This window comes from Pistacia vera, unplaced genomic scaffold (assembly GCF_008641045.1).
Source record: "Pistacia vera cultivar Batoury unplaced genomic scaffold, PisVer_v2 Contig38, whole genome shotgun sequence".
Lineage (NCBI taxonomy): Eukaryota > Viridiplantae > Streptophyta > Magnoliopsida > Sapindales > Anacardiaceae > Pistacia > Pistacia vera.
The window spans coordinates 349,281-421,369 of record NW_022196201.1 but is presented as its reverse complement, the minus strand read 5'-3'; the positions used below and the strand labels follow the sequence as shown (position 1 = coordinate 421,369).

The 72,089-nt window shown below is 35.0% G+C and overlaps 6 protein-coding genes across 6 annotated transcripts; 3 read left to right on the top strand and 3 right to left on the bottom strand.

Annotated features, from left to right (window-relative positions):
• The first annotated feature begins 17,771 nt into the window (after positions 1-17,771).
• Positions 17,772-20,216, top strand: LOC116140807 (GDSL esterase/lipase 7-like). The gene is made up of 5 exons (XM_031426384.1): positions 17,772-18,024; positions 18,130-18,251; positions 19,314-19,562; positions 19,658-19,910; positions 20,002-20,216. The coding sequence occupies exons 1-5, from the start codon at positions 17,772-17,774 to the stop codon at positions 20,214-20,216; spliced, it is 1,092 nt and encodes a 363-aa protein (XP_031282244.1).
• Positions 20,217-21,276: 1,060 nt separating this feature from the next.
• On the top strand, positions 21,277-23,424 carry LOC116140806 (GDSL esterase/lipase 7-like). The gene is made up of 5 exons (XM_031426382.1): positions 21,277-21,517; positions 21,649-21,770; positions 22,165-22,413; positions 22,819-23,071; positions 23,209-23,424. The coding sequence occupies exons 1-5, from the start codon at positions 21,277-21,279 to the stop codon at positions 23,421-23,423; spliced, it is 1,080 nt and encodes a 359-aa protein (XP_031282242.1). The 3' UTR covers position 23,424.
• Positions 23,425-24,203: 779 nt separating this feature from the next.
• LOC116140805 (uncharacterized mitochondrial protein AtMg00810-like) lies at positions 24,204-24,767 on the bottom strand. Its single transcript, XM_031426381.1, has 2 exons — positions 24,579-24,767; positions 24,204-24,431 (listed from the first exon to the last, which is right to left on the bottom strand). The coding sequence occupies exons 1-2, from the start codon at positions 24,765-24,767 to the stop codon at positions 24,204-24,206; spliced, it is 417 nt and encodes a 138-aa protein (XP_031282241.1).
• A 10,144-nt stretch (positions 24,768-34,911) lies between these two features.
• On the top strand, positions 34,912-36,812 carry LOC116140804 (GDSL esterase/lipase 7-like). Its single transcript, XM_031426380.1, has 5 exons — positions 34,912-35,158; positions 35,233-35,360; positions 35,448-35,696; positions 35,793-36,036; positions 36,598-36,812. Exons 1-5 carry the CDS (start codon positions 34,912-34,914, stop codon positions 36,810-36,812), a joined length of 1,083 nt encoding a protein of 360 aa, XP_031282240.1.
• Positions 36,813-36,982: 170 nt separating this feature from the next.
• On the bottom strand, positions 36,983-38,651 carry LOC116140797. The gene is made up of 5 exons (XM_031426374.1): positions 38,551-38,651; positions 38,399-38,463; positions 38,149-38,287; positions 37,650-37,711; positions 36,983-37,509 (listed from the first exon to the last, which is right to left on the bottom strand). The coding sequence occupies exons 1-5, from the start codon at positions 38,621-38,623 to the stop codon at positions 37,228-37,230; spliced, it is 621 nt and encodes a 206-aa protein (XP_031282234.1). The 5' UTR covers positions 38,624-38,651; the 3' UTR covers positions 36,983-37,227.
• Positions 38,652-56,182: 17,531 nt separating this feature from the next.
• On the bottom strand, positions 56,183-57,127 carry LOC116140796. Its single transcript, XM_031426373.1, has one exon. It carries the CDS (start codon positions 57,077-57,079, stop codon positions 56,318-56,320), a length of 762 nt encoding a protein of 253 aa, XP_031282233.1. The 5' UTR covers positions 57,080-57,127; the 3' UTR covers positions 56,183-56,317.
• Positions 57,128-72,089: the final 14,962 nt, after the last annotated feature.

The following is a 72,089-nucleotide window of genomic DNA, read 5'->3' as shown; positions in this document are numbered from 1 at the left end:
GGGAATGAGGTGGGAAATAAAAACCAAAATTCAAAGCGAAGTGGGGAATGTGGGAGACCTCCCTACCCCGTTGCCATCCCTAATTATGACAAAAAATTCTTCTCTCTAAGTGACATATACTGACCCACGTGAATAAATATACTAGGACAANATATATATATATATATATATAATTTTTTGTCATTTATAGTTGACTGACTCTCGAGACAAAAATTGACTTGAAAAGATAATGTGAATATCTCTGCATAGATTAAATTTGCTCTTCATTTTCATTATTTTTTTTGTAGTTAAGATTTAGTATACTTTCACTTGGCTCATTAAGTAAAGAGGACATTTTGGGGGATATATTAAGCACAAAATCAATGGGCAAAATAGCCGGCCAGACCCTTGAATATAGAAAATTTGAAGGAGTATATACTAATAGTTGCCATGAAATGATCAATTGTTCATTGATTACATGTTGTTGTCTTGTCTCATTCATTCATAATCTTCCATTGCCCACTTGCACAAATCTAAAGAGTTATTATATTACATATATATTATGTTTTGTTAATTTGAACAATAGAAATTGTGTCCTTTTCATTAGAACCAAATTGGAAGTTGTACCCTAACTTTTAACCTCGAGGGATTGCCCTGACGATCAAAGAAGTTTGCTTCCTTTCTTAAGTTCTTGGGTTCAAACTTTGGGATCACTTACCAGAATAATATTGTGACTTACCTCCATTTAGCTTGTAGGGTGTTTAATAGACCCCGAAGATTTGTTGAGACACGCGTAAGCTGGTCCTAACACTCCGGTTACAAAATAAAAAAAATCACTACAAGAAAAACGGCTTTCAGCGTCTAGCAAAATTAGACGCTGATAGTAAAATTTAGACGCTAAATGTCTTGTGCATCTAAATTTCGTAGTAGCCACGTAGTTGCAAAATCGTTGTCGCATAAAGTATGGACATCAAAAAAGTTGGTTAGACGCGAAAAGTTTTTTTTTGGTAACTAGCAAATTAGTCGCTAATTGCTAGTTGAAATAGTCCCCTACTTAGACGTTAAATGTGAAAGGATAATTTTATAAAATTGTATCGCGACTAATCAATTAATTGCAAAACATACCTTTTAGTGACTAATAATTTATCGCAAATGCCACAAAAATTAGACGCTGAAGGTGTAAGGATAATTTCGTAAAAGTTTTTCGTGACTATTTTATTAGTGGACGAATGTATCTTTTGGTGACAAAAATTTGGTGGTTAATTCCAATAATTTTAGACGTTGAATGTGGAATCTAAATATGATAAATTACTTTTCGCTACTATGAAATTAGTTGCAAAATGTGTTTTTTTGTGAGAAAATAATTAGTGGCAAAAGCATTTTGTTTTTAGTGGGGAAATGTATATATCCAATTTGGTTTCTTACATTTTGTAACTAATGTTTAGTCATTAAAATTAATTTTTTGCATTTAAATAATATGGTAACCAATTATATATGAGTTTATGAAACTAATTATTTTAGTCAAATATTATTGATTAGTCTTTGCTGCTGTATCATTTCTACAACTAATACTTTAATAGCTAATTGGTTAACATTTAAGAGCATTATTTTTGTACTTTGTAAATGACCTAGTTTATACATTCAACATCAACAAAATAATTGACACAATATAAAAATTTGATCACTAACATCAAATATCATATATATATATATATAGTCTACATGGATTTTTATGCCTGATGAGCAATAAAAATCCAAAATGCACTATCATGTGTGCATAACCAAAAAAGAAAGCATGCACCCCACATTTTCATCAATAATTATCTATTTGTGCATAACTAACAAACAAAATGCCCACCTCATGTACACAATCTAAGGATATATGCAAGCAATCCTAAAAAGTCCAAAAAGATGGTCCTACCCCATGTCAAAATATCTACTGAAAAACTAACCATCAATATTGTTAGCATCTCAAGTAGCCCTAGTTAAGGTTCTTGAAATAGCTGTAGCAGGTGAAGAAGACTCTTCATCAGTTGGAGATGGCGACGGCAGTCGAGTTGGAGCTCTAGCAGGTTGGATGTGTGCAGCTGCTATAGTGATCTGCTTCAGCATCTCCAACATTTGAAAATGTTGTTCTTCAAGCATTTTTATTTTTTGTTTTTGTTGATCAAACAGGATGAGCTGCTCCTCCAACTGTTTAATCTTATTTTCTTGTTGTTGCACTATGCACCTTAACTCTGCTTCTATTGCAATATCATGATGCTGAGTCTGTGAAAATGGAAAATTTTGGTTAAATCCATAAGCTTTACCCAACACTTCCTTACATATTTCTGCTTCTGTTTTTTCACTTTCCCCTACTTGTGTTTCATCTTGCATTTTCCTACCATCAATTCAATGCAGAATCAATAAGTCAAGCAAGAAACTAAATAATTACAAATAAATTATAATTATTCTGGGGTATATAATATGTGACAAAAACTTATGAAAAAGCAACAGAAAAGAAAGACTACTCCTCAAAGTTCACAGAAGTTAATTTTACAATAAGAAAATGCAGTACAGAATGTACTGCAGCACCAAACAAAAATCAAATTGATGGAGTAGAAAAGCAAGTATCTCACATACTATCAATCTAAACTTCAATTCCCTAGTTTAAGATTTTAAAGTTAAATTTTTACATAAGTTTTAAAACAAACTAACATAAATTGAACAGTTAATGAACTTGAATTAAAGGAATCCCAGAGAATAAAGCAAGAAAAACAAAAGTTGTAGCAAAGGTGCTAAATATAATGGCATTGCTGCTATTAATGAAACTGAATTTTTGGAGATAGCGTGGGGATTAGCCAATAATGGGGTGCCTTTCTTGTGGGTTGTTCGACCAGGATCTGTCCATGGAGCATAATGGCTTGAAGCATTGTCAAAAGGGTTCCTTGAAATGCTAGATGGAAGAGGACATATAGTGAAATGGGCTCCCCAGCAGGAATTGCTTGCTCATCCTGCCACAGGAGGTTTCTAGACACACAATGGTTGGAATTCTACTTTGGAAAGTATATGTGAAGGGGTCCATCATTTGCCACCCTAGTTTTGGTGATCAACCAGTGATTGCAAGATATGTTAGTTATGTTTGGAAGGTTGGGTTGCATTTAGAGAAGAAGTTAGAGAGGGGGTAGATAGAAAGAGCAATTAAAAGGTTAATCCTAGAAGTTGAGGGCCTAGAAATGAGAAAGAGAATTATGGATTTAAAGGAAATAGTGGATCTTTCTCTAAAAGGAGGTTCTGCATATAAGTCTCTAGAGAGCTTGATTGGTTACATACAATCGTTCTAGTTTTTCCAATCTCCTCATAAAAGATTCTCCAAGTTTTTCAATGTTTGGTATGCCAAAGTGATGTGCAATATGTCCGAATTAATGTTTACGTTGTGATAATTTTAGTGGTGTAATTTCAAGAAAATAAACTAAAAAGGATTAAAAAGTAAATAAGCAGGATAATAGAACTTGTTAACTCATTGCAAAGTGTTACATCCAAAATGAAAGAAATGGGGTATTCAAGACCTAGAATATGGATTATATTTATACATAACTCAAAATTCAAACATGTATGGCAGATATGCAATATACTACAATTTCCACGCTTCTTTTCATACTAACATAGATTCCTCTCATCAAAACATATAACACAAAGCAGAAGCATATTACTGTGATACGAGCAATCATTTATTTTTCCATATCGTTGTGAACTTTCTTCCAAGTAAGCACTCTAACGGGGGCATAGTTCCTTGCTACTATTCCTACCTCAGTACTCAACTTTGATGCATTTACTCCCGTAGGTACTCCATCTTCCCGTAGGTACTCCATCTTCTTTTTTGAAGTCTACATGCAACTTCGACTTAGCTATTTGTATGAGTCTTTCACATCCGACTCCTCTAGTCTTCCCTCTCATGTTCTTTGCCACAATATTGCCTACAAAATCAAAATAATGTATCTTAGTAAATAATATGTTATCACAAAGACTGTTTACATGTTGGTAAAGTAAAAGAATGAGCTTTGACATAAAAATAAAAAGAAGTTACCTTCCATGGGGTAATGTAGGCGGCAAAAGTAGAATCAAGGAGATGGTAAAGTGAAGAGGGAAATTGGATACAAAGGAGTGCGTGGAGAAGAAGAGGACTCGGGTAAGAATAGGGAAATTGGGGTATTAGGGATTTGGTTTTAAGTTTGGGTTTATATAGGATGGGCCTAGTAATTGTTTCTCAAAACATAGGCATTTATTTACTTGATTAGTTATTTATAGCAACCAGTTTTAGTCACCATTTGTAACTTTTATGTTTTGTGAACCATCAATAGCAACTAATATTTTAGTAGTTGCCAAAGAAAAAAAAATAAAATAAAATTTGCAACTAATGTTGTAGTTGCCATTGTCAAATTTCTGATTTGCAAACTTTTTGTAACTAATTGATTTTGGTTACTAATAGTATATATCATTTTTAATAAACAATACTTAGTGGCTAACATATTGGTTGTGAAAAAAATCATATTAACAACTATAACTTTAGTTGCCAAAATAACATAACCAAAATTTCAATTTATTTCAAGAAGGAACATGGGGTGCCCAAACTCATTAACAAAATTTACCATATATTTGGCAACTAAAATCTTAGTTACCAAAATAAGATAATTTGCAACTAACTAATTAATTACGCAACAGTAATTTTAATCACAAATTAAAATATTATTTATTCATTTTACTAGGAAAGTTGGGGCCAAAAAAATTCATCAACTTTTAGTGACTAAATACACTTTAGTTGCTATACATGAGTTTTTGCAACTATTTGTAATATGCACAAAATAATTAGTTGCCAAATGTGCCCTGGGCCCTTTGTAATTATTGTCAGAAGCTTGGATATTTCGGTAATTATATTATTTGTAATTAATAAAAATAGTTACAAATTAATTAATAAATATTTGCATCTAATTTAGTAACTATTCAATAGTTGCAAATAATTGTTATTTGTAACCATAATTTTAGTTGCATAATCTCTTGTTATAGTTACCAATTGTGTTCGCGCAAGAATTGACAACCAAATAAATTAGTCGCTAATGTGATATTTTAGGCAACAAATCAAATTAGTCGCAGAATATTAATTTTAGATGCCAAAGGTGAGAATAAATGGGCCTTAGAATTTTATTCCCCTTTGACCGATTGATTAGAATTTAGTTACTAAATGTGAGGTATCTGCAATTATTTTTGCCTAGTTGCAAAAAAATTGATTGCAAAAAGTACTTTTTCTTGTAGTGAATGGACCTCAGTAATTAGTTGAAGTGCGTACAAGTTAGTTCGGATACTTTGGTTAAAAAAAAAAAATGGAAGTTGCAATTTTCAAATGTGAAACTAAGTCAAACACCTACTAAAAAATCTTGCACCTTTCCTTAAAACCAGGTAAATTTTATTAACCTCCTCTTTAAGATTTAGGTTACAAACTTGATCTCACCAAGATTTGCAAATCTCAACAATCATCATTATATATATTTATATATATATATATATTATATATATATAAAGCAACATCTTTTCCACCGTTAGAGCATCTCCAAATGAACTTTATACCATCTAAATTCTTATTATAAAGAGTTTATCTATAGAAAACAGAGTCCAACAAATTCTTTATTCTTAAATATAAATTAACGAGTGAGTTTGACTCTCCACGTTTAGAGAGTCAAATTGTACTTTAGCATAGGTTAAATAATAAATTGCAAGTTTCTATGCATTTTATTTATGATTTATCTCTCCTATTAAATTTCTTTCTTGAAAAAACATATACTCTCTCCTACAATTTAAAGAGTCTATTGGATTTGAATAAAAAATTTGTTCTTTATATTTAAAAATCAATGAAGATGTTTTTTATTTACATGAAATATGCTCTTTAAAATAAAGAGTATCATTAGAGATGCTCTAATAGAAGAGAGAATTAATAAATAAAATGTATAGAAACTTGTAATTTATTAATTAAAATTAAGATAGAGAGTGAAATTTGACTCTCTAGATCTAGAGAGTCAAACTCACTCTTTAATTTATATTTAAAGAATGAAGAGTCTGTTGAACTCTTGTTTTTATAAATAAACTCTTTATGTTAAAGAGTTTGAGTAATATAAAGAGTCTTTTGGAGATGTTTCTTACATTGTGATTTATCAATTGCTATAAATTAGTGTCTCAAATGAAGTCAAATAATTAAGATACTATAATTTGACCTATATATAAATATATATTTGAAAACATCCCTTAAAACTTTTTCATGGAAGTTGATCGTCACAGATTAACCTTTTACCTTCATCGCATGAAGCGTTTAGAAATGAAACCAAAATTAAATGAGAGTAATTGTTTATATTAATTAAATCCCAACAGAAATTAATGAAAATTTCGGGAAAACGTAAAGGTTTGATTCTATTGGACGAAGATCATTATGTTTTTATCTATATCTATGAATTAATTCTCATCCTTACCCAATTAGTTAAAGGTATGATAATACATATAGAAGTTTCCTAATATATTAAAACCGGATATTACAATGGACCCTTGAGAGATTCTTTAATTTAATGAAAGAAACTCTCATGTTTTAATGTTGGCAAGTATTTTTCTTTCCATAATTGCATTTTTAGGTCCATGAAAATGCATGTTAATTGATTTGGTGGACAGTCTTTTGAAGGGAAGGGAAGACAGGCCCAGCCAATCACCACTGAATGAGCTAATGGTAAAAGAGAATATAAGTTTACATAGTCTGTCCCGAGTTTGAGTCCTCGTGACCTCTAATAGGGTTAGACACTGGAGTTTTTATCCGGTCAGTAATTTTAGGGTCCTAGAGAATAATTGAGGTGCATACAAACTGACACAGACACCTTAGACAAGCCCAATCGGCTCTTAATTTGTTAGAGTTGGAACTTGAGTAAACTTAATATAAATATGGGACATTACGTTTTCATTACAAATTTTCATGGCTGTCGATGGATTTCTGAATCATGTATCCACTTGCATTCCAAGATCAGCCGCTTGGTTGCCTTCACTCTACACGAAACCAACACATTCCTGCAAATATTATATTACAACTCATAATTCCACACAATCCAAAATCTCTGGTTTGCTGAGGCAATACCTTCCGTATATTGCTGCAAAAAGCTGTGCAATGTGTTAAAAACACACCAAAATCCCATTGTTTTTTAGGTCATATTTCATCCTTTCTTTCAACCTCCATAATTTGGTTACTAATGCTGACTCTACTGCTGGCTTTTCTTAAATGAATAATACAGAACATGATTGTCATAAAGTAAATGCATACGTGCTCAGCTCAGTATATACGTGTGAACTCGATCTCCTTTGAAACTGAAATCGTGCTGAAATGCTGATTTTGTCATAAGAAAAAGATTGTTATTAGATGAATCATGAATGGAGAAATCATTAATATATTGTATAAATATGAAGGCTAGCTGTTGTTTAGATTAAACAAATTGAAATAAATACTTGTCGAACTGTTTTCAGGTCAAAATTGCTTAACAAACCTTATCAAAATTGTTGATGCGTGATTTTGACACCAACTAAACATACGTGGAAAATGCTGAGCTGACTCAGAAGACACACGCGTATGGGGGTATTGAACTGAATAAAAGATGGAGAATAATGTTTAAAGTGGTTCAGATGCTTAAGTAAGCAAATCCTACGTCCACTGGTATTGTATTAATATATGAGATCAGGTCGCGTTCAACGAGCTGACTTACAAAAGATTAAGAGAGAGAGAGAGAGAGAGAGAGGGAGTATATATGTTATTCCAGGGAGAAATTAGCTAATCTCACAAACAGGAGAGGAATCATTTATTTATAGTGGGATGAGTTAAGGTAATGATTATTAAACCTGTGAGTAAGTCAAATTGTCGTGCAAATCCTTCCTTGCGTCCTGTTGTTCACCTGCTCGAGTGATTTACTCAACGTGTGCAGGGATTGGACACGTGGATCGTCTCCAACCTTTCACCAGTCTGGCGTACACCCACTGCACTGGCAGGAGCATGCTGCTTGCATCAACGTGCAACGTGGTAGCATCTGAATGGCTGTAGGACTTACCTAAGCTCTGACCACTTACAGTGACAGGGCTCTGCGTTAGCCCTACTTTTTTAGGCATAACAAAAATAATGAATTTTGTGATAGCAGTAGATAATTTTTATTTTGTGATAATTTTAATTAGTATATGCTTAATTTTATAATTATTAACTTTGTAATAAGCCCAGTAAATATTTTTATTTTCGCTTTATACATATGATTTTTTGTCATTTATAGTTGACGGACTCTCGAGACAAAAATTGACTTGAAAAGATAATGTGAATATCTCTGCATGGATTAAATTTGCTCTTAATTTTCATTATTTTTTTGTAGTTAAGATTTAGTATAATCTGGCTTGGCTCATTAAGAAAAGAGGACATTTTGGGGATATATTAAGCACAAAATCAATGGGCAAAATAGCCGGCCAGACCCTTTAATATAGAAAATTTGAAGGAGTATATACTAATAGTTGCCACGAAACGATCAATTGTTCATTGATTACATGTTGTTATCTTGTCTCATTAATTCATAATCTTCCATTGCCCACTTGCTCAAATCTAAAGAGTTATATATATATATATATATATATATATATAACTCTTTAGATTTGAGCAAGTGGGCAATGGAAGATTATGAATTAATGAGACAAGATAACAACATGTAATCAATGAACAATTGATCGTTTCGTGGCAACTATTATATATATATATATATATATGTGTGTGTTTTCTTAATTTGAACAATAGAAGTTGTGTCCTTTTCAATACAACCAAATTGGAAGTTGTACCCTAGCTTTTAACCCCAAGGGATTGTTCTGACGATCAAGGTTTTCTCTCTTCCTTAAATTTTTGGGTTCAAACTTTGGGGTCACTTACCATAATAACATTGTGACTTACCTCCATTTGACTTGTAGAATGTTCAATAGAACCCAAATATTAGTTGAGACGCGCATAAACTGGTCCCAACACTCTGGTTACAAAATAAAAAAATGGACCTAAGTGATTAGTTAACGTGCATACAAGTTAGTCCGGACACTTCAGTTAAAAAAAAAAAAAAAAAATGAAAGTTGCAATTTTCAAATGTGAAACATAGTAAAACACCTATTAAAAAATCTTGTACCTTTCCTTAAAACCAGGTAAATTTTATTAACCTCCTCTTTAAGATTATATATATATATATATTACATGCTAAAGTATCATCTTTTCTACCTTTTCTACTAGCATATCCAATGGTGCTTCTTTTCTACCTTTTCTACCATTAGAACATCTCCAATGGTGTTTCTTTTCTACCTTTTCTATCGCTAGAGAATCTCTAATTGTGTTCTTTATTTTAAAGATCATATTTTATATAAATAAAGAGCATTTTTATTTTTTTTAAATATAAAGAACAAATTTTTTATTCAAATCCAATACACTCTTTAAATTTAATAAAAATGTTCTTTATTTTCAAGAAAGAGAGTTAATAAGAGAGAGAGTTAATAAATAAAATGCATAAAAACTTGCAATTTATTAATTAAAATTAGGATAGAAAGTGAAATTTGACTCTCTAGATATGGAGAGACAAACTCACTCTTTAATTTATATTTAAAGAATAAAAAGTCTGTTAGACTCTTATTTTTATGGATAAACTTTTTTATAATAAAGAGTTTTAGTCATATAAAGAGTCTTTTGGAGGTGCTTTTAGATTGTGATTTATCAATTGCCATAAATCATTGTCTCAAATGAAGTCAAATAATTAAGATTATTTTTGTCAAATCGCGTATCGTATTGTGTATCAAAAACTTAATTTTTTAAATCGCGTATCGTATCGTAAGATATGTCTTTTTCAAAAAAATTAATAAAATAATTAAAATTTTCCTAAAATTAATATCATCCCCAAGATTAATTAAAGAATTTTGTAATATTATTAGCTTTAAATTATGATATTACATAATCAAAATTAATCACAAAATTAAGAATCTATATCATTTCTTCTCAACTATTCATATCATTTCCAAGATCAATGTCAATGTCTATATCTCCACTTGTATTATTATTATCATGCAAAATAGGTAACACATGTTCCTCTTTACATTCTCCATGCAAAATAGGTAAATTTGGACAAGTTTTAGTGAACCAGCTTAGGTGACCTAGATCTGACCCGAATTTTTTTTTGAGCCTTCAGCCCGAATTAATAAAGTCGTATCAATTTGTATCGATATTTTGAAGGATACAAACGGATATATATTATATCGTAGGATACATATCAACATATCAAAAAGTTTAGGATACACTCTCTAATACGTATCGTTGGTGACCTGTATCGAATCGTATCATAGGCAGGCACGTAGCCACATAGTGGCCCCACTGAACTTTTAAAAAATTTCAAAAAAGTATTAATAGTATATAAATTTTAAAATTTTAACCCTACTTAACTTCATGTTGACCCCACAAAATAAATTATTAATTAATATTTTTTAAACTTTTATTTTTTCTTTATTTTATTTTTTTGCTCTCCTATTATATTTTTCCTTTGGTTGGATACTCAAGAAAGGCTACTCTTTTGGATTACAAGGTAAGATGATACTAATTTTTTACTTAAAATTAATTCTTTTCTTTTAGCTTTTTTAATTGATGAAAGATCATGAGTTACAGGTTTTTGTTGAGTTTAATAAATGAGTTTGAAATAATTCTTAGATTTTGATGTGAGTTTTGATTTAATTTTGTTTATGTTGAGGTATGGGTTAATTATTGGGATTGATAAATTGTGGTTAGTTATTGAGTTAATTTTGAATATGGTTTAAAGAATTGATGAAACCCTAAGTTGTAGAGATTTGGGGATTTGGTTTAATTTTGATATATTGGTTAATTGCTTGACATTTAGAGTTAGATTTGATGAGTTTTTATGGGTTTATGAGTTGAATTTTATTGGGTTAGTAGAAATTGTTTGAAAAACCTAAGTTATGAGTTGAATTTTGATAAATTTGTGTTGTTTTTTAATTGTAATTGCAAATAAATTATATTTCTAATAATAAAAATTCTTTTATTTTTTTAGTTATGAACAAGTTTTTAATCAAAAGAAAGTTTTCTAATGAGGAATCATCAATTGAACAAAACATAAGGCGTCACGATAGTGTTCACAATGAGCCCATGGAATCTAGTTCAAGACAAATATATATTAAGCTTAACTTGATTAGTCTTCCTTCAGATCCTGGATTGAGGATTAAAATTTTAGAATATCATCCTAATGATAGAGACAAAGTGAGAAATACATACTTGCAAAAATGACCTTGTCAGCCACACAATCATAATTTTAAAAAGCGAGCAATTAGGAATTTAATGCGTCGTTTTAATCCCGTTTGATTTAGAGAATATGCAAATTGGTTGGAGAATAGTGTAGAAAAGGAGGGTGCTTTTGTTTGTGTTGTTATCTTTTTAGACATGAAATTAGCATTGATATTACCTGTTGCAATTGCAAGTGTTGAAAGAGCATTTTCTGCGATGAAGATTGTGAAAAATCGACTACGGAATCGAATGAGAGATCAATTGTTAAATGATTGTCTTATTACATATATTAAGAGAGAGATATTTGATGGAATTGTCAATAAAGCAATTATGTAACGTTTTCAGAATATGAAAAATCATCGAGAACAATTGTAGAATTGATAATTTGGTATATATAACTTTTAAAAATATATTTTTTATGTTTATTACTTCAGTATATATTTTATTGTAAATTTATCAACTTTGATATTTTGAACCTACTAACTCAGAGTCCTAGATATGTCCCTGATCATAGGATATGTATCACGTATTGTAGGATACTAATAACCATGATTAAGATACTATAATTTGACTTATAAATGTATTTGAAAACATGCCTTAAAATTTTTTCATGGAAGTTGATCATCACAGATTAACCTTTTACCTATACCTGCCAAAACAGGTGGGGGATGGGTACGGGCCAAAAAGGACTGGTTTTATACGAGTCCAAAATAATGAACCCGTACCCTACCTTATACGGGTATGGGTTGACTTGCGGGTACCTATATTTTCTCTCTCCAATTTTTAATGTTTGTAGTTACACCCCAAAATTTATACAATTTTAATTTTTTGTAGTTACACCCCCATGATCAAGTACTTCATATTTAATTCAATTCACCAAAAAGTGCACAACCAAATCAATTTCTCACCAACAAGCATATAGAAAACAAATACATAACGTCATAAACACTAACACATAAACAGAAATACAAACACAATATTCCAAATACAAAAACATAATATTAATATGACTTGGCATTGTGTCAACTAAAAATATTCTTGGTTAATTAGCTTGTGTTGAATGTTGATTTCACGAACACGATGGACTGATGGCGGTGTGAGTGGAGTCTCTTGATTCCACATTCCTCACATTAGTTGATGTTAATGGCACATGAAGCTCATGATCCATCTCATCATCATCTACAATTAACAACTATACATATTAGTAAATGAAAATAATAAAACATATGAAATATCAAATATTGAGTTAACATGTGACCTTTATATTCATATCCATATATCCAAATTCGAGTACATAACAAAGATTGTGCATTATCTAGTTTAAGTGAGCTTCGGTATTTATTGAACACTTTGCTGCCAATACTAAAAGCGAACTCTGAAGCAACATATGTTATTGGTATACTCATGATGTCACGAGCCATCATGGCAAGTATTGGATAACGATTGCAATTGCTTTTCCAATGTTCAAGAATATCCATATTATGATGTTTGATGCGGTCAAACCTTGGCTCTTCCAAATAAAGATCCAATTCATACTTCCTAGTAGCACTATAGTCACTCTCATAGTTGTCAAAATCCTGCACCATTTAAATATTTAAGTATTAAAAGTTAAAATTACATAATAAACAATACTTTATTAATCACAAAAATATAAAGAAGTATAGTGACTTGCATAACTATAATCTTGACCTATAATAAGAGGAGAACTACTCGCAGGAAGAGCATCTGAACAGGCGATGCCAGGAACTTCTTTGGGACATTGTGCCTTGTAAGCTTCAAAAAGTTTATACAAGTTCTTCTTAACAATCTCCATCTTTCTTTGGGTATTAGGTAAGTCATAAACTTTCTTGTAAGCATACTCCACAAATTGAATTTTTAAACGTGGGTCAAGGATGGTTGCAATAGTTAATGCAACACTATAATCCCAATATTTTGCAAATTTTGGGATCATTTGATTTGCCATGCTATTAAGAACTTCATCCTCACTCACCATCCCTTCATTCAATAGCAATTGGATTTCTCACACATTTTTAAAGTACAAGTTTGCTGTGGGGTATTTGGAACCCGAAAAGAGAGTTGTAATCTCATAAAATGGTTGCAAGAATTTGCATATCCTCACCCCCAAGCCCTATCCCATTCTTCATTTGATGGACAATCTTTATAATTGGGATCTATCAAAGAGAAATATACAAACACGGATCAATATATTACAGCAATCCCATTGAGCTTTTTGCACCAATTTGAATAGTAAGTTCTTCAAACTTGATTCTTTTACTTTCACTTGTTTTAATATATTTCACACTCTCTCGAATCTTATGCAAAGCCACACTAGCAATTTTTAACCCTTCTTGAACAATAAGATTCAAGATATATGCACAACATCGCACATGAAAAAATCACCATTACATAACAATGCATTTTGCACACATAGTTGCCTCCTTAAAATATCTTCTATCTTATCATTATTACTCATATTGTCCAAAGTAAACGAGGAAATCTTCCTTTAAATTCTCCATTCTTTAAAGAAACCAAACAATGTTGTTGTAAATCAATACCAATCCTTCAACCTGCAAGATTAGCCACAAAACAAAACAGAATCTGCAAGAACAAAACACAAACACACAACACAAGATATATCGTGGTTCGCTTGTTCAATATAGAACAAGTTACATCCACGTTGAACTCCAGAATATGGAGCTCGCTGCACTAGTATTGATTTCCTCAAAGATTATACTTTACAGAAGAATCTTCTTCACTGATATTCCCAGAATACAAACACTCACTCACTTCCCTGTATCCCGCAAATCCTAATAAACCCTAGAGTGTTCTATAACCTTCAAGGAACCCCTGCCCTCAAATACAACTCTAGATAGATTCACACAGAGAAGAAACCCATAATGAGTATGAAACCCTAACCCAGACCAAACGAATTTTACAGAGAAAACGAAACGAATACCTAAATTCGATTGCCCTCAAATGAGTGAATAGTCTCCTTTTATACTGTTGACTTCTGAATGCATTTGAGCCGTTGGATTCTCTTTATCGTTGATGGCTGAGATTCATTTGGAATAATGAACAAAACAACAGCGTTTTGTTTCCTGGTTAAACGACGTCGTATGCTTCATTTATTTAACAAATGTTTCTGCCAAAAACACTCATGAGTGTAGAGGAGGCATATGGCAAAAGTTGAGAATTCTACTTTGCTACACCCAATTCTCATCTATGTAATGAGCTGTTAAAGACACATACCCATCGGTTGTACAAGAACTCCACAAATCAGAAGTTAAGCATATTCTACTAGAAACCCTCCTTAATTCAAGCTTAATTTTTTCCATCTCCCTTCTATATATTTTTAAACAATCCGCCTTAGTAGTGTTCCTAGTATAAGGCTTAACTTCCTTATTCAAATACAAATGGACATCCCTAATTCTATCATGCTTCACAAATGAATATGGCAAATTATGTTTAATGATTGATAATGCCATCTTCTCATGATAAGTTTCTTGAAAAATCTTGTTACTTTGCAATCTATGCTCAATATCAATCATTAATTGCCCTACATCCTTATTGACACGTTTAACACAATCTCCCATATGATGCTTCAAATTTTTAGTCTCATGGGAGGCACTACCATATTCATAGGATTTGTTGCAACTCAGACACCTTGCCCTCTCATTCCCATTCTCATCAAAGTATGTATCAAAGTGATTCCAAACATCTGAAGTTTTACGTTTACTTCTAGGAATAGGAGCAATACTACTAGTATGGGTAGGAGGTTTCATTACCTTAGAAGTGTCATCGCTTTCTCTCACATTAACCATATCTATAGGCTGAGACTCCTCCATGTCAATGCTTGAGAATTGAGCCTACCTGAACAAAGATGAGTTAGAAATTAATAAATATCATCACTTTGTACTCTTAGAGCTCATGTCAATAGACTTTTTGAAGAATAATTTAACCCAAGCAAGTTCCTACAACCAAAAACTAATTGACTTCCTAAAAAGTAAAATACTTTAACTGTAGAGTAAATTACTTAAAAAAATCGAAATTAAATAATAATTATACTAAATAAATGTAAATATATATAGAAGAAACAAGAAGCTTCAGCACGATCAGTTGAACACTCCAAAGCACAGCAAAAACACCTTATCAAAATCCTACTCCAACCCGTTGATAAGAAGAAAAACCCCAAGGCCAACCTCATAATCAACAACATCAAAGCCAATAGAACAAGAACCAGTAGCTGGCCTACACAATTCATCATATCTGCAGCATAACAGACAACCAAGCCATGTACCGAAAACAAGCTAGCAGCAACATACAATCCCCATAAAAAAAATTAACCAAAGGGGCAAAGACACACATAAACCAGCAGCAAACCAAACCAAAAAACAATAAACAAAACAAACCAACACCTAATCCCTAACTAGCAGCATAACACTCACAGGCCAAAGCAAAGCCAAAAAACACCAAGCCTCCATTGCCCCAGCCAAACCCTCCAACACCTCCATCTGTGGCCATCCCCAAACCAAGCCATAGACCCAAGCCAACAACACCAGCGACAACTATCTCCGGTGTGCGTCTGGTGCATGGTGCTACGGTGACATACTTTGAGAGTTGTGGTGTGCGGCGGCTCTTTGAGTTGTGAGATGAGAGAGTTCAATTTTTTATTTTTTCCTTTTTAAAAGTTTCAATTAATTGAAATTTGAAACCCTATAATCCATTAATTTTAATCCTATAATTTTTTTCATTTTTTTTCGAAATAATTTATTTTTTTTAAATGTGGGTACCCGCGGGTGAACCCGGCCCAACCATTTTGAAAACATATAAGGTCGGGTACGGATTGAATGTAAACAGGTTATAAAACCTCTACCCGTACCCGTTTTCAAAACGAGTACCTGCTGTGTCAACTAGTTTTGCCGAGTCTGCTTTTACCTTTATCGCATGAAACGTTCATAAATAAAACCAAAATTAAATGAGAGTAATTGTTTATATTAATTAAATCCCAACAGAAATTAATGAAAATTTCGGGAAAACGTAAAGGTTTGATTCCATTGGATGAAGATTATTATGTTTTTATCTATATCTATGAATTAATTCTCATCCTTACCCAATTAGTTAAAGGTATGATAATACATATAGAAGTTTCCTAATATTTTAAAACCGGATATTACAATGGACCCTTGAGAGATTCTTTAATTTAATGAAAGAAACTCTCATGTTTTAATGTTGCCTAGAAGTATTTTTATTCAATAATTGCATTTTTAGGTCCATGAAATGCATGTTAATTGATTTAGTGGATAGTCTTTTGAAGGGAAGGGAAGACAAGCCTAACCAATCACCACTGGATGACCTAATGGTAAAAGAGTAAAGAATAATCTAAGTTTACATAGTCTTTTTCGAGTTTGAGTACTCATGACCTCTAATAGGGATAAACACTAAATTTCTTATCCAATCAGTAATTTCAGGGTTCTGGAGAATAACTAAGGTGCATACAAACTGACCTAGAAACCCTAGACAAGCTCAACCGGCTCTTATTTTGTTAGAGTTGGAACTTGAGTAAACTTAATATAAATATGGGACATTACGTTTTCATTACAAATTTTCATGGCTGTCGATGGATTTCTGAATCATGTATCCACTTGCATTCCAAGATCAGCCGCTTGGTTGCCTTCACTCTACACGAAACCAACACATTCCTGCAAATACTATATTACAACTCATAATTCCACACAATCCAAAATCTCTGGTTTGCTGAGGCAATACCTTCCGTATATTGCTGCAAAAAGCTATGCAATGTGTTAAAAACACACCAAAATCCCATTGTCTTTTAGGTTGTATTTCATCCTTTCTTTCAACCTCCATAATTTGATTACTAATGCTGATTCTACTGCTGGATTTTCTTAAATGAATAATACAGAACATGACTAAGTGTCATAAAGTAAATGCATACGTGCTCAGTACATATGTGTGAACTCGATCTCCTTTGAAACTGATAAATCGTGCTGAAATGCTGATTTTGTCATAAGAAAAAGATTATTATTAGATGAATCATGAATGGAGAAATCATTAATATATTGTATAAATATGAAGGCTAGCTGTTGTTTAGATTAAACAAATTGAAATAAATACTTGTCGAACTGTTTTCAGGTCAAAATTGCTTAACAAACCTCATCAAAATAATGAATTTTGTGATAGCAGTAGATAATACATGCGCCCATTACTATTCCACCTTCTCCAATTGCCTAATCCATTCCCTATGATATTCCATGTGAATTCCCCCCTTCATTTATGTCACTTTCTTTCGCAAAAACAAACAAACCAACACACATTTACGTTACTTTTCTGTTTTGTTTGTATCTATCTCACCATATAAATATAATTGCTACTTAAAACATGTGTTCATAATTCCCCAATTGAAAGTTTGAGCAGAAAATTATTATTGTTATCTGTAATGGCGCCCTTCACTTTCTTGTTCGTTTTCTTTCAATGTTTTTTCCCTTTGATCAGTAGCACGGCGGCGGCGGCGGCCGTGCAGCCACCTCTTGCACCAGCGCTCTATGTATTTGGAGATTCTCTGCTTGACAGTGGCAATAACAATCATTTGCCAACCATTGCTAGAGCAAATTATTCGCCATATGGTGCCAATTTTCCCACGGGGAATACAGGGAGATTCACTAATGGCAAGACACTCGCGGATTTTGTAGGTATATATATGAATTTATACTCATTATATTAGATCTTTTTTTCTAATTATAATAGTTGAAGTGCATGCATGCTTAATTGTGTTATGATCATTTGTGTTTTTTCAGCTGAATTTCTTGGGCTACCATATTCTCCACCATATCTGAGTGTCAAAAGCTCTATACCAGTTACGGGGTTGAATTATGCATCTGGCGGATGCGGCATCCTCCCAGAAACTGGACGTGCATATGTAAGAATTTGATTAACTAAACTGAACATATATTTTCCTCTTTATTAATTAATGTGGCATTATTTCTCATAGCTGAGTTAGCTCTTTAAATTATCTCTAGGTGACAGGGTAGTTCAATAGGGACTCTTATTTGTATTACTCAAGAGATCTTGAGTTTGAATTTCTCATCGATTACTAATAGGAGTAGTCACTAAAACTCTTACCAAGGTCCCAAGAGATTAGTTAATTAAGGTACGCCCGAACACCCCTAGTCATAAAAAAAAAAAAAAAAAAATACACTCCTCGGTTTGGTAATAGGGATAACCATTTGAGCTCTTACATGTATGATAGTTTTAGGACCTGGAGGGATTTGTTGAGGTACACACCTTGGTCATTAAAAATAAAAACAAACTGATCATTCTCCTTAACATGGATTATATTTTTTCTGTAATTTTATTGTGTACATAAAAAATGAGCCGAACATTTTTTTTTTTCCATTTATATGTGCCAAAATTCTGTGATTAATATGTAAATAATTTATGATATTGTAATTTCTTTTTTAATATGATCAACATAACCTTGAAATTTATTAAGGATTCAGTAATATTTCATATTTCATTACATTTATAAATTATTTATAATGTAGATTTAATCTACTCTAGATTTATTTCCTCCTAATGTATATGTACAGTATAATAATTTGTTTTGAGTGGCTATACCATCATTTAATTTGTATATATTTCTGGTATTTTTGTAATTATCATTTCAGTCACCAGGGTTTTCTCAATTGTGCCGGTCCAGCTGTCCATTTGGCTAAACCAATAAATGAAAGTATGAAACTAATTAACTTCCCTAGTTTAGTAGTTTAACCAGAAGTATCACTTCAAATTGAATTTTTTATTTATTATTTTTTTTATCATCGGAGTGTTCAGACTAACTTGTCTGTACCTTTCCTTTTAGAGCCTTAGAACTGTTGGTCGAATAAAAACCCTAATAACAGCCCTTATTAGTGTCTCGCTATTAGTGACTGTATAATATGTAGTTGTACAATTAAATTCTTCGATGTTAATTTCTAATTTGCAGGGAAAATGCTTGCATCTGGAAGAACAGTTTGATTTGTTCGAAAAGACTGTGAATTCAGAGCTGCCAAGCCATTTCAACAACCCAGAAAAACTTGAAGATTATTTATCAAAGTCTATAGTGGCAGTCGCCATTGGCAGTAACGACTACATAAATAATTATCTTGAAACCACGTTGTTCAATACAAGCCAACGTTTTTCTCCCGAACCATTCGCTCAACTCCTCGTAGATTCACTCTCTCGGCAGCTTGAGGTTCATTCTAGCTCTCTGAACATACAAAATTAAGCAGATTTGATTATCATTTGGTCGTCTTCTGGAGGTTTATGATGCTCATTTTATACTTGCAGAGGCTATACAATATTGGAGCCAGAAAGGTAATAGTGTTCGAGATCGGTCCAATCGGCTGCATCCCTTCCATCACTAGGAAATATAAACACAATGGACAATGTGTCGAAGACAAGAACCAGATTGTTACATATTTCAACAACAGGCTTCTTGCCATACTTACGAATTTGACAACAACACTCAAGGGCTCCAACTTTGTTCTTGGCCATGTTCATTGGTTAGGCTATGATGCAGCAATAAACCCTTCAAAATACGGTAAATTTTTCATTGAAGTAACCATGAAACTGAATAGAGTTATAACAAAAACTACTCTTAAATATTATTCATGAAATGTTTTTGCATGCAGGCATGGCGGATGCAACGAATCCTTGTTGCACAGCATGGTTTAATGGGACATCAGGGTGCATTCCATTGTTGAAGCCATGCCCAAACGTCGATAAACACTATTTTTGGGATGGTTATCACCTTACAGAAGCTATGTATTCTCTCATAGCTGCCCGTTGTATCAACGATAAATCAGTTTGCATTCCTCTCAACTTAAAAGACCTGGTTGATGTTTGAAGAAATTTCTCTCAAATATGTCGATTTTTCACCGTCATGATATTATACTATCTGTGTACGAATATTAATAACTGCAATTAAATTGATTGAAATTAATTTTTTTCCTAAGCCGGTAGTTTTTGAATTGACAAAAAATGAAAAATAATAATTTTTCTCTATAGAGAAGGTGTTAAAATAACTTTTTGGGACATTCTATATCTATCGATATTTATGAAATATTTCAATTTTGATGTTGTGAATTATATAATGAATAATACTACACTTTCCTAAATGATATCTCAAATTCTCATCTCAAGTATTATGATGTCTTAAATGGTTTTGATGTGTAAATAAAAAGTTGAGATGGTCAATGATATGTTAACTCAGCATAAGACAAAGCATAACTTAAGATAACACATTACTTAAGAAAAAAAAAAAATATATCTTTGGGTGGTCGAGTGGTTCCATAGAAACTCTTGGGTATATTATTCAAGAAGTTCTGAGTTTGAATCATAGAAACTCTTAGGTATATTATTCAAGAGGTTCTGAGTTCGAATCTCTCCTCAACTATTAATAAGGATAGTCATTGGAGTTCTTACCTGGTCAATGGTTCCAGGGTTTCGAAGGATTAGTTGAAATACACGTAAGCTAACCCGAACACTAGGGTTGCAAATGAATCGAACATGAACGAACACCCTCATTCAAAAATCGTTCGATAAGCATAAAAGGTTATTTGAAATCGTGTTCAAACTCGAACGAACACAGAATGGTTGTTTGAATTCATTTGATTAATAAAACGAGTTGTTCGTGATCATTTGACTAGTCTTTCTAATAGCTTGTAAATATCAAGTCAAAATTAAAGCTAGTCTAGCCAAGCCCTTATCAATATAATAAATTTTATTATCACTAAATAATATATGCGCCATTATTCTTCCATGTGAATACCCCTTCATTTAAGACACGTTTACCTTACTTTTCTGTACATATATGTACATGTATCTTCTTTTCTTCTCTATAATCACTACTTAAACATTTGTGTTAAAAAATACCCAATTGAAAGATGAGCAGAAAATTATCTATAATGGCGCCCTTCGCTTTCTTGTTCATTTTCTTTCAATGTCTTTTCTCTGCGACAAGTAGCACATCCCCGCAGCCGCCGCTTGCACCAGCACTGTATGTGTTTGGAGACTCCTTGCTTGACAGTGGCAATAACAATATTTTGCCAACCATTGCTAAAGTAAATTATCTCCCATACGGAGCCAACTTCCCCCGGGGACATACAGGGAGATTCACTAATGGCAAAACACTCGCGGATTTTGTGGGTATATATAGAACCATCATACTCATTAAACTTCAATATATATTTCATTTCTTCATATTATCATATCGATCTATCTTATAATAGTTGAACTGCATGGATGCTTAATTCTCTTATATCAACTTCTTTTTCCAGCTGAATTCCTTGGCCTACCATATTCTCCGCCATGTCTGAGTGTGAATAACTCTGTACCACTTACGGGGTTGAATTATGCATCTGGTGGATGCGGCATCCTCCCAGAAACTGGACGTCAATTAGTAAGATTTTGATTAAACTAAACAATATTTTCCTTTCTCTCTTATTATTTTGGCAGTGTATTAATTGCATTATTTGTCTTAATTAGCTCTTTATAGTTAGACTGGATTATATTTTTTCTGTAATTTTATTATATAAATATTTCCAGGTTGACATGATCTGTGCTGATCCTTTGCTTAAGAGAAAATTACAATTATAAGCAGAGGGAGAGATTATGGGAGATCGAGATCAATTATTTGCTACAAGAAATATGATACTATAACACTTAATTCTTTGTTAAAAAGAAAATAATAAAATACAAGACTCCTTCGATTCAGGATCGATCATGTGTCTCACAGTCAAGAATCTTTTATAGTTGTACAGTTAAATTCTTCAATAGTAATTTCTAATTTGCAGGGGAAGTGCCTGAGTTTGGAAGAACAGTTTGGTTTATTCGAAAAGACAGTGAAGTCAAAGCTGCCAAGCCATTTCAACAACCCAGAAAAACTTGCAGATTATTTATCAAAGTCTATAGTGGCAGTCTCCATTGGCAGTAACGACTACTTAAGTAATTATTTTGACACCGAGTTGTCCTATACAAGCAAACGTTTTGGCCCCGAACCATTCGCTCAACTCCTCGTAGATTCACTCTCCCGGCAGCTTGAGGTTCACTCTCTGTGTAAAACACTCTAAATTAACTAGTTTTGATTACTTGGTCGTATTAAAATAGGTTTATGAGTTGTTCAATATGTGTCACACTGCCAAAAAAATTAATATTATACCATAAATTGCACTATAAACCATGTTATTTAATTTACTTTAAAGGATGTGAATATATTTGGTTTGCTGATCTTAATACTACATGTGCATATATGACACTTAGAAGGTAAGTTTAAGATAAATTAGTATATAGCTGGAATTCCTTCTTTTACCCGCAAAAAATATGATAAGGTTTGAATTGAATAAAACAGACAGTTGATTGATTATTAAGTAATTATAGATTAATTAATTAATTAGCAGCTGCAGCTGCTCGTAATCTGGAGGTTTATGATGCTCATTTTGTATCTGCAGAGGCTATACAACATTGGAGTCAGAAAGGCAATCACGTTCGAGATCGGTCCACTCGGCTGCATCCCTTGGATCACAAGGAATCATAAACAGAATGGAACATGTGTTGAAGAAAAGAACCAGCTTGTTCAATATTTCAACAACAGGCTTCCTGCGATGCTTAAGAATTTGACCACAACCCTCAAGGGCTCGAACTTTGTTCTTGGCCACGCTTATTGGTTAGTCTATGATGCAGCAATAAACCCCTCTGAATATGGTAATTTTTTTACTCAATATATGATAAAAGTTTTCATTGGAGTAAGTATATATCCATGGCACTGAATAGATCATTTAGTTATAGGGAAAACTCTTAAAAGTTGGATATTATATTATTCATGAAATTAACCTTTGCAGGCATAACAGATGCGAGGAATCCATGTTGCTCAGCATGGTTGAATGGGACAACATTGTGCATTCCAAAGTCGAAGCCATGCCCAAATGTAGATGAACACTGTTTTTGGGATGGTTATCATCTTACAGAAGCTATGTATTCATTAGTAGCTTCCCGTTGCATCAACGATGAATCAGTCTGCATTCCTCTCAATTTAAAGGACCTTGTTAATTTCTAAACCAAATATCGCCTCATAGATGTTAAGTTCATCATCATGATATTGTACTATCTCATGTATACTAATTAATAAAATTGAATTTGACTTTATTATTATTATCAATTTATGAAAGAAATTGTTCAATGATATTTTAGCTAACTTGATGAGGGTAGGGAGAATTCTTATGTACAGATAGGATATGCTTAAGATACTGCATTTTTGGGCATTTTATATCGATCAATACTTCTGAAAAATACCATTTGGATGTTGTGAATTGACTATATAAATTAGAATACTCTACATACAGCTCTAATTAAGTTAAAAAAAAAAAAAAAAAATTATTGAAATAGGGCTAGTTTCATGGTGTGAGAAGAGCAGACCGAGAGAGAAAGAGGGAGGCTCAGCAGTTGGCAGCAGTAAAGAGATTAGAATATATGATTGATTAGAAAAGGCAGAGTTGTAGAGAATAAATAAAACAATAAACTTAAACCTACCAGTATGAATTTACAAAAAACACCCTACGTAACACTATATAACATTATATAACAATACATGCAATTACTCTTCAATACTCCCCCCCAATTGGAGTGACATATCTTGAAGCTGCAATTGGAGACAAAGGATCTAAAAATGCTCCCGAGAGAGCCTTTTAGTGATCACATCAGCCAGTTGATAAACAATAAGAACATGACGAAGGCGGAGGGCACCACGAGCAACCAGCTCTCGAATAAAGTGAAGATCAATATCGACAAGATGAGTCCGCGCATGGAAGGAAGAGTTCGCAGCCATATGGAGAGCAGATTAGTTGCCACAAAGCAAAAAGGGAGATGAGTACAGCGGAATACCAAGATCACGAAGAAGGAAACAAAACCAACGAACATCGGCAGTTATATGAGCAAGAGCACGGTACTCAGATTCTGCACTGGAGTGAGATACGGCAGTTTGCTTCTTGGCAGCCCAACATATGAGATTACGACCCAAGAACACACAACCGCCAGATACAGAGCGAAGAGTGGCGACGTCAGCTACCTAATCTACGTCAGAATATGCCAAAAGGTGAAGACCAGAATCACGGTGAAAAGTAACACCACGAGTGAGAGTGCCTTTGATGAACCAAAAAATATGTTTAATAGCACACAAATCTTGGTTAGTAGGCATATGCAATCGTTGAGCCACCTGATTGATAGCGAACACAATGTCCGACCGGGTGAGGGTGAGATATTGAAGACTATCAACCATGTTACGGTACATAGTGACATCGAGAAAAGGATCTGCATCTGAGGGTAAGGAGGACTTAGAAGACCCAACAGGAGTACTATAAGGGGCACAAGAGTCCATATGAAAATGTTGAAGAAGATCAACCATGTATTGACGTTGAGTCAAATATAAGCACGAGAATGACAAGTGACTTCCATGCCAAGGAAGAAACTAAGCTCACCTAAGTCACGACATGCAAATGTAGAACACAATGTAGAGACAAAAACAACAATATCCGCCAAGGAGGAGCCAACCAAATCATCCACATACACAAGGAGAAGCAAAACATAGGAAGAGTGTCGATGGATGAATAGTGAAGAGTCTGAGCGACTGTTGACGAACCCCTGATCCAAGAGAAAAGAATGTAGTCAGTCGAACCAGGCCCGAGAAGCCTGTTTAAGACCATAAATCACCCTAGTGAGGCGACAAACATGATGAGGATGGTTCGGATGTATGAAGCCAAAAGGTTGGGCCATAAAAACTACTTTAGAGAGTAAACCCTGAAGAAAGGCATTTTTGACATCGAGTTGACGAAGTGGCCAACCATGCATAGTAGCTAAAGCAAGAATAGTGCGGTTGGTGGCAACTTGACAACAGGACTGAAGGTATCACCGAAATCGACACCTAGCTGCTAATGAAAACCTTTGGCGACGAGGCGAGCCTTATACAAATCAACTATGCCATCAGCACGATGCTTGACCTTGTAGACCCAACGGCACCCAAAAACATTCTGATGAGAAGAGGCGAGAACAAGAGTCCAAGTGTTATTCTTAAGAAGGGCAGTGTACTCTTCTTACATGGCTTGCCTCTAGCGAGGAATAGACTGAGCTTGAGAGAACAACGAGGGCTCATGTAACTATGGATCAAAGGTCACAGCTGCTAGAGATGCGGAAGCTGATGAGGAGAGGAGGCCATGGTATCATTGATACTATGAAACTTCTGACAAAGCGGAGGAGGCTCAGAGTCATCACAAGCACAAGTAAGGGAGGCCGGAGATGACTCACATGAGGTAAGTGAGGCATCAGACTGTATAGGGGAAGAGGGCCCTAGGGCAAAAGAGGTGTCGCACGAGGGGCAAGAGGACCACGACATGACTGGTGAAGAGAACTGAGAATCGGTGGGCTAGAGGAGCCAGTCGGAATCGTACCAAGGAGAATAGAAAGCTATTGAGCAGTGGAAGACACAGATGGAGGTCAAAAAACCAAAGGGTGAGGCAGAGCCGAAAATGATAATACGGTACCAATAGCAAGGAAAGAGGTCTCATGGAATGTCACATGCCGGGAAATGTAGACTTGGCCAGTAAGAATATGTGGGCACCGATAACCACGGTGGGAAGAATCATATCCCAGAAAAATGCATGGGGTAACTGTGGGGCTAGCTTGTGAGAAGCAATGGGTGTGATCAACGAAAAACAAGCACAGCCAAAAGTGCGCAAGACACAATAATCCAGTAGGCAACGAAAGAGCACCTCATACAGGCACCAGTTTTGGAGAAGTGGTGTCGGCAACCTGTTGATCAAAAAAATAGCTGTAGAAAACGCCTCTACCCAAAAGGTGGGAGGCAGGTTAGCATGCAACAACAAACAATGACCTTTTCTCCATAATGTCACGATGTTTTTGCTCAAACACACCATTTTGGGCTGGGTTATAAGGACATGAGAATTGATGAGTAATACCAGCAGAAGTAACGAAAGATCGAAATAGTTTATTATCAAACTCACCACCACCATCAAACCGTACACATTTAATAGAATAGGAAAGAAGGTTTTCTATTAAAATCTTAAAATCACAAAAAATCACAATAACATCAGATTTGCGATATAATGGATATAGCCACGTATATCGACTAAAATCATCAACAATAGACAAATAAAATTTAAAAGATGACAAAGATGGTTTTGGTGTAAGACCTCCGACATCAAGTTGCAGCAACTCCAATAGAGAACGTAAGGTGTAAGTTCATTTGGAAGAGGGCTGACGACAGCCTTTGCCAAGCAGACAAACATCGCACACGGACAAGAGCGACTGAGAGCCACGAACAAGAAACTGAAAAGACGTAAGAACACACTTGACAACAGCAAGGGATGGGTGACCAAGGCGACGATGCTAGACAATAGAAGACGCATGAACAGAAGAGAAAGTCGTTGGCACAAACGAAGACAAATGGTAAAGCCCATTACTACTGCGGCCAATGCGAAGCACTTTGCTCGACCACTTGTCCTTAATAACAAAACCATCAGCATCAAGAATAAGCTCAGTATTAGTGTCAGAGGTAAATTTGTTAATAGACAACAAATTTTTATGAAGACTCGAAACACACAAGACATCAGATAATTTTTAAGACGATATAGGTAGAGAGTCAGAAATGGAAACGAAACCTATATGGGTGATGGAAAGGGAGTAACTGCTACCCACAGCAGCAAAGGATGACCCACGGTATGGCTGAGCATCTGACAAAGAGGAAAGGTTAAGCATCATGTGGTGAGTAACGCCAGAGTCAAGGCACCAATTAGTCTCGATGGACATGGCAACGAACGACTCGACAATTGGAGCTGCAGAGTAGGCAAAGTTACCACGTTGAGGACAAACTCGAGCAGAGTGACCTTGACGATCACAAATTTGACAAGCCTCTTGCAGAAGAACACCAACTGGAGATGGGAGTAAAGGCGGCTAGAATGATGGAGGCGACAGAGGGCGAGAACTACCTTACCCACAGCCATGCCCACCACGGTTATGGGAGCCATGATTACGGGAGCCACGGTGTCATCTGCCCGATGATTGTTGATATGGCTGTTGAGAAGAGAACAATGACTGCTGAGATTAGAATTGTCGCCGCAGTTGGGAGGAAAGAGGTTGTGGCAAAGATTGAGACGCTGCCATGGCCATGGTAGGGGCAGGCAGAGAGGAGTGCTTCTTGATCAAAAGCTCTTCCTAAATCAGAAGATCATAGAGTTCATCAAATGAAATGGTTGGCTGGAAACGGAGGGAGGTGATGAACTCTTTAAACTCTACACCAAGTCTATCAACTACACAGTCAACCAATTCAGAATTAGAAATAGGATCACAAACCGCAGCCAAGGAATCCGCTAGAGATTTTGCACCAAGAAGATAGTCAGCCAGTTGAACATCAGTATGTTTTCAAAGAGTACGAAGTTGATCCCAGAAGGTGCGAATGTGGATTCGCGATAAAGGAAAAATTCGCTTATCAAGGAGAGACTAAGCAGTGGCAACGATGGTGCATGACAAAAGAATAGACTGAATCGAAAGTGCAACTGTGGCCTTAATCCAACTGAGAACAAATCGATCAGCTTTAATCCATAACCCATATGCTGGGTTCACGGCACCGTCTGCCAATTGAGGAGAAGGAGCAGCGACATTGGGAACCACCATATGAGACAAATCATGAATGACCAACAGATCTATAAACTGAGATTTCCAAGCAAGAAAAGTGGGGCATTCCATGAGAAAAGGAAAGTTTGTTGCAATGTTGATGGACACCGGAAGAACAAACACTAAAGAAGAAGAATAATGAGGGGTCGAAGCCATGGTAGAGGTGTTAGACCTAAGAGAATTATCAACGGAAGGATCAACCATCTCTAAGAAGCTAACCACAAAGGAGAGGAAAAAAAATGCAACAAGTAACAGACCGAAATCTTAATGCTCTGATAGCATGTGAGAAAAGCAGACCAAGAGAGAAAGAGGGAGGCTCAGCAGTTTGCAGCAGTAAAGAGATTAGAATAAATGATTGATTAGAAAAGGTAGAGTTGCAGGAATAAATAAAACAATAAACCTATACCTACCAGTATGAATTTACAAAAAAAACCCTACATAACACTATATAACATTATATAACAATACATGCAATTACTCTTCAATACATGGGACTAGCATGTGCTCTCTTTGGGCAACAATACCCATGAAAAAAAAAAAAAAAAAGTAAAGAAGTTTTCCCTACAGTCTGAGTTCTTATTCAAAGCCGATTCCTCCTCGGGTGGTTTCATGAGCACTTCTCTTTTTTCCTATCTTGTTTGATATGATGAGATAGAAAAAAAAAAGGTGAGTTTCCCATTTTTATTGTTTTTGTTTTGTTTTGTTCCTAACTGAGGACATGTCCTAAAGTAGGAATAAGTCTTTTTATTGTTTTCTTTCAATCCAATATAGGCTTATTGATTTTTGTTTCCTAACCAAGGGAGAGTCCTGAGCAGGAAGAGGAAAGCATTTGTCTTCTCTTGTTTTTTGCCTCCTTTAGTCTTGTGTAGGCTAATTGATTCTATTGGTCATAACCTAGGATAGGTCCTAAGGTAAGACAACTGTTTTTGTTCTGGTACCTTTTTACATTCTCTTTCTATCTATGCATACTTACTTGCCCAAAATAAAAAATAATAGACCTGAAAATATATATGTAATTGTTGCAATTTGAGACTAAACTAAACACTAACCAACCAATTAATCACAAAAGGAATCAAGAACAAGCAAACACACACAAGAGTTTACCGTGGTTCACTTGCTCAAGATTTGAGCAAGCTATGTCCACGTTGAGCTCCCAAACACCGAGGCTTGCTGCACTAAGAAGATCAATATCATTTACATAGTACACTTTCAGAATCTCAAACACAACCCAACTCACTTTGCTAATCTATCACTCAACTCTTTTACCATAACCTTTAAACCCAAGAGAAAGACTCCCTAAGCTTCTCTTCACTCAACAACCCAATTGATTGCACCAAGATTACAAGAATTAATGTAAATCAAAGAACCCAACAAAGCAAAATGTTACAAAGTCGAAGAAGAATAGAGAAAACCGATTTTATTCATTGTGTATTTCAATTTGGAGAGCTGCCCTCTTTTTATATCTTTGACTTTTCAGGGAAATTTCAGCCGTAGGATGACCCTTGAATCAACCGTCAGGATTGCATGAAGCTTGGACCAAAACGGCAGCGTTGGACTTAAACATTAGCTTCACACTTTTACATTCTCTACCTTGAAGCTAACAAACTCCTCCAGGTTGTCCCTCCATTAGTGCAGCAAGCATCTCAATGTTCCTTCTCAACTCTAATGTGTTACCTGATGTGCAATAAGTTCAAGCAATGCTTGAACTTTGATGCAGTCACAACCTTGGTCCCCATATCTGCTAGATTTTCCTTAGTTTGTATCTTCTCCAGGTGTAGTTGTCCACTTGAAATGAGATCTCTCACAAAATGAAACTTCACATCTATGTGCTTGGCTTTCTCATGATACACAAGGTTTTTGCTCAAGTGGATGGCACTTTGACTGTTTGAATAGACAGTCACAAGTCCATCCAGCATGTTGGCTTCTTGCAGGATTCCTTGCAGCCATAGGCCTCCTTGAAAGCATCCGTGACTGTCACATATTCAGATTCAATTGTGGACAGTGCAACCAAAGGTTGCAACTATGATTTACAGCTCACACAATTTCCTCTAAGCGTAAAACAGTAGGCAGTAGTGGACTTCTACTATCTTTATCTCTTGTAAAATCTGAATCCACATACCACACAAGATCAAGTGTATCATATCTTTTACAATAATCTAAACCAACATGCATAGTGCTACTTATGTACCTTAGCAACCATTTTAATGCAACCCAATGTTCAATACCAGGATTTGACATGTATCTACTAAGTAAAGAGATTGCAAAAGACAGATCAGGTTTGGTACTGATCATAGCATACATTATGGAGCCTATTGCACTAGAGTATGGTATGTTTTCCATTTTGATCAATTCACTCTCTGTTTTAGGGCACTACAATTTGCTAAGTGTGAAATGACTAGCTAATGATATAGAGACTACCTTAGAGTCAGACATTCCAAACTTGGATGTGAGTTTCTGCAAATATGACATTTGGTGAATTCTTAGTCTATGACACTTCCTATTTCTCTCTATCACCATTCTTAGGATTCTTTTTGCACACCCTAAATCCTTCATATCAAATTCAGAACTTAGTTGTGCCTTTAAGTCATTTATTTTGGACTTAGATTAACTAATCAACAACATGTCATCCACATACAAAAGCAGATATATAAGCATGTCATTTGTAAGTGCAAAGTAAAAGCAATTGTCATATTTGCTCCTATTAAAGTCAATCCCAATAATAAAAGAGTCAAATCTTTCATACCATTGCCTAAGGGACTAGTTAAGTCCATAAAGTGATTTATGCAGTAAACACACATGCTCAGGCAAGTCTTTATCAATGAAACCAATCGCCTAATTCATGAAAATAGTTTCTTCCAGTTCACCATGTAAGAATGCAGTCTTAACATCTAATTGCTCTAATTCTAGGTCATAATGAGCAATAATAGACAACATCAATCTAATTTTTTTAAATTTAACTACTGGAGAAAAAATTTCATTAAAATCAATACCTTCTCTTTGTGTGTAGCCCTTTGCGACTAACCTGGCTTTGTATCTTGGAGGGTCTGAAGGGTTTATGCCTTCTTTTATCTTGAACAACCATCTGCACTCTACACACTTCTGATCCTTGGGCCTCTGAACTAATGACCAGGTTTTGTTCACCTTTAAAGAGTGCATTTCTTTACTCATAACAGCCAGCCACTGCTTTTTGTCCTTAGAACTTATAGCTTCTTCATAAGTGGCAAGTTCTGTCCTTTGAATTTCACCACTAGCAATCAGAGTCATATAGATCAGGTCTGTATAACTATATCTGGCAGGGGGCCTTATATCCTTGCTGATTCTGTCCCTTGCAAGCTGATAATGTGCAAGATCCTCTTATTGAGACCCTTCACCAATCTCTTATGTTGCCTCTTCAGGATCTTGCACAGCATCTTGATGCATTCCTACAGGTGTAGTATCTTCATTAAAATTGGGCAGATTCGTGTAATGAATTGTTGGCTCCACCTCAATTTGGGTGGTACCAGTTTGATTCAGATTTGTTGTCTCAATATTTCAGGTACCTACAATGAGTTTAGTAGATTTACAAGGAAACATTTATTTATTAAAGACCACATCCCTGCTAATTATGACCCTGACCCCCTATGCCTCTCTTTCCCAAAGTCTGCACCCCTTTGGCACCTCTTGTTATCCTAGAAATACATACTTAAAGGATCTTGGCTCTAACTTCCCATCATTTGTGTGTGCATAGGCAACACAACCAAAAACCTTTAAGTGATTTAGGTTGGGCTTCTTACCAGTCCATTTCTCTTTAGGACACTTAAACTCTATAACACTAGAGGGGGGACATATTGATAAGGTAGGTAGTAGTAGTTGAGGCTTCTCCCCAAAAAGTTTTAGGTAGGCCTAAGGTGAAAAGTAGGCACCTAACTTTCTCCAACAAAGTTTTGTTCATTCTCTCAGCAACCCTATTTTGTTGAGGGGTTCTCCTCACTATCCTATGCCTTAGGATCCTTTGGTCAATACAGTAAGTGTCAAATTCAGAGTTACAAAACTCTAAACCATTGTCTGTTCTAAGTGCCTTGACTCTTTTATCACTCTGATTTTCCACTAGAGTTTTCCAGCCTTTAAACTTGGTTAAGACTTCATCCTTAGACCTTAGGAGGTATACCCACACCTTCCTACTGAAGTCATCCACAATGGATAGGAAGTATGAATTCCCACCATGTGATTTAACCTTCTCTAGACCAACCCTATAGATCTGCATGTAGGTACTCTAAACATCTAGAAGCCTGATGAGTTCCTTTTGGGAAACTCATCCTATGTTGTTTACCTAACACACATACTTCATAGAAATCTAGATAAGAAATTGTGTCATTCCCAAAATAGCCCTGCTGTTTGAGAATGCTCATACCTCTTTGGCCTATATGGCCTATCCTCAGATGCCATTTCTCAGCTGTAGACAAGTTAGTAGTCAACAAAGTAGTATTAAAAGAATCATGATAGTATTGTCCACATAGAATGTACAAGCCATTAGTTTTAGTTTCTTTTAGTAATACTTCATTATCCTTGTATATAACTATACACCCATTTTGTGCCTTATAATAGTACCCATCCTCATCAAGGATTCCTAACGAGATCAAATTTCGTTTAAGTTCAGGTATAAATCTTACTCTAGTTAGCTTGATTAGCTTGTCATTATTCAGCTTAAGAGTTATGGTACCAATGCCTTGAACCCTACATGAGTGATTGTTACCCATGAATACAATTTCACTATCATCAGTCTTAAGGTTTTGGAACCAGACTCGGTTAGGACTCATGTGAAAGGAACATCTAGAGTCTAATACCCACTCTTTAACACTAGCAAAATTAGACACTGTGAGAGCTTTAGAAGGTTCAATGTTGTTACTAGTACATGCTAGGTTGCTTTCTGTGTTAAACTGTTTCTGTTTCTTAATCCAATCATAACAATTTTTCTTAAGATGACTAGTTTTATTACAATAGAAGCATTTCCTAGTCTCCCCTTTAGGCCTATTATTACCCTTAACCTTTTTCTTATTCTTAAGGCCTAAATTACTTTGTGGACCTCTTCCAGCCTCTTTTCCTATATGACCAGTTTCTGCCCTACCTTTTACAAACAGGTTAATGCCATTTCATTTTTGAGTCTTTAACTCTAACTCCCTAGATTTTAGTCTAGCCACAATCAAGTCTACACTAGGGATAGTCCCACTATATTGTAAAACATTTTTAACCACTAGATAATCTTCAGGCAATGAGTTTAACAAAATCATAGCCAAACTGGAGTCTCCTAATTCTTGGTTGGTGCCTTTAAGAATTAGTGTCATTTTCAAGAACTCGACTAACTTATCATCTAAAGACTTAGACACATCCATTTTATATGCAAACTTGAAAACGCTAAGTTAGGAGCAGATTGTAATGCAAATAAAGTTTCGACTTTACCCCACAATGTGATCGGATTCTCCAGGCCATCTACCTTTCTTAGGACGTTGTCCGACAGGTTCAAGATGATGAGGTTATAAGCCTCCTCATCAATCTCAGCCTTCTTTTTTAACTTTTTCTCTGGCCATTTGGTGAAGTCTTTCTCCAATGCAATTCCTACCTTGTTGTGAGACAAGAGAGCCTTCACTTCTTTTTCCAGCTATTGAAATCAATTTTCTCATCGTATTGGATGATTTCCATGCGAGTGGTGGTGGACATTTTGTAGTTTTTTTCGGTTGAACACTAGAACTTGGGATTGCTTTCTGATTCTCACGAACTGATAGACTAATTGAAGATTATTGAAGACCAAGATTACCTAAGACTAGTTAAATCAAGAAACCCCCAATTTAGCAAAACCTAGAATCAAAAGATTTCCAAAATCAAGAACCTTATTGACGATTTCTAGACCCCTTGACTCCTCAAGAACCGTTAAATCAAGAAACCCTCAATTTAACAAACCCTAGAATCAAGAATTTCCCAAATCAAGAATTGAACGAAATCGACAAACCCTAAAACTTGGCTCTGATACCACTGTTGCAATTTGAGACTAAACTAAACACTAATCAACCAATTAATCACAAAAGGAATCAAGAACAAGCAAACACACACAAGAGTTTACCGTGGTTCACTTGCTCAAGATTTGAGCAAGCTACGTCCACGTTGAGCTCCCAAACACCGAGGCTCGCTGCACTAAGAAGATCAATATCATTTACAGAGTACACTTTCACAATCTCAAACACAACCCAACTCACTTTGCTAATCTATCACTCAATTCTTTTACCGTAACCTTTAAACCCAAGAGAAAGACTCCCTAAGCTTCTTTCACTCAACAACCTAATTGATTGCACCAAGATTATAAGAATTAAAGTAAATCAAAGAACCCAGCAAAGCAGAATATTACAGAGTCGAAGAAGAAGAGAGAAAACCGATTTTGTTCACTGTGTATTTCAATTTGGAGAGCTGCCCTCTTTTTATATCTTTGACTTTTCAGGGAAATTTCAGCCGTAGGATGACCCTTGAATCAACCGTCAAGATTGCATGAAGCTTGGACCAAAACGACAGCATTGGACTTAAACATTAGCTTCACACTTTTACAGTAATTATGTATCATAGTTTGATTAAATTGATTACTGGAGAAAAAAGCTCAACAAACATTGTCATTATCAGTATAAAAACAGTGTATGCGTTACATTTGTTATGACATTCCATTCCATGTGAGTAGACCTTCATTTTTGATACAGTTGGTTCCCAAAAAATAAAGAAAATAACATTACGTTACGCTTGTAAAATATCTCCTTGATTTTTTTTCTTACCAGACTACTTTATATTGTTCAATGATTCTTTCTGCATACATGCCCTCACACACCATTAGCATTAATTAATAAACGATGAGCTCAGTGTCATTATTCACTTTCTTGTTTATTTTCCTTCAATATTTTTTGCCTTTGATCAGTACTACTACTACGCAAACGCCTGCACCAGCACTCTATGTTTTTGGGGATTCTGTGCTTGACAGTGGCAACAACAATCACTTGTTAACCATTGCCAAGGCTAATTATTTACCATATGGCTCCAATTTTGTCCAGGGATTCACTGGAAGATTCACTAATGGTAGAACAATTGCAGATTTTACCGGTATGATCGAACTCACTGTCATTCTCATCATCATAAAAAATTTGAACTACTGCATATATACTTTTATTTTACAGCTGAATTTCTTGGGCTACCATATTCTCCACCATATCTGAGTATGATTAATAGAGGGTCTGTCCCAGTTACGGGATTGAATTTTGCATCTGCCTCCTGCGGCATCCTTCCTGAAAGTGGAAGCACATTAGTAAGAATTTAATTGAAAATCAACATTAAGTTAATTTGATTCTCCCTCGTTTGGCATCTGATTATTCTCTTTATAAATAATTTACAGGGAAAATGCTTACATTTGGATGAACAGATTGATTTATTCGAAGACACAATCAAATCAAAGCTGCCTACATATTTTGATAGCTCCGAGAAATTTTCAGATTATTTATCAAAGTCTATATTCATAATCTCCACTGGCAGTAACGACTACATGTGTAATTATCTTCAACCCAAGTTCTTCAATACAAGCAAAATTTATGCTCCACAACCTTTCGCTCAACTCCTCATTGATGCTCTCTCTCCGAAGCTGGAGGTTCAGTGTTCTTGCTTTCTAGCTAACACAAAATTAATTGACTGAGTTAGAATTCGTTAGTTTATGATAATGTATGTTTATATATCTGCACTGCAGAGGCTATACAATTTGGGAGCGAGGAAGATAGTGATGTTCGAAATCGGTGCGGTAGGCTGCATCCCGGCGATTAAGAGGGAAGGTATCAAATGTGTTGAAGACAAGAACCAGCTTGTCTCATATTTCAACGACGGCCTTCTTGCAATGCTAAGAAATTTGACAACCACTCTTAAGGGTTCCAACTTTGTTCTTGGCCATGCTCATTGGCTAGGCTATGATGCAGCTACAAACCCTTCTAAATATGGTAATTTCTTTTCAACATCCACCAAATTAAAGTTATTAATCAATATTAACATTCTTCGTTTGGAGCATATCAATGTTTTAACAATGTATGTAGATGTATTCTGAGAGTAATATGGTTACTTGGCTACCATTATTTGACTATGCATTTTTTGTCTTCATTTCATAGTGTTCATTTTTTCTTGGAAAGGAAATGGCATTCGTTATCATGTTGACTTTACTCTAGGGTCGAAAGCATTGATAAGAAGCTTTAAAGTGGAGGTGTGGCCCAACTTTACCTGTAATGTCAAGGGTTCGAACCAGGGGTACTTACTCAAGTCCATATTGGGATTAGTGTCATACCTTTGGGTATGGGGAGACCCGAGGCTTTCACCCAAAAAAAAAAGTGGGAGTTCAACATTATATTAGTTCAATTGGATTCAAACTTTAGACCTTTGACATGTTAAGTAATTATCCTTATCGTTTTAACATTATATTAGTTCAATAAGCATTTGTATACTCCTTATATTGTCCTTGATTGATGTATTTGATTAATTAGCTTATTACTGAACAAAATCTTTTTCAGGCTTAACGAATGCAAATAATCCTTGTTGTACTACTTGGAGGAATGGGGAATCAGCGTGCATTCCATTTCTGAAGCCATGTCCTAAGGCAGATAAATTCTACTTTTGGGACGGATTTCATCCTACAGAAGCTGTGCATTCACTCATCGCCTCCGGTTGTATCAATAATGCATCAGTTTGCATTCCTGTTACCTTAAAGGACCTCGTTAATATGTGAGGAAATGCCTTCTTATATATCAATTGAATATATCAGCAGCTTGATTAATCATCTGTGAACAGTCATTGCAATGCATACACAGATTCATATTGTCATGTAAATGTTAAATAGTACATGTATATGTTATCAGTGCGGAAAGTCTAATTATTAACTTTTGAGAATAAGATATTAAGGCATATTTGATGAAGCTAAGGCACACTTGATGTACAAACCTTACATTTTGGTTCTACTAATCCTAAACTGTCTTGTTACAAAAACAAACAACATAATTCCTATGCATGCCTTTATGACCAAACAAACAAAAAATTAAACAAAACAAAACAAAAACAAAGTTGCTTATCCTATTTAGGTTTAAGGGACTTCTTCATGGACTTCGATCCTATGAGGGGACAAAACTGTGAGCAAAAAAATTAACTCAGTGCCGAGGTTCATCATTGTTAATTGGAGGCTTGCGACGAGGCATTCCTCGATAATCCTTGTTCATCAGGTTAACAATCTCTTTAGTAGCCACTAGAAGTCTTTGTGTGTCAACTGTCTGATCATCGGTATCGTCAAGTTCTTGAGAGACTTCATTGTCAGACCTCGGAGAGCCCTTCAAGCTGGCTTTAGTTCGCAATGTCTTGGAATCTTGAGATTGGATTGGCTTAGAGTTCGAGAGAAGAACAGCAGCTGGCTCAGAGTTTAATGTCTTCGTTTTCTGTTTTGTGAACATACAAGTAGTGGTGCATATTACAACAAAAAGATGCCTAAAATGTTGAACCTTTATAGTTAAATTATCAAAATCGTTCTTGGTGTTTGTGAAACACAGAGAGAGAGAGAGAGAGAGAGAGAGAGGACCTGATCATCAGCTCGGTGGTGAGATCTTTCCAGAGACTTCTTTGAAGCTTCACAGCTTTTCCCTGCATTAAATGAACAAATATCTATAATGAACTGCTATTCAAAGTACTCTTCTTCCACAACCCACAAATTTTTGGCAATTATCAAATAAGAAAAGGATGTAAATTAAAGTATATAAGAACATTGCACCAAGTTAATAAGCATTCGATAAAATCCATTTTATAAACAATACGAATCATATACAACTACGATATACAGCATAAATATCCTAACCTGCTAGCTATATATATAGAACATATACTAAGGCTAAGGCAGACAATAAAGATCTTTGCTTTTCGATCTCAGTTGTGTTTAGGAGGGTGTTGTTTAGGTCCATGATAATCAGAATTGAAAGCTACAAAACCAGCAGTACTACTACTGTTATCCTCAATTTTTCGTTCTACACAAAAATCTCTCCTCCCTTCAAAGTCACATTTTCCATCAGAACGAGTTGTAGCACCTGAAATCTCTGAGTTCTTCCTTTGCTGAGCATCATCATCCTTTTCAAACTTTTCCCCAGACACTTTGTGTTCAGCCATTTTCCTTCCTTGTAGCCTCAGTTTCCTCATGTTGATGCTAGCAACACCGTGAACAAGTTCCTGCATGTAAACATTTGTGCTTTGGAGCAATCAAACGAATCCTTCACAACCAACCAAATTAAAAAAGACCGAACGATTGATGTTATACATCAGCAGTAAACAAGCCTATACCTCTCGAGAAGAAACAATATACCCTTGACTACTCGCCAGAAGCCCGTTTCCAGTAGCTTTGTCATCTACGAAAAGAGAAGAAACAAAGACAATATAAGCTTCATTCAACAACATTGATGAAGAAATAAGTGAAGCAATCTAATCAGACATACCTTGATGAGCAAGTACAGAAGCCATAACGAGGAGAAGCCCTAGAATTATGCTTAAAAACCTGAAGTGCATCATTTGAATTTGATTCTTGATTTTGTTTGAGTGTGTCTATTGTTCAACAACATAAAAGAGAGGAACATTGAAAACGCTAGAGTGGGTTTTATAGAGAGAGTTCAAAGCAAGTCAAAGCTAGGGTTCCGACACCTAGATACCTACATAAAATATTACTGCTCCTGACTGCAGGCAGAACTATATCAATATTTAATTACTTAATTAAATGTATTAATCTAATAAAAAAATCAATGAAAAAAATGTTCCTTCCTCCACTTGAATGTGTTTTCATGAGTTGAATAGACCAGAAATATACAGTCTCGAGGTGTGTTTGAATTGAATGGAAAATTATATATATAAGGTTGCCATGCATGCATGATGCAACTAACACAACAAGCCCATTAATTTTAATTACTGAACATTAATCTAGGGTTTTCTGCATCCATATATATCATAAAATGAAGAAATTTCAATTGCAGGACCACAAAGACAAAAACCCTTCTGCAAAATGGAGCAGCTTTTCGAGAATTTCTCAATTTTCTAATGAATTTTTAAGCTCTATACACAACTGGCGTAGCCTTGGCATGTCTATCCCATGGATCTTTTGCATTTGAAAAAATAATTAATATTCAGTTAAACTTAATTAATTCATAGCTAGTTCCTATATGTAGTCAAGGTCTAACTAATTTTCATGAAACTCATGCTTTTCAGGTCTTAAATAAGTTAATTAATTAAACATAATCTGGCTTAATTTCGTTATAATATAATTGAACAGTGGCTTAGCAGCAGGTGGGGAAATATTTAGATATATAATTGGTCAATCCTGGCAAAGGTCTCAGTCAGAGATTCGGTTTCATCAGTTCAAATTTCACAAATAATAAGTAAAAGAATGTTATAATATAACTATATGGATTCAGTAATTTCCTTGGATTCCCTTTAGTGTTCAGGCAAAATTTCTTCTGAACAAATTAAGAACTAGCTACACAGTGGAATCTTTCTGCTGATCACCAAATTGGGTGTTCTTAATCTTAGAATTGAAGTTGCTAAGAAGGGAAAACTTACTCATTCCCAGAATTAAAAAAAAAAATTACAAAAAGATAAAGGAAACAGATATGCTTGTGAACACTGAAGAGAATATATAGTATTTGTGTTTGTCACTGAGAGTGGTTATGGTTTAATGAAATGAAGTTAATTACCCGGCTAGTAGTTCCAGAGTCCTAGAGAATTAGTTTAGATATACATAAACTGTTCCAGACACCTCTGATCATAAAAAAAAAAAATAAAGTTAATTACTTGGTTGGTAGTTTAAGGGTCTCAAATGATTAATTAAAGTATACGTAAACTAGTTCGGATATCTTCTCATTAAAAAAAAAAAAAAATTGAGGCGGCGGTGGTAAATGGGAAAACATAGTTCCCAAAGAAGAGCATGAGCATGAAATTAAGAGAAATGTAACATGGGAAGCAAGTGATTACGCATAGAATTACTAAATCAAACCATCTTTATTAACTATTTAATAACCTAAACTTTTGTGTTTGCATTTTAGAACACGAGGGCGTGTCCTCCAACTTACTGCTCTCTTTTCGTCTCTTTATTAATTAGTCAGTTAATTAATATTTTTATATTAATTTAACATTTTTATTTACAGTAATAACTATTTTAACATCGTGTTGTAATTTTTGACCAAATATGAATGTAAAAAGTAACAAACATTTATGATAATTAAATATTTTTATAACAATTTTGTCAACCCTATTCCTGCATTTATACAAACTTCAATTACATAACTACAAAAAAAAAAAGCTTCAAAATACCACTTTCTCACTCAAATTTTATATTTTATTAATATCTAAAGTTAATTTCAGCGAAGAAAATTCTCTCCATTACCACCATTTGAACCTTTGCTCTCTTCTCTACAAAATCTTTCTCACTCCGACATTTGATTTCTCGCCAATTGTCAGCCACTATAAAGCTAGAGTTTTCTATTCTTAGCTAATTTCCAGTTGATTCTGGCGGCTAATATTCAATCGGTCAACATCATTCAATGCACCGGTCTCCACTCTACTAAACTCCTCTTATCTTAGCTCCTAATAACTCACCGAACTACGGTTGAGAAAATGAAATGTATTTTGAACCTTCGGTCTCTTCTCTACAAAACCTCTCTCACTTCGACACCTGATTTATCACCAATTACCAGCCATCGCAAAGTTAGGGTTTCCTGTTCTTAACTAATTTCTAGCTAATTCTGACGGTAAATATTCAATCGGTCACCACCATTCAATCCATCGGCCTCCAGTCTGCAAAACTCCTCTTACCCTGGCTCCTAGTAACTCATCGAACTATGGCTGAGAAAATGAAGTGTATTTAGGACATTAACAAAATATAAATTTTGGCTAAAAAAGTAGTATTTTAAAACTTTCAAAGTGGGAAAGTGTCATTAAGGCAAACCTTGAGTGAGAAAGTCGTTTACTCAATACTTTTAATGGATATATGTATCAACTCTCAAATGTAAATCTTGCACGTATCAATTGTTGCTTTTATTTTATGTAAATAATTAATATCTTTTGTGGTACTCAGGTTTCGCAGATATATATGAATCAATCCAGTTGTGTGGACAAAAATGAATGAAACAAAGTAACCTCTTCTTGATTGAAGTATAAAATCTCAAAGTATTCATTCCTCACTTCAATGCATAAAAAAGATACATGGAATTAGAGAGCCATTTTGTTACAAGATAAAGCTCTTCAGGAAGAAGAGCATCACAAACGAGATATCGACACATGGACATCAGTAGTATGGCTCCATTTACCAATGTCATGTCTTCAATATTAATGATTTTCCAATGGTATTAATTAATTACTAGTAGTAATCTTAATCCACTACTAATTACAAAAGATGATTAATTTCTATAATAATCTTTTTGTGCTCTTAAAAAGGGACTTGGTGGAGTTTGATGTGCAAAAGAAGAGAAAATATGTTCTCTCTTTAAGGACATTGTCACATGTATACTATATAGTATATACTATAATTTACTAATCATGCTCAATTGGGTGTACGTGTTATTGTCAAGAACAAATATTGGAGAACCCAAGAAAGATTCCTTTTACATGATCAACTTTGGTCTTTAGGATTTAATTGTGTTTATATCTTAATTTAATTGGTAAATTATATAAATATGTAGTTCTTCAAAATTATCATATCCATTAACCATGAAATTTAAATGAGTTTTTTATTAAATTTGTTCTTCTTTTTAATATTATTCTTCAGTTGTTATAACACAATCTAGCTGTTAAATGAAACAACAACAATAATAATTGTTAATATAAAACTCCCACATCGCTATGAGACGAAGGCATTGATCGTTTATATAACATAAGGATATCCTCAAAAACCTAGAGACGTTTTTTCAAGATAAAACCGTGCAAGCTTATCAACAGCCTAGCTTATGGGCCCAAAGCAAACAATACCTCTAAGAACCCGCCTACCATGTGGTTGGAGACGGTATAACAACAGTTGACGCTAAAAGGAGGGCTCGAGTTTACCTGGGCTAAATGTGTCGGTTTATACCCACGCCAAACCTTCTAAGCCCCTCGTCTGAGTGGCTGTGTTGATGTCAAACTCCTACATTGATTAGGAGAATAATAATAATAAAAGTTAATGACATATATTAAGGTTTAATTAAATAATAAAAAATTTCTAAGATTTAGAAATAATAAAAAATTTCTAAGATTTAGAAATAACAAAAATCGGCCTACCTTAAATTAAATGATGAAAGGATACTTCGATAAATATTTATTAACTCTTAACAGTATATGTCATTAAACAGTTCACTAACGATTAAGGGATTATTGGTATTTCACAAACCTTTAAAAAAAAAAAAAAAAAAAAATAGCCTTATAGGCATTATCCGACCATTGTTATATTAAAGTCTTCCTCTTTAATGAAGAATGACTAACAGTCAAGAAAACTGTGAAGATTTGGCCAACTGTTTGACTATTAAAATGTAAGTTGAAGGAGCCTAACTTGCCCAACTTTGCTGTAGTCCATGTCGCATTGCTCATTCACCCATCCTGTTACCTGTACAAGTCCTTGAAGTCAAGCCCAATTGCCACTTGCCATCACCATTAATATGCCAACTCCTTACCAGAAGCCTAAACTTTACTATTGTCTAGACTCTGGAACACAATCCCATACGTAACACCTTGTGAAAACTACAATTGAGATTGAAAGGAAAGCATAGGAAAAGTTTTTTTTTTTTTTTTTTGAAAAAAAAAAAAAAAAACTACACTGAACTGGCAAGAGCACAAGTTTTTTAACAGTCTAAAGTAAATACAGATTAAAAACTGAGAGTAACAGGTAACAACCCAGTATGGCCATGAACTATTCTAGTTTGCTGTATATTTATAATATATGTTCATGGCCAACATATCTTCGGTAAGGAGAGAAAACAAAGTTATGGAGAAACATAATGAGAGTGTTGCTATATTCATTCTTTGCATTGGGATTATAGAGCTTGTTGGGCATGCTCATGGCCAACCAAGAACTACTCCTCTAACACCAGCTATGTTCATCTTTGGTGACTCTTTGATAGACTCTGGAAACAACAATTACATGCCAACAATTGCACGAGCAAACTATTTCCCTTATGGGATAGATTTTGGCCGTCCAACCGGCCGATTCTGCAACGGTCTTACAGCTGCTGATTATATAGGTACTCCTAAAAGTATATTTACATTGTTAATCTTGAAAGAGAACTAGGGTTATCTACATATATTATGTTATTTGAGTAGTGATCTGTTAGCATAAAGGATTTTGGCTCTTTAACCAACTGTTCATAACATTCTTCTCCTTTTTTTTACAAAACTTGGAGCTCGATACCTTGGTTTGCCATTGATTCCACCGTATCTATCTCCACTGTCAAAAGGAAGAAACATCTTGAGGGGACTCAACTATGCATCTGCTGCAGCTGGCATTCTAGACGAGACCGGGAAAACTTATGTAAGTTTCTTACATTCACTTCATAGAAAAGGACTAGTTGAGTTATGAGAATAGCACAATAGATCCATATTCTACTACTTTCAGAACAAACAACCAGCAGATTTTTAAAGCAAATATTTTTTATTTTATAAGGAGAAATTTTTTTTTAAAAAAGGGTAAAAAAAAACACTTAAGTTCTTATACTTTTGCGAATTTGGATATAACTTCTTTCAGGGAGCAAGGACATCCCTTAATGGACAGATTTTGCAATTTGGGGCCACTATCAGCCTGGACCTACAATCAATACATAACTACAAAAAAAAAAAGCTTCAAAATACCACTTTCCACTCAAATTTTATATTTTATAATATCTAAAGTTAATTCAGCGAAGAAAATTCTCTACTTACCACCATTTGAACCTTGCTCTCTTCTCTACAAAATCTTTTCACTCGACATTTGATTTCTCGCCAATTGTCAGCCACATAAAGCTAGAGTTTTCTATTCTTAGCTAATTTCCAGTTGATTCTGGGGCTAATATCAATCGGTCAACATCCTTCAATGCACCGGTCTCCACTCTACTAAACTCCTTATCTTAGCTCCTAATAACTCACCGAACTACGGTTGAGAAAATGAAATGTATTTTGAACCTTCGGTCTCTTCTCTACAAAACCTCTCTCACTTCGACACCTGTTTATCACCAATACCAGCCATCGCAAAATTAGGGTTTCCTGTTCTTAACTAATTTCTAGCTAATTCTGACGGTAAATATTCAATCGGTCACCACCATTCAATCCATCGGGCTCCAGTCGCAAAACTCCTCTTACCCTGGTCCTAGTAACTCATCGAACTATGGCTGAGAAAAGAAGTGTATTTAGGACATAACAAAATATAAATTTGGCTAAAAAGTAGTATTTAAAACTTTCAAAGTGGGAAAGTGTCATTAAGGCAAACCTTGAGTGAGAAAGTCGTTACTCAATAATTTTAATGGATATATGTATCAACTCTCAAATGTAAATCTTGCACGTATCAATTGTTGCTTTTATTTTATGTAAATAATTAATATCTTTTGTGGTACTCAGGTTTCGCAGAATATGAATCAATCCAGTTGTGTGGACAAAAATGAATGAAACAAAGTAACCTCTTCTTGATTGAAGTATAAAATCTCAAAGTATTCATTCCTCACATGCATAAAAAAGATACATGGAATTAGAGAGCCATTTTGTTACAAAATAAAGCTCTTCAGGAAGAAGAGCATCACAACGAGATATCGACACATGGACATCGTAGTGTTTGAATTGAATGGAAAATTATATATATAAGGTTGCCATGCATGCATGATGCAACTAACACAACAAGCCCATTAATTTTAATTACTGAACATTAATCTAGGGTTTTCTGCATCCATATATATCATAAAATGAAGAAATTTCAATTGCAGGACCACAAAGACAAAAACCCTTCTGCAAAATGGAGCAGCTTTTCGAGAATTTCTCAATTTTCTAATGAATTTTTAAGCTCTATACACAACTGGCGTAGCCTTGGCATGTCTATCCCATGGATCTTTTGCATTTGAAAAAATAATTAATATTCAGTTAAACTTAATTAATTCATAGCTAGTTCCTATATATAGTCAAGGTCTAACTAATTTTCATGAAACTCATGCTTTTCAGGTCTTAAATAAGTTAATTAATTAAACATAATCTGGCTTAATTTCGTTATAATATAATTGAACAGTGGCTTAGCAGCAGGTGAGGAAATATTTAGATATATAATTGGTCAATCCTGGCAAAGGTCTCAGTCAGAGATTCGGTTTCATCAGTTCAAATTTCACAAATAATAAGTAAAAGAATGTTATAATATAACTATATGGATTCAGTAATTTCCTTGGATTCCCTTTAGTGTTCAGGCAAAATTTCTTCTGAACAAATTAAGAACTAGCTACACAGTGGAATCTTTCTGCTGATCACCAAATTGGGTGTTCTTAATCTTAGAATTGAAGTTGCTAAGAGGGGAAAACTATTCATTCTCAGAATTAAAAAAAAATTACAAAAAGATAAAGGAAAAAGATATGCTTGTGAACACTGAAGAGAATATATAGTATTTGTGTTTGTCATTGAGAGTGGTTATGGTTTAATGAAATGAAGTTAATTACCTGGCCAGTAGTTTCAGGGTCCTAGAGGATTAGTTTAGCTATACATAAACTGTTCCAGACACTTGTGATCGTAAAAAAAAAAATAAAGTTAATTATCCGGTTGGCAATTCAAGGGTCTCGAGTGATTAATTGAGGTACACATAAATTGGTTTGGATACTCTCTCATAAAAAAAAAAAAAAAAAAAATGAGGCGACGGTGGTAAATGGGAAAACATAGTTCCCAAAGAAGAGCATGAGCATGAAATTAAGAGAAATGTAACATGGGAAGCAAGTGATTATGCATAGAATTACTAAATCAAACCATCTTTATTAACTATTTAATAACCTAAACTTTTGTGTTTGCATTTTAGAACACGAGGGCGTGTCCTCCAAGTTACTGCTCTCTTTTCGTCTCTTTATTAATTAGTCAGTTAATTAATATTTTTATATTAATTTAACATTTTTATTTACAGTAATAACTATTTTAACATCGAGTTGTAATTTTTGACCAAATATGAATGTAAAAAGTAACAAACATTTATGATAATTAAATATTTTTATAACAATTTTGTCAACCCTATTCCTGCATTTATACAAACTTCANTAGTACCAAAGATTCCTGCTCACATACTTGCTTCAATGGCTAGCTGTATTGTTTCCCTTCCTCAACATGCCTTAATTAAAGACAAGAAAATAACCGCTTGTTTATGAACTATGAAGAAAGTTACTTTATTGTTAGGAAAGCTCAAGTAGCAATGTGGGTTAAAACTTAATTATCATTGGATGGGTAAAAGAGCAAAAGAAAATTTCAAGAGCTGGTGAGTTTGAGCCCTCCAAGCCCTATTAGGGGCAGTCATTAGATTTTTTATCTAGTCGACAGTTTTAAGATCCTAAAAGATTAATTGATGTCCATACTAACTGATCTGAACACTCTTAGTAATAAAAATAAAATGTGGGTTTAAAATTGCATGTTACTAAAAGATATTTAAGACAATGGATTGGGAACAGTTTGAACTAGATTGGAAAAAAAAAAAAAAAATGTAACCCAAAACTGAAGCACCTGGATCTGGCCAGGGACAACTTCCCGTATATGGGCCTCCAAGATGGGTCAATGTAGGAGAAAAGTACTAAATCCACCCAGCCCATTGTGTGAAGAACTTGTTAAATAATAAGGAAAACAAATTCAGGTTCTGTACCATAACATCATACAATGGCATCGGTCTCAACTGGGGAATTTACTCGTATTTAGCTTGTTTTATATTTTAATTACTTCATCAAACAGCTCACAAAATGCCTTCATCACAATGGAAAGAGCGTCCAGAAACCCCTCTCTAGCTAGCTAGTTTAATAAATTTATTAATTAAGTGTTAATCAGGCGAAGATTAGGCTACATAACAGCCGTCAATGGACGAACAGGTAAAGCTAGAGGAGCTGAACCTGAGTGGGTAAAATATGTGCCACCAGTCTCACCCTGAGTATTCGCATTACAGATGAAATTATAATTTGTATCTGATATCTCCCTACCCCTGTACGTGAAACACGTACGTAAAACTCCATACCTCTCCACCCCATTTTCCAAATTCGTTTTAGGCATCTGCGAGTTCATTATCATTATCGATCCACCTTTATGTGTTGTCTCCTCCACCTCTCTAATATTATCCATATTATTCGAGTCAGCTTGAACACTTTCTTCATATTCTTCTGGTTTCTCTTCCCCATTGTGTGTGTAGCCATCTATTTCTTGTTCTTCTTTCATAAATTCGAGGTCTTCTAGCTGTAGCTCTTCGTTGTTCGATGTTATGGTATCATCCAAGAACACAAGATTTAAGATAAGACGACCGTTCTCCCTATAGGCTTCGAAGTACTGGTGATGCATCACTCTCTCTTCTTTTAGGATCAACTTCCCATCGGTATAATGTCTGGTTAAAACCCAAGGCATGTGTCCTGGCAAATTTCCTGTACGTGCCTGTAAAGGGATTGGTGGTGGATACTCCCTTGACATTGAACATCGTCGGCGCCGCTTACCAAACTTATGACTGTGATCAATTGCTTCTGATTTATCCACTTGTAGAGTTTTTTCTTCGTCTGAATTCATGCAAACTCCACTTTCTGTTCCAATCAAATCGTCCATCGCCGAGGACCAGGACGAAGAGCAAGTCAAATTAGATGGAAGCAAAGATGGAGTAGTCAAGGATGATGATGGTGATAACAACTTGTGGGAATTAGTGATGATAGATGAACGGTGGCTTGGATTTTGAGATACTAATGGTTCTCCAGGTGATGAATAAACTAGGGTTTTGAGACCGGCTGGTTGATGAAGACATTGGTGTAAAAGATGTTCTTTTGGTATCGGCATGTTGGGAGATTGTAACGTTCTTGATGCCCACAACATAATTCCACCCAGAGATGAAATAATTATCCATTTTGCTTTAGAGAAAAAGTCTTCTCTACTCCACAAATCCATGCTCCGGCAGTAATTGATGGACCTTAAAGAACACTAGCAATGGTAAAGAGACTGTGAGATTAAGCTTCAAGTGCTTTTCAGCGCTGTACTGTAGCAGCAGACTTGCAACGTGAATAGCCTGCCAAAGAATAAGCAAGAAGGAAGATTAAACACACATGCTAACACAATCCATTAGTTATAATTTTAAAATAAATAAACAATTGGAATTGTTTAAATTATATACACATTAATTTTGTTCACAAATTTGGTATAAGAAAAGACAAATTACGATTGTCTTTATTTGAAGGGGTTTAAAATGGAGTACGCGTGGTGTTGTAGTTGTAAAACAGAGTATGCATTCCTTAACACGTACTTAATTTTTTTGTTTGCCTTCGGCACCGTTTCTGACTGAATAATTTCGTATATGTAAATGACAGTAGGAAATTAATTTTCTATGCATGATGAATGAAGCAAATAAATATATAATAATTATAAGCAACAAACAAAAACTATACTGAATTATAATACTAATTAGTAATTCATATAATATGTAAGATAGAAGATTTAACAAAGAGCTAGATCTTGGAGATGGGTCTACAAGCTTGAAGAAGCCCCACTCTGCTCATGAAATTAAGTTCACTGATTATCAATTTTCAGACTGTGAGATAGCATAATAACAAGCTACAACAATGCGCAAGAAAACCATCAAGTAAATATTTTTACTAAATTGCAAATGGTAATGTAATAATTAGTTCAAGAATGTTGAACATTTTAACAATTAAACATTCTCTCAAAAGGAACTTCGATCAGTAACATTATTCTTAAGAGAACGGTGGAATCAAACATTTCGCAATCCAACTTTATCATATAAACGAGGAAATCACCAATGCAAAGTGCAAGAAAAGACATATGTACCTTTTACTTAAACGGTGTGCATTACACGTCCATTAATTTCTCTGCTAGGATCAGTCCATGCCCTTTCGAACCAGAAGGGGAAGAGAGTAGAAAAAAGGACACAACACTGATATCCTCTACAGTTTCTCCAACTTGGTGATCGATTTATAATAAGGGAAGGGAAAACTTTGTTTTTATATTCATGGAGTGGCAAAATTTGCTAAGTTACAATACTGTCAAAGAGTATGACTGTCGTTTTCTTTCACAAACCGAAACGGCTGCCCTGGGTGGAGCCTGGTTCCTCTACCACTCATATGGCTTCCCCTTGTCGCAACCTTTAGCTGTACTGGTTTATCACAGTGTGCCCTTATTACTGATTGATGTGTGATTGTATGATTCCTTAAGATTACAATAGACATTTGTACAGATGATTACATATTGAGAAATTATATAAAATCTGATTTTGTTTGGCTCTGAATCTGTGGCACCCAATTTTGATGCCAGGTCAGTTCCTTTTCCATCGATGACAATACCTCTGGACACCTAGCCATATGCCACCATATATTTTTCATCTCTATGTTCTTTTCTCATCTTTATAAGTTCATATTTTGTTCCATGATTTTTTTTTTAAATCATATAACAGTATCTCTTGTGTATATAATATAATCTAATTACAAATAATTAATTTGAAAATTATAAACAATCTTTCCCTTAAGTTCTAATAATTGATTTTTATAAAGATGTTTGAAATAGTATAAGTTTGATTAGAGTAACACTATATTTACAATTTTTATAAAGATGTTTTGGACGTGAAATTTCGTCACCTATCACAGTCAAGCTTTGAACGTAAAAGTATATCGTCTAAATCATGGTCTTTTAATTAAATCCCAAGCCAATTTTTGAGATGCTGTTTTGTGATTAATTATTTGACCAGGGTTTCCTTATTTAATAATTCAAAATCATATGTTATTCTGATTCAATTAAGAGAGTCCATAGAGAAGTTGGAAGGGATAAATGCAAATTTAATTAACAAAATGCGTTGTCAATATGATTTTAAAGCTTCTATTTAAAATTGTAGGTGTTTTTATAAAAATATATTAGCATCAATAGAAGTACTTTGTATAAAAGTGTTGTCAAAGACCCAAATTAATACATAGTATTTAGCCTGTCCCCATTGAAACCCAAATGAAAGTCAAGAATTTTCTTCATTATATATAGAAAACAATATCATCTTTGTTGATGCTAAATTCCCCGGAATCGTAAGCCTCAATCTCAAGACGTTTTTAATAGGATAGTGTTTCTATCTTATACGAGAAAAAAGAACCTCCAAAAATAATGAGAAGTGAGAGTTTAGAAGAGAACTTTTTATTAATTATTGCCTACCAAACCTTAATTGTTTTAAACTTTATATAACCTTACAAATTATTCTAATTCTAAAAGGACTTTAATTGCCTAACAATCTAATTGCCTGATTCAAAAGATATTTTAATTATTCTAAGTAGATAACAACATAATTATAAAAAGACTTGGCCTTTTTGTCTGAATTCTATCCTAAATTCCTAATAATCCCAACAGCCTTCCACCACTCTTCAAGAGTCTCCTCGTTAACTTCATGAGCTTTGATGTTCCGGCGCATTCAACCAACAGTCTGAGGGTTAATACTCAATAGGGGTGTTATTAACGTTAACCTTTCAACATTCAAGTTAGATATGTAATCTTTTTCTATCAGCGATAGAGGTAGGAATCCAATCTTTGGGGGACCGGATTATACTTGTATGTTCAATTATCAAACTTGTCATGCTTACATATCATAAGTCTTATAATTCCTCATTAAATGTTTGACCTCTTATATTACAAGTTTTAAGTTAAATTTTATCACAATAATTAAAATCTAATGATGGAATTTTTTTTTTTTTTTTTTTTAAAGGAAGAAATTACAATTTTATATCTTCAAAGAATCGAGAGACTCGTTATCAAAAAAATTTAAATTAGTATGTCAATGTTTTTTACTAGTTAAAATTTAATCAACATTTGCATAACTAATTACTTTATAAATGATAATAACTAAATCTAATCTTAATTTTTAACGTGTTTTAAGGAGGGAGATAAAATAGAATAAGAGATAAAATGAAAGTTAAAGAATTCTATAAGATTTTTCATTGTTAAAATATAAAATAAGCAAGAATCAATATTTGTCAGAAGGTTTCTAAATCTAATTGTAAGATATATGTAGTCAATATGTAAAATTGAATATATATATTTTATTAAATATAATGAATTTATATAGTAAAATAAGGAGTTCTTCTTTGGCCTGTGCTGGCCATGGCCACCTCAGGCCAAAGCATAGCTCCGGCCATGTTTCTAATCAAAACACCTGCTTAAAACTAGTTCTATGGTCCAAGGAACTTTTTATAGCATCTATTTTCATGCATGATTCTTGATTCTATTTTGGGAATAGTGTATAGAGATACAACAAAGTTAATGGAAAAAAAAAAAAAAATACTCTAGCATTTTGAGGGGTGTTTGTCTAAACTTATAAGTTAGTCAAACTAGCTTATAAGTTCTAAAATTAAACTGACCTATTTGTTTATAACTTTTCTGAGCTTATAAGCTAAAAAAAATAAGTTGGGGGGAAGGTACTTTTTTTTTTTTTTTTGCTTATAAGCACTCTGCTTATAAGTTAGTTTGACCAAGTATATTATCATAATATCCTTGTTTAATTTTAAAATTCCATAGCATACCCTTATTTAATATAGTATCATTTTTAGTTATTTTATAATAAAATATACTTATAAGCCATATTTTACCAAACACGTCAACTATTTATTAATCACTTATAAGTACTTTAACCAAACACATAATTACTTAAAATTTCAAGTACTTATAAACTAAAAATTAGTATATAAACACTTGTTACTTATAAACTAACTTTTATAACCTCATAAAAAAAAAAAAAAAATAATGCATTACCTCAAATCTTCGCTTGAGCCTTCTTTTTATAGATTTTGTTGAGCGTTCGCCAAGTGGCATTTACTTACTATGTATGTGGCTGACATGGCGTCCATGCAGCAGCCTAGCCCACTGAAAATTCAGGCGTTTTACAAGAGATAGCATTAAATTCCGTTGCTAGCATCAACTGCAAAGTTAGCTTTTGTCTCCCCTCTACGTTTTATTAACGTCAGCTTTGACTGAACCTAATGGTTTTCTTCTTTTCAATGTTTTTAAAACCCAGCTCGTGCTGAAACCCGGTAAGCTTACTGGGTCCAGGTTAACCGGTTTAATTAGTCAAACTATTTGACAAAAACTTCTAAAATTCACCAAATAAATATTTAAAAATTATAGTTAAGTTTTTATAAGTTTAAAATTTAACAAACATATCTCAAATACAAATCGATCGGTGACTAGTTGACAGCGACGACACCTCAAATACAACTCTAATAGTCCCATGAGCCCATTCCCCTTAAAATATACACAAGATCTGGCCGAAATAAGTTCGATTTCAGCCAGATCTCATCGACGCCAGTATCAACATTCTAGGCCAGATCTCATCGATGCCGACATCGACAACCCTCCCCATCACCCAGAAATTACTCCTCTCTTCCTCTCGACCAAACCCACCTCACCCTACCCCTGTTAGCCTCGCCAATCGTGCGTAAAAGCAGGTTGTTGCCGTTGCCAGTTTTGTTCGATTTCGGGTCGATTTACTCACCAGAAATCAACTTCGTCACCACCATTGCATTTACCGGCACTTTCTCTTCAAAAGCCCTAACATCCCGGCCATCAATTGTTCCCCGATCATCCTCCCAAATCCTAGGATTTTGGGTGAATAGGAAAAATATAAACCTAGCCCGTTGAAGCTTCCTGGTCCCGGTTAAACCGGTAGGGTCAGGCCAGGTTTTAAAATATTGCTTCTTTTGATGGACTCAAAAGACTCAAAATCGAGGCTCACCTCCAAACCACTAGGGTTAGGTCTAATTCATTGGCTTTGATGTATTCCCTAATTCCTAATTAGTAAATTCGCATATTGTTCGTGAATAATCCATGTATTATTCGTGAACAACCGTATTTTATCAGCCTAGCCGTATTGTTCACGAATTATATGTCTCAGTAGTATTATTCGCAAATTATTGCCATATCCGAATTTTTGTCGAATTTTTACAAACATATTTTTCACCATTTGTTATGTTGTACCCGTTAAATTCTAGTACCCTTTTTTTGGTCATACCCGTATATTTGAAATGCTATATAGATTTTAACCAAATGGTCCATGAAAAGTACTAAAACTAGGATTGATATTGCCGTATATTTTAAAACGTATTATTGATAATGTGTCATATTAAACCCATATATACCCGTACCATATTTTTCCCATATTTGAATTTTATAGCCGAATTTTTACAAACATATTTTTTGCTATTTACCGTATCATACCCGTAAAATTTTTATATCTTTTTTTGCCGTACCCATATTTACTAACTAGGTTCCCTATTGCAATATGTTGACATAAAGGAGGGTCCTAAGGCATGCTTCATAATCATGGTCTAAGACCAAGGTCATTAGTTGAAGCCTTGGGACATGAACTTTTGGCTCAAGACTCCACACTCACTTTAGATTCTCAAAACCTTAAGCTTTAAGAATTTATCTATTTTTGTAAGGTCTCCTTATCTAAGGTTTTATGTTTTTGCTAGGGGTGAACGGGTCTGGGTACCCATCCAAATCCCATGGAATTAGAATTGGAACTGGAATCGATCGGTTCTTGGGATTTAAAACTGAAACTGGAACCGGAACTGACTGGTTCCTACGAACTAGAACTGGAACTAGAATCGACTTGTTCTGGTTCCTAAATGGCTGGAATTGGAATCTGAAGCATAGGTTCCATTTCTAGATACTTGGAAAAATTACAAATATACCCCTAATATTCACAAAAATTGACAAACATACCATATGAGAATTACAAATACACTCCCAATTATTTATAGAAATTACAAATACACCTTGCAGTTTGTTTATGAAATTACAAAAAGTTTCATCTGTTTGTTAGAAATTACTCACTAAAGCCAAAACAATTGAAAACCTACCCAAATCAGCTATGGTAGTACCTCTGGGACCTAGAAAGTTGTATGGAAACAACCTCCCATGGCCTCGCATCTACATCAACACCAAGCTCAACCAAGAATAGGTACATCTATCGGTTCCCATCATGGATTTGCCCCTCTTGTGAGCCAACGAGGCCCATTGGTCCATGGGTGGTCTTAGCTTGAAGCACCTTCGCCTTCAAGGTCAGATCGAGGGCTTCATCACTAAAGTCCGCAAAGAGCACGAAAAGATTGAAAAATCACAAGACAAATATGCCTCAAATTATTTTTTACTAATAACAAGAAAAGGGATGGTTTAGTTTCGTCTCCTCCCGCTCTAGTGGCAGTAAAGAAGAGGAGATTCTCATATTTGAGTGATGAAAAGGAAGAAAAAGAAGTGCACCAAGTTGTAGAGAAAGAGAAGGGGAGTTATAGGAGGAAATTAATGAAAGATTTTGTTGGAGTGGCGAGGGATGAGGAGTCGGCAGGAGTGAAGATGAGGAATAAGGGAGTTGGGTGCTCGAATCCAAGTTCTGGCCTCTGGGTCCTTTTTCTGGGTCGGTTCCTATTCCTAACACGGGTGGAATTAGTACTGAAATCGCACAGTACCGATTCCACCAAATAGGAACCTAAACCGATCCTGGGCTGGTTTTGGGTAGGAATTGAAACTAGCACTTTGGGTACCGCTGGTTCCAGTTCTACCCTAAATTCATGCTCATCCCTAGTTTTACACCTTAAAAAGGACATAAATTAAATTAGAAGATAATTTATTTGGTACTCTACAACCTCTTCTACAATATAGATTCAATAATACTAACCCCACTCACCCCTTTCACTAACTCCATGTGTAAGTTTATGATTGACTTGATTAGATGGGATCCATTATTTGATAGACAGGACCCATGTAAACTGATGAATTGTAAACTGACACATGGCGTTAATGAGAGAAAGTTAATGAAAAGTGTTAGTGAAAAATATTAGTGAGTGTAGTGTTACTCATATAGATTACTCCGGCCATTCTCATGATAATTTAAATTTTTTATTCAAAGAAACTTATGAAATCTTGTTTAATTATGGTTAATATTTGGTAATTAATTTTTTGTGTTTTCGTAAAACTTTGTTAGAAGCTAGGACCTTTCAACGTATGTGTAGTAAGATCAATGTCCAAAAGAATAATCCAGTTATGCACAATCACATTTGGTATATACTACCCTGGATTCTACCTGCAAGTAAATTATTCCAGTTTACAAACTAAAATTGAAGTCGAATAAAAAATAGTGTGTTCGACACGTAGTACTAATAATTAATGGAGCATCGGAACAGATGCCAAATTGAGTCCTGAGGAAGCTGAGATGAACAAAGAAAATGCAGAACCAGTGACAGACCAATCATGAGATCTGACAATAATGGATATTGGGAGGTAGCTGTACTCTACAATTTATTTCTATATCCCAACAACTTATGAATAGTTCCCTCGGAAATTGCTCCTCACATCTTCATGCATATAGTGGGACTATTTCTATTTGATATATTCTGCCAGCGCCACACTCCATTCCCTCTAGTGTCCATTGCATGTTGATTCTGCCAGTGCACTACTGCTTCATCATCTTTTGTTTTCTTCGATGGTCAAGAGATAGTAATTCAACTATTTCTTATTGCACATCACTAATCGTCTAATCTCTCTCAAATTTACCATTTTAATTTATAATAATTCTACATGAATAATAGATTCCAAATCATTGTTTCATCTTTATCACTTTGTAATACGCCTCTTATAAGAATTACCACAAAGAAAATGAGAGAGAAATTCAAACAGATATATCATTGTCAAGGTAGCTTAGCAAGTCAACTATGATATCGGTTGGAGAAGGCAAAATATTAACAATTAAAAATATGGAAAATCACTGGCAAATATAAACACGAAAATAAATTAAACTCTGCCAAACGCCATTTCATTGCTGGACTACAACCCTTAAAAAAATCCCGAACGAACAACTAACTCTTTCACCGATAAAGATCGATGGTCCAAAAAAAAAAAAAAAAAAAAAAAAAAAAGGATGCAGAATAAGGGTTTGCAAAAAATTTAATCAAAAGACTAAAGGGTTTAAGACAAGGCTACCAGTGATTCAAAGGTATCCAAACTGAACCCTAAACAACACCGTAAGACTGAAGATTTTTAGTTGCTTTTTCTGTGATAGAGCTAAGTATGAACTGGCTTGATTGCTGGTACTGGCACTCCTAGAAAACAAGATGAGTTTATTCTCACACTGTTGTAATTCAAACACTTGCCGCCGCCTCCTCCATTTCCACCCATCGTATTCGCAACACTCCCATTCTCAACAGACGACTCGGCTATTTTAGATTCATATTCACCCCTTGTTTCTTCCGCATCCTTATGTATAATCTCCTTCTCAGCATTGTTATAACAATTATCAACCTTATGGACAAAATCACCAATAGCATTCGAATCTTCAGTCTCTATTTCCAGGGCTGCTGTTTCTTCTTGTTGTTCTTCCGCATTGCAATATTGATCGTCGATTTCATTTTCATTTTCATCGGCAAAGGGATGGGGCAAGACATCGTCATCTAGAGGAACAAGCTGTAATGTGAGATGACCATTGGATCTATAGGCCTTGAAATACTCGTGATGCCTCACCCTCACCATCCTTAGGATCAACCGGCCATCATTGGTGTTGTATCTCTTCAACACAAACGGCATATGCGAAGGTTGGTTCTCTGTACGTGCGAGCAAGGATATTGGTGGAGGGAACTCTTTCTTCTTCATTGACCACCGTTCATCTCTCTTACCACGGAGATAGTTTTGAACACGTGTTCCCGCGTTCTCTTCTTCTCTACTCTCCCCACGCAAATATTCATAATTCTTCAAGTCAAGACAGCTCTCCATACCAATGTAATCACCCATCTGATCAGAAGAAAAAGACGGTGGTAGTGGATGTGACATTAGGTTAGGTTTCAAAATGCTAGAATCGTGATGGTTATGGCTATGGCTATTCTCAGGACAAATGGTTAGAGTTTTATGACCAAGTTCTATATCTGATGATTTTGGGGACTGCATCTGAAAAAGAAAGCTAGAAAGAGAGAATGAATTGTTGCCTTGTTGGGTTTTTAATTAATACTGTATCAATCTAGCTATCTTGAAGTACATGGGGAGAACAGTATGGTACTTTTGGCTGGTTAGAGAGTTTCAGAATTCAGAGTATGTTATCGAGAAGAGCAGTATTGAGAAAAGAGAAAATTGTAGCAGAGACAGCTAATATCTGTGACGTCAAGATTAGGGATTTATGTGGCTTGGAGATATTCGAAATGTCGTTCATAAGCAACTTACCTGTAATAGACAAATATATAGAAATAATTAGATGATATGTCAATTACAAGTTAAAAATATCTTACTGTTACCTACTTCATGAACTAGAATCTAATTATGATATAACAAACAAGCTGTGGGCGTGGCGTTTCTATTAGCTACTTTTTATGCTAGTTTCGCTGTATGAATCAACTATAACCATGTGTAAAGCTCGAGTGTATTCATCCAAAGGACCACAAAACAAAACAAAATCTCTGATAAAAATTAAGTTTGATTTCTATAAACAAAGCGTCGCGTTGCATAAGAGTTTTGAATGCAACATAATGAAAGGAAAACGTGAATTAATTACTTGAAAATGAAAAGGAAATTAGAAAATTAATTATTGGGGAAGAAGACGTATACGCGTCCAAAAAGCTTGGCAATGAAGAGTGAACCAGACATCTCTGGCATGCAAACGTGGATGCCAGATATCTCCTGCTCAAACAAACAATTAATATTGTTTTCATTTCTTTATTCTCTGGACGAACCAAACAAATTCATATTATTGATGAATGATGAGATAATCTCTCTCTAATTTTTTTTTTCTTCTTCTATCTCTGACGATTTAAGGAATAAAATAATAGCAGTACTCGAATTTTAATCAAACATGATGGAATTCTACCATAATTCTAAGGACCCTAAAGTTTTATATTGTTTTAATTAAATTTTATATAATAAATGACTAAATGATTGAATAAAATATGTTCAAGATTTCAACACAAGTTTTCTTCATCGACAAAAAAATATATATAATATTAGAAGAGAATTCCTTGAATTATTTTTGGACTAACAATGAATAGTTAGAACACTTCAATTCAATATTTTTCTTAATAATTTACTCCAAATCAAAGTTTTCCAACTCTTTAAACCCGGAAATAGATTGACAAAAGAAGTGTGAAGACAATGAACAGATTGAGAAGAAACTCTTAAACGTAACGAATGTAAATGAACAGATATATCAGTTCACGTATGTATATATATAATCATAAAGAAAAGAATAAAATAAGAAAAAACTTACTGGATTGCGATGGAGAAAAAAGAGTTGACATCATCATCTTGGTTCCGAGATCTCTTCAAAGAGAGAGAGGGGGGTGAAGAAGAAGTACAAGAGAATCATACGAGGATGACAACTAAAAAGACAAAGAGACAGAGACAGATAGGCATTAGGTCTTGGCTTGATTTCACTCTTCAATTTCTGTTTTTTAAATATTTTCTTTCTTAATATCAATAACTTCCCATAACTAAATCTTCTTTTGTTTAAATTGCCGATTTATAGGCGGGGCTTTAGGGTTTAGTGTTCACCGAGTCGTCTCTCTCGCTGGACTTTTAAACCTTAGCCATTTTGTTGTTACTTTTGGTTATTTTTGCTGGTAAGCAATAGTTTTGGTATTTTATTTTTATTTTTTAGAAAAAAAAAGAAATAAGGCCAGCTTATCAGTGCTTCAATTAATCATCCGATGCCTTGAAATTAACGGCCAGATAAGCCTCCAATAACTACTCTTTATAAATAGTTTTGGTATGTTAACTCATATTCTAGTGTATAATTTAAGACCCAAAGAATCTGCATTTTGGGATGCCTTTTATTTTTCAATAAATTATATAATTTAAAATTTGCATTAAAAATAAAAGTTCATGAAACTTATTCCTCTTCTGTTCTTTCGTTTTTAAAGGATGAATCAGTTTTACTTAATTACCTAATTAAAATCAATTCATTTTACCCTTTTTTCATGACAACTCGCATAGTCAACACTGGTACCACCGTTTACGCATAAAAATTAATTGAAAAACGAACCACTATTATGTATTATCTACTCCACGAAAATGTTGGAATTATTACTATTATTATTTTGTATTTTGGTTAGATAATTATGGTTTCTCTTGAATACTTTAGATTACAGATTGAAAGTTATCATTATCTAGAGTTCTAGACCACTTTTCTGGATAGCATAATATGGAGTATTCGATTGGAATAGTTCAATCTAAAATTTAGATAATATTATTCGGTGTAGCTGAAAGAGGTATTAAATTAATGCACTGAATATTATGTCAACTGTAAGTCTGTAACCAGTAATTTATTATATTCTAGCGCAGCAATTGAATTAGACTAGATGGTTCCTCTTTCAGAGAATTCCAGTCCTATCATATAGTTAGAGATACAGCCTAGACACGTGGCGGTGCCGGCCACCGGTCCACACCTAAGTAGGCCAGTAAGCCGAACATATATAGCATAGCCTCTGACTTCTAGCCCAGACTTGAACCCGTTTATGTGAATCCAAACTCCAAACCAAAACCCTCCACCTTTTTTATCAGGCTGCTCGAACTCCCAAATCTGTTGTTTGGAAATTCGTATCATGGCCAATCCATACTTAGAGGCTTTTGGATGGGTTTATCCAAAATAGTTAGGGCGTTTGGTTGGGGGTTATATGAGAATACTAGGGTTATATAATTTTATATTACTTGATTATCACATTTAGTTGACAAGTAATATAAGATTTTGGTAATTTTCTAATACCAATAGAGGCTGTTTAGAGCGGGGGTAAATAAGATAACGGAGGTAATATTTGTTTATTTTACAATATTCCTGTGTTTGGTTTGCAAGTAATAAAATATTATAGTAATCTTTCATTGCAAATAGTGATTACTGTTGATAATGTGGAGGGTAATCTTATTACCTTGCTATGAGATGTTATTAAAACATTATCAGGGTAATATGATTTTTCTTTCCATTTTGCCCTTAATTAAAAACTATTTTGGACATAATTGCCGTCAAATGTCTACCAAATAACAATTATCCAACCCCCCTACATTTGAGAAATCAGCTAAAACACCACAGCCACAAAAAAGTTTAAAAGTAAACAAAATATTCCCAGCCACCCAAGACCAGCGCTGGCCTCACCACAGCCGGCCGCCAGTGTCAATCGTCATAATGGTGCACGACCGACGAGATCTGGTCAGGCATGCATTGGTAAGGCCTTTTCTGGCCATGGATGCAGAAAACAGCCAGATTTGGGGTTTCTATGGCCATGAAATGGCCATGGATCTGGCCATTTTTCGGCCATAGGTTTGTGATCTGTGGCCATTTTCGGCTTTGCCAACGCACGACCGACCATATACGGCCAATCATGTGTCATTCCGTTGACTGTCGACGGTGACCGGCAGTGGTGGCTGGCTACCGTAGTGGCTTGAAGTGGGTGAGGGTAATTTTGCTACAAATTAAAGTTTTAAATGATTGGGGTGTTTTAGCAAAATTTCAAATGTAGGGGGTTAAAAGAAATTATTCAAAAAATACGAATAAAAAATACTATTATATTAATATTTAAAAAGGAGGGCAATTTAGTAATATATATAACATATCCATCTATTTATCCTCCCAACCAAACATATTAATCATCAATTTATTTGAACCAACCAAACATATTTTCTAAACATTTCCAGTAATCTTCAAGGTGATATTTCTTTCCGTTAATATAAATACCTCTATAATAAAACATTAATTATATGATCCAAACGTCCCCATAGTAGTCACTGTTGGTAATATTGGAGGTAATATGATTACCTCCATTTTCTTAGGTATTGTAAGATTACTTAGTTATCTTATTTTTGTTACAATTTTACCCATTTTTAATACAAATTTTGGACAATAATGCCCCTGTTTTAAAATCAANGAGTGTTTACAGCAAGCGATGGTCTCGGTTCCAGTGTTGGCCACCCCAAATTTTGTTGAGCCTTTTGAAATACAGACGGACGCTTCAGGCTTCGGTATGGGAGCGGTATTGGTGCAACAGGGGCGTCCCATTGCCTTTCTCAGTAAAGCTTTTTCGCCCGCAGCCAAACAGAAATCAGTATACGAACGGGAGCTCATGGCTATTGTGTTTGCAGTGCATAAATGGAGCCACTATCTGATTGGCAGCAAATTCATCATTAAGACGGACCAACGGAGTTTGCAGTTCTTGACAGGACAAAGGCCGATCACTCCGAAACAGCATAAATGGATCTCTAAGCTGCTGGGGTACAAGTTTTAGATTCACTACAATCCTGGCAGTTCTAACAAAGTTGCTGATCTCTTTCCCGACGTGAATCTGCCTCTGAACTGCTCGCTTTATCTACCGTTATATTTCCTGGTTATGAAGACTTGGCCACCGAAGCCTTCCAAGACAATAAGCTCAAGCGCATCATACAAGATCTCATGGCCCAGCCGACTTCCCGTGCTCATTACACCTTACACCGTGGCTGCCTATTATACAAAGGCCGATTGGTCTTACCCAAAACATCTAAATTCATTCCCCACATATTGGAGGAATTCCACAGCACGCCCAGCGGCGGCCACTCAGGTTTTTTTCGCACATATAAAAGGTTAGCTGGTGTTATTTTTTGGGAGGGACTCAAATAGGACGTCAAAGAGTTTGTAAATACATGTGGGGTGTGTCAGCAGAACAAACATCTCTCTTTGAAACCTGCCGGATTGTTACAGCCTTTACCAATCCCAGATTTGGCATTCGACGACCTTTCCATGGATTTCATTGGCGGCCTCCCTAAGAGCTTTGGGTTCGACACCATCCTGGTAGTAGTGGACAGATTGACGAAATACAGTCATTTCATGCTCTTGTGTCACCCGTATACGGCAACTGAAGTAGCTGCTCTATTCGTGAAGGAGGTGGTCCGCTTGCATGGGTTTCCTAAGTCTATTGTTTCTGACCGGGACCGCATATTCTTGAGTAAGTTTTGGACGGAATTATTTCGCTTGGCAGGCACTACTCTCAAATTCAGCTCAGCGTACCACCCCTAAACGGATGGTCAAACGGAGGTGGTTAATCGCTGTGTCGAGACATATCTTCGCTGTTTTACATGTCACAAACCAAAGCAGTGGCCAAAATGGATTCATTGGGCTGAATTTTGGTTTAACACGTCCTACCACAGCTCTACCAAAATGTCTCCTTTCCAAGCTCTTTAAGGTCGTCCCCCTCCCACACTTCTAAAGTTTACTGAGATCCATTCTTCGGTAGAGGCAGTTAATCAACAAATGATTGAACGAAATGCGTTGTTGGATGAGTTGAAAGCCAATCTCACTGCAGCTCAGGACCGCATGCGAACCCAAGCAAATTCTCACCGCCGAGATGTGTCCCTTGAACCAGGTGATTTTGTTTACCTGAAACTTCAACCTTATAAGTTCCGCTCCTTGGCCCTCAAACTCAATGAAAAGCTCAGTCCTCGCTTTTACGGTCCCTTCCAAATTCTGGAAAAAATTGGTGCTGCCCCCTACGCCTAGCCTTACCTGCCACTTCCCGGATTCACCCAGTCTTCCACGTTTCTCAATTGAAGAAGAGCCTCCATAATTCTGTCCCTGTTCAGCCCTTGCCAGATTGCCTTACTGACGAATTGGAGCTGATGGTTCAGCCTGCGTCTGTACAGTCTGTTCGCACCTTGTTGGATGGCTCTAGAGAGGTATTGATCCACTGGAAGGATTTACCTTCCCATGAGGCCACCTGGGAGTCCGTCGACATTATTGAGCAATAGTTCCCTCACTTCCACCTTGAGGACAAGGTGAGTCTTTTAGGGGGGGGTATTGATACGACCCCTATTTCTCACACGTACAAAAGGAGAGTGAAGGCAATTCAGCTGATGCGCAAAAAGGGGAGTTAGTTATCCACGTGGCAAGAAGCATGCTTTGGGTGTGACGTTGGGGGAATATATATTGTGGGATTTCAATTGTAAAAGTATGTAAAACTTTTGAGTATGAATTGGGAGGAACTAGCCCCTCGAAGAGCTAGATATCTTTTATTTACTGCACTGGTTTTTCTGCACCTTTTATATTGTAATTTCCATTTCAATCTTTCAATACAGTATAATCTTCCTTGCTCTTTTATAATATTCATTGCTGTTTGGAGTTGAGCACTATTGCGTGAATACTGAATTACAGTCAGTGGATTGAGTAGCGTTGAGGATCCAGGTTCTCAACATAATCTGTTACCTAAATTTTCTTAGGTATTGTAAAATTACTTGGTTATCTTATTTTTGTTATAATTTTATCTCTTATTAATAAAAAATTGGACAATAATGCCCCTGTTTTAAAATCAATTTACATTAATCTACCATACAATTTTACCCTTGTTTAATTAAGTTTTTCGAAAATAATGCCCTTATATTTGAAATAAATTACAGACTCTCACTGCCACCTAACCACCACTAGTGAAAAGTCGCTGAAGTCGTTAAAAATGGTTGAATGTCACTAGGAAGCTTCGGGAGGCTCCGCTATGACAGTAAAACTGCCATAATGAAGTAAATCTGATCGGAAATGGTCAGATCTATTATGGTCATGTCCAACCAAATTGATGGATCTGTTCGTTAATGGCTAGATTTATTATGGCCGAAATAGTCTGGTCGAAAATGGCCAGAATGAAATGGCTAGATTTACTCTAAAACAGGAAATGACCATCAATATAGCTAGAAATGGCCATAGCGGAGCCTCTCGAAGCTCCCCCGCGACTCTCGACCATTTTTAGTGACTTCGGCAACTTTCCGACGGCGAGCAACGACGGTTGGCAGTGGCTTGGGGTGGTGGGGTTTATTTTGTTATAAATTAAAGTTTTTATATAAGCTAGGGTGTTTCAGTTAAATCTGAAATGTTGGGGTTTAAAAAAATTATTCAAAAATTAATAATAAAAATAATATTATATTAATATTTAAAAAGAGGGCAATTTAGTAATTTAAATAACATACCCACCAATTTATTTCTCTCAACCAAATATATTAATATAATATACGCACCGATTTATTCCAACTAACTAAATACATTTTTCTAAAGATTCTCAATAATCTTCAAGGTAATCTAACTTTCTAGTAATTCTAGCATTCTCTGAACCAAACGCACCCTTAATGTTATCTTATATTACTTAGATTATCATGTTTGATTGTCAAATAATATAATATTTTCGTAATCTTCTAAAACCAATAGTAATTATTATTGGTTATATATATAGGTGGTAATCTGAATATCATATTTTGAAATTACTAAGTAATCTTATTTTTGTTACAATTTTACTTTTTATTAATAAAATTTTAGGACAACAATACCCTTATTATTTTGAAATTAATTATTATGAACTTGTCATTACAATTTTACCCCTAATTAATTAAGTGTTTGGATAGTAATTTTTTTTATTTAAAACAAATTGCAAGCCACCCAGGACCACTTTTGCTCGCTAGCCACCATCGCCGGTTGACATCATCGGAACGATGCTTGACTAGCCAGATTTGGTCGGCTGTGCGCCGATCTATACGTTTCCGACCATCTATTTGGTGCAAATAGCCTACCAAATTCGGCTGATCAAGCGCCTTTCTAGCCAATATTGCTGCAACCGGTGGTGTGGTTGGCGGCCAGGAGTGGCTTGGGGTGGATGGGGTGATTTTGTTTGAAATTAAACTTTTATGTGATTTTGGTGTTTTAACAAAACTCAAATGTGGAGGGTTAAAAGTATTATTCGAAAAATAATAATATATTAATATTTAAAAAAGAGGGTAATTTAGTAATCTATATAATATACCCATCAATATATTCCTCTCAACTAAGCATATTAATATAAAATACCCACAAATTTATTCAAAACCTAGTAAAATACATTTCCTTAAACATTCCCAATAATCTTCAAAGTAATCTATTTTTTCATTAATATAACATTTCCCGTAATACAATATTCTTTACACCAGACGTATCCTAATATTATAGCATTTAAAGACTTATACACAAGAGTTTACATAAAACTGAACCCAGTGCTGATCAGAAATATCAGGACTAGCACAAATTTGATACATTCTCAACTAGACATGGTGTTTCAACAATATTACAAGTTTATTCTATAGTCTGGCGACATATTTACCTGATTGAACTCTTCCAATCATCACCGGGTAGCTATGATTTGAATCATTGATGATATCCGAATCACCTTATCAGTGATGGGATAAAGTTATATTTAGTCACACACACATATATATACACTGATTTGCTGTACCCATATCAACAATATAATCTCAAAAGCCAGAAAGGAATATGACTAAGATAGAAGACATTATGCATAGATTATTGACATATATTTATTACGATGGTTTTAAATGTCCATTTATTGAATCACCAGATGGTTCCATGAATCGGTTGAAANTCTTCCCTCAAACAAGGCTGGGCTGCTGGGATTTGCCAATCTGACTTACTAACATCTTCCTTCAATGATGGCTTACTTGCTTGCATCGGGTTGCAACAAAATTCAGCTGGCATCACACAACTTCAATATAAAACAAAACTCAACTGGCATCACACTGCTTCAATATAAATACACCAACAAAACTCAGCTGGCATCACACAGCTTCAGTTAGACAACAAGAATTACAATACCAACTCATATAACTACACCAACTTCAATATGCAAGAAATTAACATGAAGTTAGCAGCTGCACCAACAACTTCAGTAATGCAATTCAGTAATACAATTATACAACAACTATACTAACTTATACAGCTTCTTCATATAACTGCTTCAATATCACATACCAATTCATCACAATAACTACTATTTCTGCAACCACATCAACACCAACACATTTAGCTATATCAACTCAGATATCAAGCCACAACTACTACTAATACCACAGATCATTGTACAACCAAAACATAAAATCAGAACTTTCTTTGTAGCAGTTTGCAAAACAATATTCACTTTATCAACACAAACCATAGTTCTTGTTATCAGACCTCAACTGCTACCAAAGAATAATAAAAATTTAAAACAATAGTAATTACGATTCATTCCATGGTTCAGCTAAATTCAAGCACTACAGGTTCACTGGGTCAATACAAAGAATCAAGGGGCAAAATCTTATGAAAAAATGACGCAGCATAACGCCATTGGTCAGATGTGAAATAATTAAAGGAAATCAAGCAAGAAAAGGGATTAAAATTTTCTGTATATTAGCTCATATTCAATATACCATACAATGGTGATATATATATTCACGTGTTGGGATAAATCCTACCACAGACAGAATTACATTAAAAAGTTAAGAATGTCGCTAAATGAACCTTCACTAGAAAGAACCCTGAGAAGAGTCTACTGAGTCAGCTTCCACCTATATAGTGTCACTTTAGCTTTGTCCTTCACAGGTAGCTATTTTTTTCTGGTAATATCAAATCAATCCATGCTTGTGTCAAGTGAAAGAAAAGAGATAAGATGATGTGGATTTATTTTTAGGATAGGTGCCGGCAGCCACATTGTTATAAAAAATTTCTGATATCAAAATAAAACTGAAGATTTAATATGTATGCCTGTGTGCAAGGGTTTCCATGATTCCGGACACAATTTACAGTTAAAAGATATAATCGTTAGCCATGAGTTCAATTAGCTAAAAGTGTTAGGAACCTGGTAAATAAATAGCAAATCTATTCGTACATATTCCTTAATAGATCATAAATGATGTGGGTATTTATTCATCAATAATGCTAAGGACATCGAAAAAACTGTACCGAAATTGTGTACCGGCCTACATGTAACACGCCTCTCATTTTTTTTACAATTTTTTTCTAGTGAACGGCCGTCCATCAAATTTGGACGGTCATTCACTCACATGGACGCCCGTCCATATTATATGGATGGACGTCCATATACAAGGGACGGGCGTCCCCATTTAAAGGACGCCCGTCCATAAATAAATTATGAAAATAAAAAAAAAAAACTTTGGGGACGGCCGTCCATAAATTATGGACAGCCGTCCCTTACGTTTGGACGGGCGTCCATACTTTAAAAAAAAAAAAAAAATGTTTGGACGGGCGTCCATTATTTTAGTCTTCCATGAAAGTAGTCTTTCACTTCTTTTTCCATGAATATTTGTTGAACTGTATTCATAGAAAAAGAAGAAAACGACGTACCTTTGCAACGAATGACCTGACCAGCAGTGCATGCCATCTCCTTGCCACAGAAGTCCCTTATGGAAAAGTAGATTGTTTTGATAGTAAGTTTTTGTTTTGAAATCCATTTTTATCTGGATATTCTTTTTAATTGTTTTTTGTGAATGTGTAGACTTCTCAGTGTGATGTTTGCTTTAGTTGAGTTATTGGCATTGGTTTTATGGTTTAGTTTGTAGCGTGTAAAGAGGGATCATGGTTATCTGGAAAAGTAAATTAATAGTGGCTGGAGAGACGATCAGTTTTGGCTTGGCTTGAAGAAGAAGAAGAGCGAAGAAGGTAAACATTTCCGAAAGGAAGAAGAAGAAGCAGGATCCATGTTTAGAATTTTTTTTTTTTTTTTAAAGTATGGACGGGCGTCCATTACAAATGGACGCCCATCCAAAAGTAATGGACGACCGTCCATATGTTATGGATGGTCGTCCATTACTTTTGGACGGGCGTCCATTACCGTCCATACTTAAAAAAAAAAAAATTATAAAAACTTTTTATTGTATTTTATTTATGGGGGACGCCCGTCCCTTATATATGGACGTCCATCCATATAATATGGACGGGCGTCCATGTGAGTGAACGGCCGTCCAAATTTGATGGACGGCCGTTCACTAGAAAAAAATTGTTAAAAAATTTAGAGATGTCTTACATGTAGGCCGGTACAATATTTTGGTGCAAAAATCCCGGTGTCCGTAGCATTATTGTTAAATCATATATATATCAATGGAGAATCTTCATAGATTACTTTGTTGTAGTATTACAATCTTTTAACTTATTTACCATTTTATGATATATAAACATAATTTCTAGATTAAAATCTAACTATATTATTGTTGTTATGAAAATTTGCAATAACTAGAGATATCCAATCGACCACAACAGGATTGGGTAGGAATTTAGAGGTGAGCGGTTCTAGGAACCCTGCATTTTTTGAAGGAATTGGAGCCAGAATTGGAATCAGCCGGTTCTGGTTCCTAAAAACTTGGAACCAAAACCTGAAATATAGGTTCTGGTTCTGGGTACCCGGGTTAATTTTAGTTACCCCCTACTTTTAAATAATGACAAATATACCCCAAAAATTATAATACACCCCAAAAATTTACAAAAATTACAATTTAGTCTTGGTTCCTACTTGGGTACCCAGATCTCGGTTCTAGTTCTAGTTCCTGATTCCAACACTATAGGAACTGGACTTGGGAATTTTCGATTGCAATTTTTTAGAACCGGAATTGGACCCTAATGAGACCAATTTTGGTTCCTACCTAGAACCAGTGAGTGGGTACCCACCAGTTCTGGTTGTACCCTTTAGCCATGCTTACCCCATAGGATGTGTGCATGATTATAAATAGTCGCCTGCGATTACAAATAACCAGCCTTAAATAGATAAAAAAATCCACAACAGGAGTAAACAAGAGATTTTTGAAATGGTTCGATGAGTTAGAACCAAGTGTACGTCCACTGCTATCTTGTTGCTTATAATTGGACTTTACATAAGATGATTATAGGAGAAAACAAGTAATAGCAAGCTGATGCTCTTTGTAAAATGGTTTTTTTGTGTTTAAGTGTATTTAATCCAGGATCCATAAAATGGAGGTGGTGTCTCCCTTTTATACACACCGTTTGACAGTGGTTGGAAGTTGGTATTACAAGATGGATTACATGCATAATTCCCTATAATTCGGATTTGAGTCATCCCTCACCCATACTTAAGTCAGAATGCCCATGCTTAGGACTAGTGAGCTTATTGGTTAAGTCATCTGCTATGGATGCGACATGTGGGGAAGATTAAAACGGCTAGATCCTAGTATGGTTTTTAGACAGGTGACAAGAATCTGGCCGTCAGACAAAATCATGCACAACAAATATTATTGACCAAGCTTTGTCAGCAACAATACTTATGCAATTCAATTTATATTAGTAAGACTAGAAGAGGTGTATTGGCAATATAATTATATACCATGAAAAGAAACAAAAAAAATAAAAAATAATAATAGAGAGAGCTGGGAAATATGAATATCTATATGGGGGCGTTTGGATCATATTATATTTTATTATAAGGGAATATTATATTAACGGAAAAATACATCACCTTGAAGATTATTGGGAATGTTTAAAAAATGTGTTTGGTTGGTTCGAATAAATTGATGAATAATATGTTTAGTTGGGAGGATAAATGGGTCGATATGTTATATAGATTACTAAATTGCCCTCCTTTTTAAATATTAATATAATATTATTTTTTGAATTATTTCTTTTAACCCCTTACATTTGAAATTTTGCTAAAACACCCCAGTCATATAAAACTTTAATTTGTAACAAAATCACCCCCATTCACCCCAAGCCACTACTGGCAGCTAGCCACCACCACCGGTCATCGTCGCCAGTCAACAGAATGGCGCATGACTGATCGTATATGGTCGGCCGTGCGTTGACAAAGCCATTTTCGACCATGGATGACAAATCCATGGCCGTTTCACGACCAGATCTATGGCTATTTCATAGCCAAAGATGTGGCCATTTCACGGCTATAGATCTAGCCGTGAAACAACCAGATCTGTAGCTATGAAATAACCATAGAAACGACCATGTTTGGCCGTTTCTAGTCATGGTTCAAAGATTCATGGCTGAAAATGGCCTTACCGGTCCACGATCGACCAGATCTTAATGACCGTGCACCATTATGACGACTGACGCCAAGAGTGGTGAGTAACGATCAACGGTGGTCTTGGGTGGCTGGGGATATTTTGTTAACTTTTAAATTTTTTTGTGGTTAGAGTGTTTTAGCTAATTTCTCAAATGTAGGGGAGCTGGGTTATTGTTATTTAGTAGACATTTAAAGGCAATTGTGTTCAAAATGGTTTTTAATTAAGGGCAAAATAGGTATAAAAATCAGATTACCTCGGTAATCTTTTATAACACCCTTAGGAGAGGGTATCGGATTACCTCCTATATTACCAACAGTAAACACTATATGCAATAAAAGATATCCATAATATTTTATTATTTGCAAATCAAACACGGAAATCTTGCAAAATAAACGAAGATTACCCCTGTTATCTTATATGCCTCTGTTCCAAATGCACCTTATGGTTGCGTTTGGTTCGGAATGATATAAGATTAATCTTATAGTCTTTGTTTAATTTTCAAAATTTCCTCGTTTGGTTGTCAAGTAATAAAATATTACGTAATCTTTTATTGCAAATAGTGTTTACTGTTGGTAATATTGGGGGTAATCAGATTAATATAAGATTACTGAGGTAATATTAATTTTTACCCTATTTTGCCCTTAATCCTTTGTCATTTCGGACACATTTACCCTCATATGTCTACCAAATAATAATTAACCTAGACCCCCAACATTTGAGAGTTTAGCTAAAACACTGTAGCCACAAAAGTTTAAAAGTTAATAAAATACCCCCAACCACCCAAGACCACCGTTGGCTGCCGACCAAATTCGTCATATCGGTGCAAGACTGGTAGGATCTTACCGGTTGTGTACCGATAAGGACGTTTTTAGCCATGGATTTGTGATTCATGGCCAGAAACTACCAGATTTGGCCGTTTCATGGCCAAAGATGTGGCCGTGAAACGCCATAGATCTGGCCATGAAACGGCTAGACCTTTGGCTGTGAAATGGTCGTCGTTTCATAGCCACATCTTTGGCCGTGAAACGACCATTTTTATGGCTAGATCTAGCCAATCCATCGTCGGATTAGGCCTTATCGACGCACGACCAGCCAGATTTGGTTGGTTGTGTGGCATTATAGCGACTGCTGGCGGTGGGGGCTAGCTATCGATAGTGGCTTGGGGTGAGTGGGGATGATTTTGCTACAAATTTAAGTTTATATGGCTAGGGTGTCTTAGCAAAATTTCAAATATAGGGGGTTAAAAAAATCATGTAAAAAAATAATAGAATAAAATAATAATAAAAATAATAATATATTATTATTTAAAAAGGAAGCAATTTAGTAATCTATATAACATACCCACTCATTTATCCTTCTAACCAAATATATTATTATAACATACTTACCAATTTATTCCAGCCAACTAAATACATTTCTCTAAAGATTCTCTCGTAATCTATCTTTTCAGTAATACAATATTCCTCGGTAATACAACATTCCCTGAATCAAGCGCACCCTATATAATATCTTCAAATCATATTATTGTAATACCCAAGATGTCAAAGGTATGTTCCTAACTCAAAATAGTCCTTTAAATGTTAATTTTATGTTAAAAAGCATAAAATCTAACTAAGGGCAAAATAGTTAANCCTTACTTATTTCAATTTGCTTGAAATTTATTTTTAAACTATGACTATACTTGTTATAGTATGATATGCTTGATTCTCCATGCATCTATCTTTCAGTATACACCCTATTAGAATGTCAACTCGCCATGACCTTTGATGGGCGCATGACTTCTCGACCCATTGACCTAGTGGCCACCGCACTCCAGTTGCAAAGTCAGGTAAAACAACATGTTCTCTTCGAGAACTTTTCAATACCAACCGATCTTTTAGTTTTTTAAGATCTTAAAAAACTAACTTTTGTCTTTTTTCCCATGCAGTCCTTCCTCACACTGACCGTGGCCCAGCAGAAGAGTGACATGGACTCTGTCGGCAAACTCCACCAGTTGAAGAAAGAGAATGTCAGGCTGAAGCAA

Excerpts from the sequence above, each read along its gene's own strand:
- LOC116140807 (XM_031426384.1), top strand. The coding sequence starts at position 17,772 with ATGGCGCCCTTCACTTTCTTGTTCGTTTTCTTTCAATGTTTTTTCCCT. Across the intron at positions 18,252-19,313 it reads CAGAAACTGGACGTGCATAT|GGAAAATGCTTGCATCTGGA; the intron begins GTAAGAATTTGA and ends TCTAATTTGCAG. Across the intron at positions 19,563-19,657 it reads CACTCTCTCGGCAGCTTGAG|AGGCTATACAATATTGGAGC; the intron begins GTTCATTCTAGC and ends TTATACTTGCAG.
- LOC116140806 (XM_031426382.1), top strand. The coding sequence starts at position 21,277 with ATGGCGCCCTTCGCTTTCTTGTTCATTTTCTTTCAATGTCTTTTCTCT. Across the intron at positions 21,518-21,648 it reads AACACTCGCGGATTTTGTGG|CTGAATTCCTTGGCCTACCA; the intron begins GTATATATAGAA and ends TTCTTTTTCCAG. Across the intron at positions 23,072-23,208 it reads AATAAACCCCTCTGAATATG|GCATAACAGATGCGAGGAAT; the intron begins GTAATTTTTTTA and ends TAACCTTTGCAG.
- LOC116140805 (XM_031426381.1), bottom strand. The coding sequence starts at position 24,767 with ATGGTTGATCTTCTTCAACATTTTCATATGGACTCTTGTGCCCCTTAT. Across the intron at positions 24,432-24,578 it reads TTGTGTTCGCTATCAATCAG|GTAGCTGACGTCGCCACTCT; the intron begins GTGGCTCAACGA and ends GACGTAGATTAG.
- LOC116140804 (XM_031426380.1), top strand. The coding sequence starts at position 34,912 with ATGAGCTCAGTGTCATTATTCACTTTCTTGTTTATTTTCCTTCAATAT. Across the intron at positions 35,361-35,447 it reads CTGAAAGTGGAAGCACATTA|GGAAAATGCTTACATTTGGA; the intron begins GTAAGAATTTAA and ends AATAATTTACAG. Across the intron at positions 36,037-36,597 it reads TACAAACCCTTCTAAATATG|GCTTAACGAATGCAAATAAT; the intron begins GTAATTTCTTTT and ends AATCTTTTTCAG.
- LOC116140797 (XM_031426374.1), bottom strand. The coding sequence starts at position 38,623 with ATGATGCACTTCAGGTTTTTAAGCATAATTCTAGGGCTTCTCCTCGTT. Across the intron at positions 38,464-38,550 it reads TTCTGTACTTGCTCATCAAG|ATGACAAAGCTACTGGAAAC; the intron begins GTATGTCTGATT and ends CTCTTTTCGTAG. Across the intron at positions 37,510-37,649 it reads ACCACCGAGCTGATGATCAG|AAAACGAAGACATTAAACTC; the intron begins GTCCTCTCTCTC and ends TTCACAAAACAG.
- LOC116140796 (XM_031426373.1), bottom strand. The coding sequence starts at position 57,079 with ATGTCACATCCACTACCACCGTCTTTTTCTTCTGATCAGATGGGTGAT.